At 38.5% G+C, this 72,089-nt stretch overlaps 2 protein-coding genes across 3 annotated transcripts; one reads left to right on the plus strand and one right to left on the minus strand.

The window, feature by feature from the left end:
• Window positions 1–3,003: 3,003 nt before the first annotated feature.
• Window positions 3,004–16,516, plus strand: LOC137130399 (galanin receptor type 1-like). Its single transcript, XM_067510503.1, has 3 exons — window positions 3,004–4,706; window positions 4,798–4,863; window positions 12,162–16,516. Exons 1-3 carry the CDS (start codon window positions 4,032–4,034, stop codon window positions 12,480–12,482), a joined length of 1,062 nt encoding a protein of 353 aa, XP_067366604.1. The 5' UTR covers window positions 3,004–4,031; the 3' UTR covers window positions 12,483–16,516.
• A 7,528-nt stretch (window positions 16,517–24,044) lies between these two features.
• Window positions 24,045–34,666, minus strand: depdc1b (DEP domain containing 1B). 2 transcript variants are annotated; one of them, XM_067510500.1, is made up of 11 exons: window positions 34,484–34,666; window positions 32,491–32,756; window positions 32,251–32,395; window positions 31,659–31,786; window positions 31,446–31,576; window positions 31,308–31,355; window positions 30,704–30,844; window positions 30,407–30,573; window positions 29,441–29,617; window positions 25,579–25,761; window positions 24,045–25,362 (listed from the first exon to the last, which is right to left on the minus strand). In XM_067510500.1, the coding sequence occupies exons 1-11, from the start codon at window positions 34,529–34,531 to the stop codon at window positions 25,198–25,200; spliced, it is 1,599 nt and encodes a 532-aa protein (XP_067366601.1). In that variant the 5' UTR covers window positions 34,532–34,666; the 3' UTR covers window positions 24,045–25,197. The 2 variants fall into 2 exon arrangements, with proteins under 2 accessions (XP_067366601.1, XP_067366602.1); XM_067510501.1 differs by lacking the exons at window positions 24,045–25,362; window positions 25,579–25,761 and adding an exon at window positions 25,779–27,376.
• Between the last annotated feature and the right edge of the window lie 37,423 nt (window positions 34,667–72,089).

Genomic DNA, 72,089 nt, shown 5'->3' on the forward strand with positions numbered 1-72,089 from the left:
TTTTGTTGTCTATGTTATCTGTGTCTCTTCATTTCAACTATGAATAGAAGCATGTGTGTGTCGGCAGTGTGTAGCACGATGTGCGCCTGTCGCAAGGCAATTGGAAAGCATGAATTAGTCTTAAAAATGTATTAAATACATCACTTCATTTTAAACAGCCCCATCTAGTGGAAGATATTCATATAATTTCCTTAAGTTTTAAGATTCAAAGGACTGTATCAACGGCAGGTATCTTTGTGTTCAAAAAGAAAGAACCACACCAAAGAAATAGAAACAATACCTTCTCTACTGAGCAATAAAGTAAGTAGAAAAACAAAGACTTTTTTGTTAAGTATTAAATACCAGACTGCTTTGATTTACTGTCGCAGTGAAGACAATTTAGCACAATTTTCAGATACATCATTACACAGTTAATCTACTTACATAAACTACTATATATAAAATCCAATTGTCACAAAGATTACTACTCAACCTATCAAGAGTTGCATACTGTATTCAGGTATGTAATAAATGCGATGGAGACTGCAATGCAATGGTTGGGCTTCCAGACACCTGGGCAGGATATAGGAGGAATGGGAATGTTAGAAATCGATTGTTAGTTCTCTTCAATTTGGTGATGGAGAGAGATTAGTCACTCATGGACATCTTCAAATTGAAAATGTGCTGTGTTACTTTCCCTGATGACCCCATGTGGTGTCATTTGAGTCCACACCCCATATGGAAGAGACTTTAGAGTTTTGCCCGTGTTGTCATGATTAGACTTGACTACACTAAACTTTTTTACAGCCAGTATAAACACATTATGTGCAGTATGTCCTTCATAAACACCAAATGTGTAAAAAGTGCTTTTTTCTGCCTGATTGAACATTTGGCAAAGCTGATTTTTCTAACATTTTTGCTTCCCATCCCATTAGTATACTGGTGCGAACATACTGAAAGGAGTTTTGCCCGCATGTTTGTGATGTGGGTCATTTTGTGAGTGTGCACGTGTGTACTATAGAATAAACTAACTGGGGGCTTTGTGGTTGAAAACAGGATGCCAGAATGCAAGAGTTAATCTCCAGTATCATAAGGACATGCAGAGAGCACTAAAAAAAAATATTCAAAACCACCACACACATATCTATCACAAAGACATTAAAGTATTTTTGTAGTATACAATATACTGTATATAGGATATGCTAAATAGTAGAATAACCTTTTTTACTCGTACTTTGTTGTTGCCATTTTGCTTCTGTGTGTCTGAGACACAGGGAGTGTGGAGCTGCACTCCTGTCAGACTTTCTGGGGTCAGAAAGTCTGACAGGAGCAGAAGCCACTAAATTATTTCATCCCGACCCGTCCTCACCTACACCTTTCAGCTCAGTTGCCGCTGCTGCCGGCAGAGCTCAGTGAACCTGTCCATGTTTCATTCTCTCGCACAGCTGAGTCTAATGGGACCCAACCAATACAGGGCTGTCTGTAGAGGAGCAGGAAGGCAAACAGTGGACAGTGAAATGGAGCATGTCTTCTGACATCAAAGTAATCACTGTCCACAAGGAAAATGCTTTAAAACCAGCACTTTTCACTGCTGCTGCTAAATTTTTAAAAAAATCTGTCTGGGTAATGACATGTTGCAAGAAGGAAGTTAAACTAAATCTCAAAAATGTGTTTCTGACTTCCCAGGGTGTTTTTTGCAGAGGGGGAAGAGCTGAAGCAGGCTCTCAGGTGCGGGGAAAATAGTTGCTGACAATAAGATCCTCACTGTGCTTCTTTCTGTTACTAACTGATACAATCCAACATTATTGTCATTGTTTACTTATAAGAGTCCATGTACTATATTAAGCGCAAATGTTTCCTTTTGATGCATTGTAGCAAAATTAGCTTAAAGCAAATTTTCATCTACAGTCTATTGGCATTTCAAATAAAAAACATAATCCACTTCACAAAAGCGTTTGTATAGCGTTTGGATTGTATCACACTATTCAATAGCTGTTATCTATTGTTATCACCACCATGAACAGGAGCCCTCCTTAGTACAGGCTTAGAAAGTCCTTATCATTATCGTCCACAAACAATTGTGTTTTACACAAAAGTTTTATATTTCAAGATTGTTCTGAAACAAGACGATGAACAGTTGCAAGAAAAATGAGCAGCAATAGCCACTAAAAGATATTTGATGCAGAATTTATCACCTCCATCATCGCAAACTTACTCGAGGCAAACTTGGTGTTATGGATGATACTGTAAAAACAACACTCCCAGCCACTCAGAACTGCTGCTCCAAATCCCAGACAGTTCCCAGTCGACCGCCCGCTACTGTCGCCTGATAGGTTGTCATCCTGCAGAGAATTATGCATTGGTAGAGCTCTCCTCGGTTTTCATGGAGCCTTAAAGCGATTTTTGTCTCATTTTCTGTCCTACCTGCCTCTCTAACTTTTAGCTCAGCCTCACTGCTCCTACAGCAATGATTTTAGTTGTAGCAGACTAGTGTAAGTAGCAACAAAAGCTCATTGTACACTTCCTGGCAACTAAAAGCACATTGTTAGCAGCTAACTCGGAAATACTGCAGCATCCAGCAGCTAGAAACGGCAGATTGGCCAAAAAATAGAGATCAGAGAAATATTACATTTTCCATGAACTATGTTCACAATCCTTTACTGCATAGCATCGTGTCTAGAAATAACATTTTCCCGACGTCATTGTCCTGATACTAGACAGCAGATTTCTAAAAAGTAGAGCTGAAATGATTAGTTGATTGATTGATTAGATGACTAAAAAACATTGATTCAAGTAGCCATTATTTTCCTAGGCAATTAGGCATTTCAGCCATTTTCAAACAAAATTGCCAAACATGATTCACGGCCTTCTTATTGTTCTATCTATCTATCTATCTATCTATCTATCTATCTATCTATCTATCTATCTATCTATCTATCTATCTATCTATCTATCTATCTATCTCTCTCTCTCTCTCTCTCTATATATATATATATATATATATATATATACAAACCTCAGATTACTGCTTTTCTGGCTATTTGATCAAACTCAAGCTATGGCTGAAGCACAGATAGACTGTTGTGACATAAGCTCATCTCAGGTGGTTTTCCAAAAGACATTTTTATTTGAAGGCCTTCAATTCTGTCTCCAAACAACCTTTTACTAAGCTCATTTTGAGGGGGTGCAGTGTGCACGGCCTTTGGTCGCAAACTGCTGAGGAGTTTTCCACAGCGTATGATTCCCCAGAAATGCAATGAAATGATTTGGTTTAGACACATCTGGGGGAAACAGGACTTATTTGTGGGTTTGTGTGAGTTGCTAAGTCAACATGAGCAGAGGATTCAGAACACTGAGCATTTTGACATTTGTAGAAAGCTTGTTTTGTTTTTCATTTCAGAAGAGAATGACATTCAAATGAGGCAATCATAGCAATACATTCCGAGTGAGATTGTTTGTGACATACAGCAGTTTTGACAGTGCAAGCAGATAATTACAATCACATTTCACTCAAGTCACAGTGTGTCAAAACTAATTGAGTCTGACTGAGAAAACGGGGCTGCCCTCTGGTATCCAAATTGTACAGGAATGGCTTCAGAAAGAACAAAACGTATCCAGATAGGTATTTTTCTCAGCATGTCTCGGGAGGTGGCACACTGGGTTCTGACGTGAATGGCACAGTCCATCCCCTGTTATAATGTGAGAGAAAAAGTCCAGACGCAGAGAGCTGGAGAGTGGGTGTGCGCATCAGGTGAGCGCAGGGAGGGAGAGAGAGGAGCCGATACGCACAGCGACATGGCCACTATACATAGAGGCAGGCAGCTCTGGGAGGCTGACTATTCATGTTACTGATGTGAGGTGTCATTATAAAGAGGCGGACTCGCCGAAACACACGAGTGCAAAAATACCCTCTGAAGGAGCGATAATGGAGATGCACCAGACCACAAGACCCTGTTACAAAAGCCCCGAGTCGTGAAGCAACAGTGGGACAGAGACATCTCATACAGCAGGCCAATTTGTGTTAAGTTCATCCAAAGGGACAAAAAGAAATCATGAACTTATCAGACTCTGCGTGGCTCTTCGGGGACCCGTGGAACATCAGCTTGGCAGAAGAAGCAGAAGAAGAAGACCAGAAACTTTTATTCGGGATCGGCACGGATAATTTCATCACGCTGCTGGTTTTCGGGCTCATCTTTACGCTCGGTGTCCTGGGCAACTCCATGGTTATCACCGTCCTGGCCAGGAGCAAACCGGGGAAACCACGGAGCACCACCAACATATTCATCCTAAACCTGAGCATAGCAGACCTCTCCTATCTGCTCTTCTGCATCCCCTTCCAGTCCACCATCTACATGATGCCGACGTGGGTCCTGGGCGCATTCATCTGCAAATTCATCCACTATTTCTTCACTGTGTCCATGCTGGTGAGCATCTTCACCCTGTCTGCCATGTCCGTGGACCGGTACATTGCCATCGTGCACTCCAGAAAGTCCTCCTCTATCCGGGTGGCGAGGCACGCTTTCATTGGAGTGGTGGTGATTTGGATGCTGTCCCTGGCCATGGCAGCGCCTGTCATGTATTACCAGAACATTTTTCACAGAGGAGAGAACCACACATTTTGCTGGGAAGTGTGGCCAGATCAAAACCAGAAGAGAGTCTATGTCGTGTGCACCTTTGTGTTCGGTTATGTGTTGCCTCTGCTGCTGATTTCCTTCTGTTATGCAAAGGTGAGAAAATATCATCCCAAGGTTCCTTTAAAAATAATGGAAATGATTAAACTTAGAAAAAGAAAGCTCACCTCTTTTTCTTTGCTTGCAGGTTTTAAATCACTTACACAAAAAACTAAGGAATATGTCCAAAAAGTCAGAGGCATCAAAGAAAAAGGTATGTATTCAGCCAGTTTGTCAGAGGGCTCTGGGGTATGGTATAGCAACCAGTTACAACTGCTGAATAAATACTGGTAAACAGAAAGATTGAAGGCTCCATACCAGTTGAATCAGTGCAAAATTGCAATAATTTGCAGGACTGAAATAATAAAGCACGTGTGAAAAGTGTGAAAAAAAACGTAAGTGTGAAAAGTTTGATTTGGTAAAAACAACCTAGTGATAATAATATTTAAATCTTGCCCTACTATTACTTCATTTGTTATGTTGCTAGTGATGATGATTATGATAGTAAGTGCTGTCAGCTTTTACATACTGTAAACGTCACACATGAGTTATACCATCCATCTGGATCTGTGCATTTCATGCATGGTTCACTAAGCTGCAGATGTTTTTCGTCTGACATATGGTTTGAGGTCAGTGCTGTTGGCTTTTAGGAAGGATATCTTACCCTGACCCACAGTCCTGCACACATTATTCAATGCGGTTCCAGGTATCTGTGTCACACAGTATAATATTTTTCCAGTACATCAGATAGTCCCGGTAAAACTATTTCCATCCTCTCTGTTTTTTTTTTTTCCTTAGGGTCAAAACAATGAATTTTAATCATGCAATGCTTATTGTTAACCATAACACTTGAGCAAAAGGACCAGAAAGCAGTGTAGCAATCAAACCTCCATCTAGCTCTCATTATTCTTGATGGAGGGCATTTAACAACCTGGAGAGCCAGTTATCTGCTGTTGCCCCTTGATTGCTGCTCTGTCTGATTTTCTGTCCATTGATCTTGATCACAGCTGGTCAGTTCACGGCACGATCTGATAGCTGTCTTATGAGCTGTGAAAAGACGGGCTGATGAAAATGAAAATGTGCTTTGATGTGCAACTCCCCTGTGCACAGAACGTACTTTATTGCACAATGTTTAAAACTGTGGAAGATAAAACAAGAGATTGAGATATTCTGATGATTTACAGCTCTCACTGTTCAGTGGAAAGGTGGAAAATGCACAGAGGGAATGTTACACTGACGGCCTTATGATAAGTGATCAGCAAACACTGCATTGCAATACATAAATTACCTCTGGTTACTTGGTCTTGAACTTTAAGCACACACATTTTAATATTGAATAAAGTAACCACTTCAACAATGACAAATTAGTTTATTACTCACCAACTTTATAGACCTAGTCAGTAAAATAAAGGTGTAGAACTAAGCTGGAGGGGATGTCTGGCAAAACACGTTAACAGAAAAGAAATTCTGGCGTGACACCTGTTCTGTCCCACACAGTGACTCAACACCCTGGCTGCTTTCTCCTCATTTTAACTGAGATGCTGTAAAAACACAACCTGGCTGTTCTCTTGCAGTCTGGTGAACTGCAGCACACAGTGACCCGCTGCACTGGCCTGTGACATCCAATGATGCTGATGGCACCTTAGCTGTTTAGTTTCAACAATTACACCAGAATCTTGAGCTATAATTTAACATTTTCTGTAGAAAGCAATGCTAGAAATACCTGCCCTGCTTTGATCACATTGTATAGAAAAAACAAATGTCTTTCAAATTTGTTTGATACTATTGATGTTCTTGTGAATATATATTGTACCATCATCCCCAATATGAAGAACACTGACATACATTTTCTTCCAAGGGTTTTTTTCTTATTACTGTATGGTTTAGAGAATGTAATGGAAATGTAGTACATGTATAGAACTATTTTTTGTCACGTGTATTGACTCCTTAATGTCTCCATTGGTTGGTTGGCAAGTGGCTCTTTGCAAGAAAAAAAAAAGCATATGTTACAAAATTTCAAATGATTTCAAATTAAAACTATAATTCAATGACATAGGTTATTAGTATCAATCAATAATAAGATCGGTTTAAATTTTGAAGGCTCTTTGTCTCTTTATCAAAGCATTAGCAGGTATGTCACATAAGCAGGAGCTGTGTTCCGTAAAAGATAGATAATGAACGAGACCATTAAGTAAGTTGCAGTGGCTTTGTTGTTAGTTTCCACAGCCCACCACCCAGCCTTTGGAATATAATGTCAGGGACAGCTGGAAAGAGCAAGGATACTCCCACTGCTGTTGTGAAATACATTTAGACGCACTTCTTATCACCCACACAGAGTCAGGGCCTCCCACAGTCAAATGAGATACTCTGAAAAGTTGAAAGCAGTAAATTGTATTTAATCTTTCTGGAAGGCCTTTGTGCAAAGACGTGATAAACTCATTTTCAGTTGCACTCAAATATATTTAACTCGCATCGAAAATGACGTGATTTGGCAAATTGTGAAAACATTCAGTGAAAGAACACAACTAATGTTACAATTGGTTCATCCGAAATCAACACAAAATGCAAATTTTAAGGAAAACGGTAGATTTAATTTATTCCATTTATGCCAAGCATCTCCAGTACTTAGTAAAGCACCTTTCTGCTGTAATGACCTGCCTCAAATGTGATGCACAGCCAGACCCATTTCTCATGGGCAGTGGGCTCCAGTTCACATATATTCTTGTCATAAAATTGAAAATTAGGTTTTGTTCAAAGCACACCTGATATTAGCTAAGCAGGGGCGTATTTAGTTGTGGAATGTGAGATAGAAAACATCCTGAAGTGGCTCAGAGTTTGTTGACTGTTATGTTTAATTGCATGTTTGAAATATGGCTAAAGAAAACGAGTTAAAACTCGTTAGGAGAAGATAAGAGATCAAAGAGAAAAGATCATTGCCTTTCACAAACAAGAAAAACTATACCAAAAGATAGCAACAGCACTGACTGTTCCTAGACGCACAGTTGGAAGCACAATTTATAAGTGTAAAGTTAACAGAACAGTGGCTACGCTACCTGGACAAGGCAGAAAAAGCAAGATATTGATGGCTGCAAACAGATGCCTCATCTGGAGCAAGACTCGGTGGCAACATGCAGAGGTTTCAGTCATACTAAACACTGAAGATACCTGTGCCAGAACTCCAAGACGTATGACACTACTGACCCAAAAAACACAAGCAAAGTCAGCTCCTATATACTCAAACACATATAAAGAAGCCACAGACTTTTTGGGATTCAGTTCTGTGGAGCAACAAAACAAAACTGGAACTTATCTGGCCTATGGATCAACATTTTGTCTCGAGGAAGAAGAACGAAGCATACAATGAAGAAGGACACGCAGCCTACAGTGAATCATGCTGGTGTCTCTGTGATGCTCTGGGGCTGCTGTGCGTCCTCTGGCACTGGAAACCTGCAGCATATAGAAGGTAAGATTCATTAAAGTGTCAGGACATTATAGGAGAAAACATCAAGTTGGACCTTTCAACAGGACAGTGATCCCAAGCCCACTTCATAGTCCACCAAGACTTGGTTACAGAAGTAGACCTGAAAGATTCTAGAGGTGCCGTCCATCACCTGACTTGAACTTCGATAGAAAATGAATTGCGGGATTTAATAATATGGATGCAGCATGTAACCCCATGAAAATAAGTACTAAGGAATACAGCGAAGCATCGCATTCACCAAAGAAAAAAAATTAGAGACGAGAAACGTAACTCGTAATTACAGAACAGCTAGTTTGCAATGTGGGTTAAACAGCAAGTGCAAATAAATATGTTTACCCATTTGTGGTTGTTTTATTTTTTTTTATGTCAAATGTTGTATATTCTTTCATTTTAAAAATCTAATCATTTCTTAATGTGAAGTCATAGATTAAAAACATAGTAACAAGTAGGGGAGGATGATGAGTTGTCACTTAATGTTGTGACTGAGCCAGACATCCAGACGGAGCAAACAGATGTTTGGGTAATTATTAACTGAAGATTTGGCTTAGTCATTGTGAAATTGTTTCAATGAGGGGTGGCGAACACTTCAGACACTACACTGCTTATAGTTTATCGATGTTTAGTTGTTTATTTATGTTTATTTGAGTGTCACTAGAAGAAACTACAGTCGCAAGAAAAAGTAACTGCAACGTTTGCAATTTCCAGGTGTTCTGCATAAATTGTTCATGAAAAGTGATCTAATCTTTACCAGTCACAAACATCAGCAAACACTATGTTTGTAAGTTGATAAAACAAAGTAACAATCTAAAAACTGCTGATGTCCAAGAGGGGAAACGAGGATTGAGGCTTGGTTTATGTTGACATTAATGTTTGAATGCTGGTATAATATGCAGTAGGTCATATTCTACAGTATTAAGATACTGAGACAGATAATCAAATTCTTGTTGGGATAAAGATACGTTTTAAGATAACTTTAATCTCCCAATATCCGAAATGAGGCAGCTTTTTCAAACGCCTTAAATCATTTTTGTGACCAGCTAACCGTTTTTGACAAGATAGGGTTACAAGTACACTTGGCTGGAGAGCAGTGATTTGAAGGCATGCGATTCTTTTTCTTCCTGTGCTGGTGATGCTGCTGTTATTAACAGCTTGACTGAAGGCTCTCAGGGGAATTGAGGTGAAGATATTCATGTATGTATTCTGGAGGTTATACAAGCAAAGAACATTTACATACAGTGTCACAAAAGCTGTGGGAACTTTTCCCTGGCTACTGTGTGGGTGTGTGTGTGTGTGTGTGGATGGGTGTGTGTGGGTGTATGTGTGTGTGAGCGGTGTTTGCACATGCTCCTATATTATGGGTTGGGCTGGTATTGCAGGCCAATATTGACCTTTCATTTCAAATTGGATACGATCCAGTCAGTGGCATTTATCTCTGATATGATCAATGAGGTGCAGATTCATTACACATTTATTGTAAATAATGATCAGTAACGCTAGACAGTCCAGAACATTCCCACCTATTCACACATGCAGAGCACACAGTAGCATAAGTAGCCTACTAATTTGTTACCAATTGGTCCAACAGTCTCCTTTCAGATCTTTTTTTGGTCCTTGTGGAAAAAGCTGGCTCTTTAGGTGTGTTTACTGGCTGATTGCTTTCGTCACTATCAATCATGCGTGTGAGTTTGCATATGGTTTATTAGACAGTACTGTCGCTACAACTGCTGAAAAGAGGTCTGACACTGTGGCAAACAGTTAAGTTGAAGCCCAGAAAAGAAAACAAAAAAAAAAAACAGCTGAATCTGAGTACACAAAATGTTCCCGTACACCTCTGTACGCATCCTGTCACACAGTGGAATCATCAATAAACACCAGTGAGCTTTTTGTCTTTACCTGTACAAGCAAAAAACCGACTGACAGATAAGGTGCTACACTGTTGCCTTTCCTCTTTCCATAAATGCAATAGAGGCAGGTTTTTGTGTAATCAGTTAATAGAGCAGTTTCGGATAAAATAATTAAAAATAATTTGGATTTTTACTGCGGTCTAGTCTTTCTGTTTTTGAGCATTACCAGTAATAAGAAGCATCTTGTGCTGAGGTTATGGTCAATGTGCTCCTACATCCTGGAGACATTCTTTCCTTTGTGTATGTTCCTGCAGGGTTTTTCTTACCATCTAAATGATTTTCCAGTCATCCACAAGATCACATCATTTGCCGAAGTCTAGTTTTCTGGTTCTCTAGTTTTTTTTTTAGTTATTTGTGCTACCAAACTAACTACCTTTCATATTACTTCGGAATGTTTTCCTTTTTGGGGGAATATAATTATTATTATCTAGATTATACTACATATAGAATAAATCAACTCTGAAACACATTAACGATGTCCTTGATACTGTACATCACTTTACACGTAACATCAGCTGTGTGAGCATTTGAAATGTTTCATTTAGCTGTTGATTTTCCTTTAACAAAGTAAAGAAAAAGGATCAGTTCTAATTCTTTTCAGGCTCTTCGGGCTGATGGGAGCTTGTTAGTTCTGGAATAGATTCACTTGCTGCCTAGATAGACAGTGCACTGTAAAATGTCAGTCTAATGGCTGCCTTTTAAGTTTATGTAAGTCAAAAAAATGTAATTTGTTCTTCTCAGCAGTATCTTGAGTGAATATTGTTGGTTCTGTGTTATTAGTGTGGTTGATTTAGATTTGTTAGTTGGGTGAAACATAGATATACATATGCTCATCTTACACTTCTCCCAGTGAATAATAAATTGATTATCAAATAGGTGTATGGGGCTAGGTAGCCTTCAGGGGTCACCACAGCAGAGCCTGTTCCGCACAATGAGTTGGCATGAGTTTTTACACCAGAACTCCCATTTTATAAGTTCTGACGATATAAACTAGAAGTTGAATTAGCTTTTAAAAAAAAAATAGATATTTATTTTTAGTTCGTACAAAACTGTTTATTGAGAGTTTACCGTGTGGAGGGGCTCAGCTGATCAGGCAGCATGTAATTGAATTTGAAAGTGTAGCCTTGGCTGTAATCTTGCCTGAAGTAACATCCATCATTTCCCTTTTTCTGGACAAATTTGTTTTGCAAAAATTGTCACATTAAGTTATCAGATTCTGGTGAACATCTTTTTGGATGACGGGTTTTTTTTTTTAAAAAGGAGTGTGTGAAAAAACGTAAAACTACTAGGATCAGCATATATCTATTATCACTGCACTGTCAGATGTATTTCACTTTATGACTCAGAATGTGTACAAAATGCTTCTCAAGGGTTTTCTGGCCTAATTAGGTGGCAGCTAAAAGACACAACATGTGAGCTGTCAATTATGTGTATAGCTTCAAGAAGTGCAGTAAGACACTTTATAGGCCTAATATGTAGCTCTGCAGAAAATGACTTTGCTAAAAACAAAGCAAAAAAATGTGGTATAACTCCCTAGTGAGTAGCGGAGTAAAATTATAAAGTTTTTAGCCAATGAGGAACATTTGGAGCAGTCAAAACAGAGAAATAAAAATGGATGTTTGACTCTTAACCAAGCGTTTTAGCTCTGTGTCTGCACTCAGCATAATTTGATTTTCATATCACTGCATATTGGGAACCCCTCACAAGACCAGTGATTTTGGAGATGTCTAGTCACATGTTCACATATTATCCTGCCTGATAATATCCTCCCTTAGACAGGTAGCAGTGTAGCAAGATCTGTATCTGTTTCTTTATGATTGTCAATGGGAAACTCCTGTGAAATGTCAGTGAATTTAGTAATCTTTAAATGGTAGAGGACAGTACATGGCGAAGGTTTGATGTATCATAGCACAGAAAGAGCAAACAAATAGCAGAGAAAGAGCAGAATATTAACAGGCAGAGGTTCTCCAAGGCACTAACCTCTAAAAATCCTTCTTTATTCTTTTATCCTGACTAACACTTACGTCTGAGGACAGCATGTAAATGTTGTCACTGTTGTACCTAAGGGCACTGACTGAATCTCTTCCCCCCACTTCGCTCTGTTCTGTCTTCATCTGTGCATTTCAGACAGCTCAGACTGTGCTGGTGGTGGTGGTGGTGTTCTGTTTCTCCTGGCTCCCTCACCACGTCGTTCACCTCTGGGTGGAGTTTGGTACTTTCCCGCTCAACCAGGCCTCCTTCGTGCTGCGGGTGGCCGCCCACTGCCTGGCGTACAGCAATTCATCTGTCAACCCAGTCATCTATGCCTTTCTGTCAGAGAACTTCAGGAAGGCTTACAAGCAGGTGTTTAAATGCCAGATGGGTACCAGTGAATCCCCGCTCAATGACATCAAGGAGATCCGCAGCAAAGCGGACACACCACCCTCGACTAATTGCACCAATGTTTGACTGATAAGGTGTGCGTTGTGACATGAGAATTAAATATGCTGTAAAGTCAAAACGACAGAGTCATAAGATATGAGTGGGTGTGTGGATTTTTCAAATGTAGGCGCTGTAAGCATGGTTACTTGAATATTGCTACAGGCGTACTGTTCCACAAAAGCGCTGTTCATTACACTGGGACTACAAGAGAAATAGCCACTGAAAGCCACTGTGGATGCAAGACCTGATTGTGCTCTTTGATCTGTCTCTTTCCTGTATGTCTTCTTTTATTGGAGGAAAATGACCCTCTCTCTTAAGTAGAGCTCATTTCCATAGTCTATCTTACAGTAAGGCCACACACCACAAATACACAGTAATTCTACTTTCAGACAACAGAAGCATACAGTGTTGTACTGAGTCAGACCATGGTCACCTGTGCAGCAAAACATCACTCATCTCTATGAACAGTGTTGGGCACCACTAAGACATCTTGTAAAACTGTGATTGCTTTTTGAGGAAACAGTAGGAGATTAATGTTTCAAAATTCAGAAACTGCATTACACTTATTAATCCCAGTGATTCTCAGTTGGCTGATTTGCTGTTGTATTCACCGAAAACCTACCCACACGCCAACAAAGACAGACTTTGGCTATTTATTTAGTCTCTTGTTGTTTTTATGATAATGCTGATGTTGCTTTCCTTGTTTTCCTGCTGTAAAGTGTTCAGCCACGCTTGTGTACACTTTAAATTATTAACTATACATTACTGACTTGATTGACTTGACTGTGATGCAGATATAACTAACAAGCTCAGGCTGAGAATTTCCTGACAGTGCCATTACTGCTGTATATTTTCAACAATACCAATTTATTTTCTTAGTTTTCATATGTTTTTTAATACTATGTTTTTCATGTCTAACATAAAAGGTTCATAATGACACTATTGATGGTCGACCTCCAGACTGTAGGCTGGGACCTGTACTACAACTTTTTTTTTTTTTTTAATTACCACATGTGTGGATTATGGAAGATGCAATGTGTGGGCACAGAGTTTTGGAGTTTTTAAGAGGAACACCAGCCCTATGTAAAGAAACCATAATATTGTAATATGTAACTTGTCCAGCACTCGTGAGTGGAGGTTACCATAAACTACCACTGTTGTTGCACTCTGTATAATTGTTGCCTGAATTTTAAACAGATGTTATTGTAAATATTATGGACACAAAAGCTGACGATCTCATATGCCTGTGAAAGCCTCATTCTGTTGTTGGCTGTTATGATTTATGGACAGCTTGGACCACTGTGCTGTAGGACTGAGACAGGCTGGTGGATAGTATGGTGTTAGACAGCTGAAATTGAATCAGAATTCTTGCTGCGACTCACAGCGTTGCACATTATTTCACGTGCATCATTACAGGCTGTGGAGTCTTGGCAAGAATTTCATCCATTCTTCACTTCACATGAAAAAAATGTAAATTTTTAAGCTACAATATGCACCTAACCTATAGTGGTAGCAGTGTTTTGATTCCCTGCCTTTCCTCTCCCTGCTCTGCACTGCTCTGTTACGCTTTGCTAAACTCTGCTATGCTCCTCTGTACACTGCCCAGTGCTTCAAGCAGTCGTCATTATTAAATTACAATAAAGGAGAGTGCTCCAAAGCAGAAATAACTGCCATTCACTGATTGGTTAGGAGAGCGAGCCTCGCTCAGAAGCTTTCCGAAGCTAAAATCTCTGCACTTTTGGCAGTGCTGCTCAAAAGGTCTGGATTACGAGAGGCTTCAACAGCCGTGTTCTCAGCCTGGGGTAAGGCACCAGTTTTTTGCTGCAGCTGCCTGATTAAAACCACCTTCACCCACAGAGGGGGATCTAATCAGCGTAATCAGCAGACTCTCATCCTCACTGACAGCAGGGACCTCACATGTGAGCAGAGGAGGTGTACTTGATGAGTTTGCTGTACAGATGGTGACACTTGTTCGCACCCAGAGGACTGAGGGAACAGCAATGTGAATGTGAATCAGTGGAAGTTCTCTGGCAAATGAAACAGACATGGAGCCCAACAGACGTGTTGTTTAATTGAAATTACAAATATAATGAACATGAACAAAAGGAAAAATCAATTATTTTCTGTAATCCACTTTAGATTAAGAGCCACCAATGACAGTGTCAGTAAATTGTATGCATGTATGATTTATTCTACTGACAAAATTACACAAATACACGAGTATTTCTTATACTTACACTGATTAATTACTACAGTGACGTTACTGGGTAAGTAAGAATTCATGGGGAAAACATCTGATACGCCAATAAAAACAATAATTTGTAATTCAAGCTTAATTGGTCATACTGTATGTAGCAGTTCAGTGATATTACACAGTACACTCATACATCATAATTGAACAATATAGTCAATTACATTTAAAGACACAAACAAAAAAAACAGAAAGTACATTATGTTCAGTTTAATGTTAATACTAATGTATAATATTTATAGCGTATTTAATGTTTATATCCTAAATTTTTATTGTGGCGAAAAAAAAAAACGAATACTTTTGGATGATTCTGCAGGAAGCTAGCTATCATTTTAGGATTTTAGTATTATATGTTGGAGATTTAAAAAAAATTCAAATGCATAAAAAGCTTATAGTAGGATTCATTAAAAAATATTTTTAAAGTATGATAAGCACAATAAAAGAAAGCAATAATGATCAGTGGGAGAAGATTCTCAGTCATCCAGGTTTGGTTCGAATCATGTCAACTGGACTTCTTTCTTCTTGGTTAGAAACGTTGCTGCTCGGCAGCTTCTTCAGTCTGAATAAAGTGGCTGGGGAAGCCCCTTATATGCTCCAGAGTAGGCCTTGGTTCCACCCTGGCCTGAATTGGCTCGATAAAGTGGGAGGTGGGAACAGGGTGGAGTCATCAAAATGTAACAATTATGAACCTAACTCCCTACACCCCTAAGATGGGTGGTGGATGTCTGAAGTTGGCTTAATCTTCCCGGGGATGGATGAAAGGGCAGGATAAAAAATGGGAGACAGGTTGTGCCTGAGGCCTCCTCCTCTGTTGAGACAAGGATTTTCCATGTGAACATAAATGGCTTCACGTACTCGTCTCTCATACCATCAGTTTTCTCTTTCCAAAATGTGTACATAGTCATCCTCAAACGAGTGTCCTTTGTCCTTTAGGTGTAGGTACAGTGCTGATTCTGGTCCTGAGGCAGTGCTTCTCCTGTGCTGGTTTCTCCAATGAAAAGCTCTGAACCCTCTTCACTGCACTGGACTGCATGCTATCACCCAGTTTCAGCTCTCTGAACCTGGCTGCAAAATACAGATACAAACTCCTAAAAGTTTTGTATTTTGTGATCAGTGTGTCCAACTTGCGGTGATAGGATGGTGGCCAAGTATTTTGCATGTTGTAAGTTAATGAGTTAATGCCGCTGACAATGGGTCTGAGGGCGCTCAGTCATCCAGGTTTGGTTGTCCGATGATTGAATCATGTAAACTGGAGTTTTTTCTTCTTGGTTAGAAACGTTCAAGCAGCTTCTTCAATAATAATCAGTGTACTGACAGGATCGCTATGAAGATTTAGGCTACGAGAGCCAGTAGCAGATTTGTATTAAATCTTATGTTTACATTAGATTTCTAGCTTGTGATGGCCTTACATCTATCCCACACAAAAATGCTGGTCCACTCCAAAAGGAGAGAGAACTTTTCTTGACCACAGCATCCTATAATATTAAAGAAGGAAAAATTAAAACTTTCTTAGGAATATTAGGTCCATCGTTACAGTTCTATGACTTATTTTTATAATTCATCAACGTGTAAATAAGTGGCTGTGAGAGGAATTGATGAGATAAAAGATGTTGACTTGGATATGCTGTCAGAGGACATAATAATTCAAAAATTCCAAGCAAAATATTTAGGTCAATGTGTACTGACCACATACAAATAACAAATAACAGATTACAGTAGCCCCACCCAGAGTTGGATGCTTGGCTCCTTTTGATGACATAGAAGGAAACTGCACAATGGTTGAGAGACAAGTTATTAATAATAGGTTTTTAGTATATTACTATTAATAAAAATAAATCTTTCCGTGGACAAAAATTGGCACTGTTAATTGTGGGCTCATCTTAAACCTATCTTATATTTGCCATGACAACTTTGAAAACATTATTTGAGTTTTTAGTGTGTACTGAGTCATCACATGGAAAAGAATATGTGAAAGTCAGGCCACACAGCATGCTGTTGATACAAACTGTATGTATAGATTTTCTGTGCTTTATATGTTTACTGAGGTTGTCCTGATGTTTTTACCATTGTTTTCAGTATTAATTCAATAGTGGATCTGTCGGTAAAGAATTTTAAAATGCCACCCAGAAAATGTCTGAAGTCAAGTATACTTCAGACATTTTCTGGGTGGCCTTGTAAAATGTTTCAAGGCTTTTGAATGTGTCTTTATGCAGCGCAAATTGTAATATTTACTTTTTATATATATATTTTTCTCTATGCTTAATCTCTGTGTCCTCACAAACAAAAATCTGCAAATAAATATTTCTCATGTTACACTAAGACCTTCACTGGTATAAAATGAGCTTTTCTGTAACCTCGCTGATAAGAAAACAAGTATTCCAATCTCCTTCACTGTCTGCCAATGGGCTGTTGCTGTAAAAAAGAAAATAGCAGTGTAAGTTCCCACCAGTTGATTTCCTATCAGAGTTTGGCTTTGGTGATTACACCCTAGTGGAGTACATTTCCTGGCATCGCATCAACTCAGTGACCCCTAAGCGATCCAAAGAAACAGCTGTCTTTCCATGATGCCTTGTGCTGTACATATCATGCAAGAAAGGGCCTTTTTCAAAGCAACAACTGTGTAAATGACAGGTGAGATACATGTATCACTGAGAGCAGTTCTATCCACAGGTACACAGGGAATGTTTGGTTGTTAGAAGAAAAATCAGGTCGAGGGGAAACATGAGGTATGACTGCTTTTACTTTTGACATTTGCCCAGAATTATAGAGATGAAACCCCATGAATTAAAGTTTATTTCATTTCATAAGGTTAGCATGTTAGTGTGATTCCTATAATTCACTGCTTTGTTTGACTGCTCACATAAAACAAACAAAAAAAAAAAGTACATTTTGTGGCTATTGTTAGGCATCACTGTCACAGTAGCAGTCAACTGGGAATGGTAGAATGGCAAAATTGAATTGTGGATTCCAATTTGGCTTTCGTGGGCAAATGTTTACAAAAAAGGAAGTGAAAAAAGACTTCTCCTAATTAAAAATAAAACTGAAATTTAAATTGCGTATCACCTGAGGCCTGCAGCCTATTAGTGGATCTTTTTAATCCTAACTGAGGTGCTAGAGTACATTTTATCTGAAGAACCCACAAACTAAGAAAACCTCACAGAAGCCAGCATGATAAAACATGCCCCCATCATGTGAGCTGAAAGAACATGCTGTTAATATTGAGTATAAGTGACTTATATTTTTTTCTTTTATCTATCCTCTGACTTATGCTTTTTAATATCCATTTTGGGAAGTAGCTTGGAGTGTTCTTTTGGTTTTATGATGCAGATTTTTTCCACTCTGATTCATCAGAATCCAGACCTTGTAGATACTCAAACACATTCACTACACTCAGGGAATCTCCTTTTAACTAATGAAACTATATTTGTAATTAGATTACTTTATAGAGACTCACTGTGATATGAAAAATGTCTAAATAATTGACCATGATTATTAAATACTATTTATAGGCATTGTTTGTGTCCATCGGTCCATCACTTTCGATGGATTGAATGGAAAATTTGGGAAAGACAATTATGGTCCACCAAAGGACAACTCATATTGATCTTCTGAGTCCTCCATGGCACTGGTATTATGAATTTCAAAAGAAATGTTGACCGTGCCCATGGTGCCCAGAAGATGCAGTATAATCAATGTGGGGCTGAGAATAGCTTCTTATCTAGTGCCCTCATCTGGTGAAAATTACTGTTTATCGAACACTTTTGGTTTAAAATCAGTTTAAAAAATCCGGGTTTAGTGCTGGCAACTACCATTAAATTGTTGTGTCTGGAAAAACGATTAATCCTAATGACTTTGATGACCTTATGACATTTCCTTTCTTATCACCTGAAGGTCAATAGTTCACGTTTTGAGAAAAATTGCCTTGGAGTTGACATGCATGTTTTCCCCTCCAGGATAATTTGGAATCACTTATAGTCCCCTTCACCCACCATAAGTTCAAAAGGTTAATTTCTTTGGTTTATGACTACGGTACATACCTCCAAACTAAAGACATGCCCATCAGCCTCAGCTGTGCATGTTTCAAACTGAGTAAATGCTAAACATCAGTGTGGGCATGTAGGTCTGTAGAAAATTCCTCAAGTCTGTTTGAGGATAGTGACATGAGGTTACATTAACAGCCAAAAACAGACCCTTTATGCTTTATGTAGGCACCAGGTTTTGAGAGAAAAACATGGAATATAAAAAAAAAGATATCTATTGTTGAAATTGCAAAAAATTGTCAAGCGGGCGCCTGCGAGCAACAAGGTAGCGTACATACAGTAAACTTACTATTTACACCTCATGATCTGATTAGATAGTGAGCTTTGCTGTGTAAATCTGGATATTGATGAGGTAAAACTACTAACACTTTCTTTGTCCTGGAGATCACTGCTCTGTACTTAAATACAATTTTGAAGTTCTTTTGCTTTTCTGGTGTGATATAAGCCGGTTGACAGTCAAGGCAGGAAGTCTAGGTGCACTGATCCAAGGCCTCGTTAACTGGTTATGGGAGGGTACAATGTCACCTCTCTGATGGGTAAGGAGCCGGAGCTGGGGCGAGAGATTGAAAGATACCAACTAGATGTAATTGGGCTTACCTCTACCCGAGGAACGGGAGGGTCACCTCTCTGCAGCTGAGGGGAAGGCTGAGGGGAACACCATGTTCAAGCACAGGGTTATTAGGCCTCAGGTCAACGATCAGCTTTGGGGTTGATTTGAGGCTGTACGTCTTGGACACTTGGGTGAAGAGAGGAACAGAGCTTTCAACTGATCACCCCTTGTTGGTGGGTTGGACCTGGTGGTGAGGGAGGATCTGGTAAGTTAAACGGTTGGTTGAAGCCTCTGTCTGATGGATCTTTAACTCCAGTGTGCAGAAGAATTTCTCCTGCATTCTGGGGAAGGCTGGGCATAATGGAGTTTGAGTGGGCCGTGTTTAAATCCTCTATTGTGGAAGTGGCCACTCTGAGCTGAGGCCAGAAGGTACTTGGTGCCTGTCGTGCTGCCAACCTGAGGACTCCTCGGATTCAGGAGGAGCAATGTGGATTCCTGCTGCCATCTGTCTTGTGTTGTGGTTGATATAGGCTAATGACTTCGCAGCAGCTTTGCTTGCTTTGGTTGCCTCAGCACCATTTACTTCTGAGTGTACCGAGGCTCCAATGTGCAGTTGTTTCGGAGAAAGTGTATGTGACCTCATCACCATATTCACTGCCTGATTATTTCTTTCAGACTTCTTTGCGAGCTGCTTGTTTACCCAAAAAGTATTGCAGAGGAACTCAAAAATAATTCATAATAAAACATTTCCAGTGTAACATTTCTCTCTGCAGGCGTTTAAGAGCTATATCAAAAGCAAAAATACTGTGAGAAATACTGACTCATAAGTTGACTTATAGCTGCATAAGTACAGTATAGTACATTCACACAGTCACTTAATGACAGTGAGGCCTCACTTGTGAGACTCACTGTGATTTTATGTAAAACATAAATACATAAATGATTTTATGTAAAACTGCTTTGATTGTGTTGCTCAACCATCTTAAACATTTCAAACAGCTCTTTTTTTTTTTTTTTTTCAGCGTACATTCATCCATGAGGCAACAGTGATGCACACTGTGAGTCGAGGAGTGGATGATACACCGGTAATGCAGAACACATCTCTGTTGGCCAAGTTCTAGGAGATGCACATGTGCACATACAGTACTCTTCGCTTGTTAGACATATTATTATTCACCTCGACTATTCAGATAGCCAGACTGACTCACAGTCTCTTGGCTTCGGATGCTGATAAATTTATGGCAAAAATAGCTTGTTTACTTAGACCAATTTATTCTTTTTCCATACCTTGTAGACAAACGATATTTAATGTCTTTATAAAACGCTTCCTTTCCCCCCGATTCACACAGCTTGTGATAGTGAATTACTCCCACAGATTATCTTTCTGCGACTGCTCTCAATTATTATTTCATGGCTGTTGATGTAATAACTCCCTCGGAGCTGTACACCCCAGTGGAAGCAGCCAAAAGAAAGCTGAAATTTGGAGTAATACTACTCAGTAGGTCTATTGTTCAAAAACATTAATACAAGAGTATGAATAAAACAGATGTCAGTGCTATTTACAGTATTCTTTTTTCCACAATTTTAAGTATGTCTGTTATACACTCAATGTGGCTCAGGTTGACGTCAAAGTGATTTAATTTTGGGCTTTAGAGCAGCTCTGATGTACATTTGCAAATAAAAGTTGAAACTAGGAAAATATATGGAGAGGAAAATTATCTTTATAGCATATCTGATATCACAGCCACTGTGATGTTTCACATTGGAAATCCATAATGATTTATAACTGTCCATTCAGTCCAACATGTTCCTTTCATTAATGAAATACACTTAGGAAGAATGGGAGAGTGCCACTTCTATCTCATAATGTGTTTGTAGCCACTATTACAGAATGCCTCTTTATTAAATATTCCTAAAGAACTGAGATATTAGGACTAATCTGGAAATCACAACTTAATATTAGCACAAAAGCTTAGTGCCACTCACATGTTGCTTTTTTTTCTTTCACCTTAAGAACATAAAGACGAAAAGCACTCGCTGCACCGAGCAGAAAGTCGTCGGAAGCAGTGGTCAACATCTAGACATAAATGTCAATCATTCACTAATTCACTCACTTATACATGAGCGTGTCGGTCACTGCCCACCTACAGACAGTAGCTGCCTCATTTCCTTTGAATTAGCTGTTATCTAATTGACCTGGGTTCAAGTTCGGCTTGACCAGAGATACAATGTCAAATTAAAGAGCAGGATTGAAAAGGTCGACCATTTCCAAGTATGTTTATCGCTACATTTAACATTTTATTTCACCAATAATTCTCCCAAATGCACAGCTTTCTAATTAACTGCAGTGTTGACTTTAAATTGCCGTCTATTAAATGAAAGGCCTTGTTCCGTGTAATCTGTGTCTACCACAACCATGGTGCAAAATGGATATTTTTTTCCTTTCCAGACAATGGTGCAAATATATTATTTTTCCTTTAGAAACAGTTGTGTTTGCATAATTCTCTGCTCATGATTAACAGTGTGGTGCATTCAATTGTCTAAAAATCTGCCTCTCTTCAGAGTAGGTGAACAGCATGCTGTGAATGTTTGTGCTTTTATGATTATGACTGATGCATAATTAGTGGAGACACGGTAATGCTCAGCATGTAAAAATCACAGTCAATTAAGATATTTGTTGTTTCTTATTTCAAAATAATAAGTGAATTCAACCCTAAACCCCATTCATCTGCAGCTGGCAAAAACAAACTACAATCTAGAGCCAGAGGTAAAGTTGATCCAACAAATGCGATTTTTTACCAGTAAGAAAACTGGCAAACTGGTTGACTATCTCAACCTTTTTAACATACTGTGTTTCTTTATAATAGTGGGAAAATATCATACATAGAGCACAATGTTATTGTTTCACTGCTGCATTGCTTTCAGGTCGCTGTAGCATCTGATACATGGCTACTGCATTAACCCTTCCAGAGTAAAGAAACTCATAACTGCAAATTGCATGGGCTTTCCTATGTTGAAAGCATGGTCTGACCCAGTAACACATAATACCAAAAAACTTATTTGTGCACATGCAACCTTGACTGTGAGCCTCAGAAGTTTTTTTTTTTCCAGACTCAAACTGGGCTCTAGTGCATCAGTGGGTGGAAATGTAGCACTTAAAAAAGTGGCCAGGACCTCAACCTACCCGCAAAACACAGATAGAACTCACCGTGAAGATCGTCCATTATGTAATGTTTTAGTCCAGTTGCAGAAGAAACCCTATCAGCAACACTCACAGATCAGTTTACGCTGAGTGAACATGAACTAGATTTAAGGCAGTGTCTAATTTCAGCCATACAATCTTGATGCAAAGCAGGAAATTGGCTGCTTTGTAATCAGGCCAGGTTTTGCCTCCATGGTTACAAAGTCTGTAAAGGTCACAAATGATAGAGATAATTCCCTCTCTTTCACTTCACTGCTGAGACATCAGTTATTCCCAATTAGCCTAAATGGAACACTTACTGTACTATCTGCAGGCACACAGGCAGGAATATTAATGCACAGACAATACCTGTGGAATAATAACCACTGACCTCTGCACACCACCATTCATTAGTCTTTTTTTTCATTTCAACACATCACTAATAACTGACAATGGGGGCAGCTGTAGTTCAGTTAGTAAGGCAGTCCCCCACAGACCATAAGGTCAGTGGTTCCATCCCTGATCCCAGCTACTGTATATGTAAAAGTGTCTCTGGTACCTCTACTGACACTTTAACCGAGATCTGCAATCAGGTTATTATTATTATTATTATTATTATTATTATCAGGTAATTATAGTTAATCCCTTAAAAATCTGTTATTCCATTTTACCTGTACTGCAGTACTGCACCGTCCCCACTTACCATTAAACTTGTCTACACACTGAACAAAACATGTTTACAGGAGGCATGATTGCATGAAGAATCACTGAGAACACAGAGAGTAATTAAAATACACTCACCAGCCATTTATTGTAGGTACAGCTTGTAGCAAGGATGGCTCCATGGTTGTATGTTGTTTACACCAAATACCAGAGGCGATATATATGGTGGCATACATGCATAAAAGGTGTAATAAAACCGAGAAATAGGCCTGTCATAATAATTGTCATTGACTTATCATACAACACACGGACTTTAATAAGCCCAGTGCTGTTTGACAGATGCTAATCTCCATTTATCTGTACCTTAAACTTGGGATGGTAGTCGGGGTGGACATTTCCTCTCTTCGTGCCATAACTGCAATGTAACTGGATTAGCCCTTTGTGTGCTGGGTTTACATGAAACAGCACCTAGTGTCTGCTGCATTTGCACGGAAGGTGCATTTAAGTCACCTAAATCCCCCTCATTCTGATGCTCAGTTTATCTTGACAATGTCTTCGTGGCTAAATGCATTAAGTTGCTGCGGTATGATCAGCTGATTAGACGCTTGGGTTAACAAGCAGTTCAACAGTTATACCTAATAAACGGGTCAGTGTGTGTAAATACATCTGTAGTATTTCCAGTCTCCATGTCTCATATGCAGTATGATTGTCAAAAGTTTAAAACTTTGTTTGTATTCAATGAGGAATACACACATGAAAAGCTACTCTTATTGACATGTATATGTAGTAATGTGTTAAGGAAAACACATTACAAATATCAACTGCATAATGGTAAAATTGTTTCGTACATGAGACAAGATGAAATGTCTATTTGCCAATACAAATTTGATAGAAATAATCAACATCAACACTGATTTTGTTTAATCTTGTTTTTCCAGTATAAAGCAGCAATTCAAGTGTAACAGTTATTCCAGCATTATTACAGTTGTTCAAGAGAATTTACAGAAATCCATGCACTCAGCAGATGATACCAGCACTAAAAAAAAAAAAAAACAATTTCAAGTGTCAGAAAATTATACAAGTATGAAAACAATGACAGAGTTTCTAAGACATTGAAATATGTACCAATTGAGGAAATAATTCTTATATACAGAATAAAACCAGTAACAACATGAAATGCCATGTTGAAAAGTGCACATGACCCATCGATAAAGAAATGACAAACGTTAGAGAAATATGGCCATTTAAAAACAGATCAAATGAAAAGGTTTTCCCCCTGCTCCCTCTTTTTTATTAGATCAGGGTCAGATATGAATGTTATAAATTAATGATTAAATGTAACCGTCCGTCTTACAGCAATTTCGCCGAGGTTTTCAGATCGTCCCTTATTAGTTATCTGTTTGAGAGCCTCAAATGCAAATGGATGGCACCTTAATAACATAACACGTCACAGACAGTCCCTTTCAAGGGAAAATGAAATGCATCTTCACATTGCAACAGCGAATCTTAAGAAATGACATATTTGTTTTAAGACCAACACAGTGTATCTACTGTAACAATTAAAACTACACCAATAAGGTTTGCTTGATCATTAACATTTTGCAACTTACAATGTTCTAATATTCTATTAATACATTTGAAATGCATTTCATTAAGTTAAGTTATGGGAAATTCTGGTCATTAGTGCTTTCTAATATTTAGGATCTTAGGAGAAACATGTATCGATATAACATTTTGTGCACTTTAACAAACATTAGTGGTTTTTAGTTAATCAGTGTTTCCTCTACATTGTAAATCTTCTAGCAAAATATGTAAAAATGTATTTATTTATTATATACAATTTCTATACCAGTTAGAAAATAATTGCTTGTGTTCCACAACTAAAAAACAAACGTGTGTGTCTAGGAGTAAATGGAAAATGTGCTTCACAGACCATTTTTTACGACATTTTTAAATAATTATTGTAGCGATTAAGCAGAGTATGAAAAAGCCACATTGGGACAATGAGGTTGACATATGCATACAGCCTTAAGGGTACATGTATCAGTAGTGGCACATCACGCCCTAAAACTCCAGCTCCTCTGGAAAGGCTGGAAAGGTTTTTTGAGGCCAAAGAACATGAGATGAGGTTTGAGTCGAGGGGTTTTCTCGGGTAGGACAGCAACTTTGCTTTCCTCAGTAGGAAATCGTTTGTGGTAGACATCTGGGTACATTTTCTGGAACTACAAAGGGAGAGATATGCAGCATTACTGAACACCATGTGTGCTTCAAATACAGAGACATTTTTGGGTAATTTTGAGTTGTCAGAATATTAGCTTTACATCTTTTCTTCTTACATCCCACAAAACTGTTTGTTTTTCCTGCTTGTTCTTTCATTTGTAAAACTTTGTGTGAAAAACAACTTACCTCATTAGGCCTCTAAAGTAGTGTTGCCATACCTGTTTAAGCCGTTTCCTTTTGTCCTTGGCAGGGAGTTCTTTGTCTGCAATCAGGCCTTCCAGCAGCTCCTGCAGGGGAGTCTGGGTGCCTATCACCTTTTGCTCCTCAGACACCACCCTGCTAATCTGCTTACAAAAAGCTGGAGATGCACTGAAGTCTGTATCTGAACCCACATATTTGATCTGATGGAAGACACAAAGGAAATTGATTTCATTTGGATTGATCGATTTCAATATTAACAAATTTGTTTCTCAGTGGTACATAATATGCTTTCCAACTTTTATAAAGAAAGGGAGAAAGTATATAAAGAAAATATTATGTGCCCACAATTCAAATCTACATAGGACATGACTGGATGATTCATTTTAGTGGTTGATGAGTGTCATTAATGTTAAAAATATTTTATTAGGTGGATAATGTGCATATATTCCCCAGAATATATATAACAATAAAGATAATAATAATGGTTTGTAATTATGAAAATGTTCCTTGTGCAAGGTTTTTAAATCTAAATTTATAAATCATATCTCTGTATTCTTTGAGAAAAAGAAGGATGTTTGATAAAATAGGGTGTCTCTATTTTACAGTGAGGTATTGAGAGCTTGCACACAAGCTGGAAAAAAAAAAATAAATAAAAAAAGCTGATTCTAGTCATTACAGCGGCAGTGGTGCATAAAATGACTCTGGTGGTGAGGAAGATGAAAAGACTAAGGCAGAGCAGGTTAGGATGACTAAAGAATGGAATGGAAATGTTTTGGCAGGTGCCAGGAGTGGGATGGGAAGATGGAGGGAGAACTTTGAAGGGTTGATGATTGAAGAAAATAAAAGGGAACGAAGAGTTGAAGAGGTGACTGGTGTGGAGCAGTAAGTATCAAAGATTAGTAAGGGTGAAGTGAGGAGGAAGTTGAAGAGGATGAAGAGTGGAAAGGCAGTTGGTCCTGATGACATACCTGTGGAGGTATGGAAGTGTCTAGGAGAGGTGGCAGTAGAGTTTCTGACTAGTTTGTTTAACAAGATCTTGGAGAGTGAGAGGAGGAGAAGTGTACTGGTGCTGATTTTTAGGAACAAGGGAGATGTGCAGAGCTGTGGCAACTTCAGAGGAATAAAGCTGATGAGCCAAACAATGAAGTTGTGGGAAAGACTAGTGGAAGCTCGGCTAAGGGCAGAGGTGAGGATCTGTGAGCAGCAATATGGTTTCATGCCTAGAAAGAGAACAACAGATGCAGCTTTTGCTTTGAGGATGCTGATGGAGAAGTACAGAGAAGGTCAGAGGGAGCTGCATTGTGTCTTCGTAGATTTAGAGAAAGCGTATGACAGGGTGCAGAGAGAGGAGCTGTGGTATTGTATGAGGACGTCTGGAGTGGCAGAGAAGTATGTTAGAGTGGTGCAGGACATGTATGAGAGCTGTAAGACCGTAGTGAAGTGTGCTGTAGGTGTGACAAAGGAGTTCAAGGTGGAGGTGGGTCTGCATCAAGGATCAGCTCTGAGCCCCTTCTTGCTTGCTCTGGTGATGGACAGACTGACAGATGAGGTTAGACCGGAATCTCCGTGGACTATGATGTTTGCAGATGACATTGTGCTTTGTAGTGAGAGCAGGGAGCAGGTGGAGGAAAATCTAGAGAGGTGAAGGTCTGCTCTGGAAAACAGAGGAATGGTATATATGGTATATATATCTACCGATATATGGTGAATATATCAGTAGAAGGATGCTGAAGACTGAGCTGCCAGGCAGGAGGTCTAGAGGAAGACCAAAGAGGAGATTTATGGATGTAGTGAGGGAGGACATGAAGTTTGTTGCTGTAAGAGAAGAGGATGCAGAAAACAGGGTTAGATGGAGGCAGATGATTCGCTGTGGCGACCCCTGAATGGGAACAGCCGAAAGGAAAAGGAGGAGTCATTACAGCTGACGATACCAGCCTAAAGACTAAGTTTACATGTCAAACGCTCAGTTTCTTATCGTCATGAATAAACTGCAGGGTTGCAATGAAAGGACAAGTTTACCTTGAAGCATTGGGAACTAAAAGTGAGTGAAAACCTTGTGGACTGTGGCCCACAAAGTGTGGCACTTGAGGGAAAGCACTAAATTCCATCCCTGCAAAACACAAATACTTTATATACAGTAAAGCGAAATTGATGTTAGCTGAATGAAAAACCCTGAATTGTACTGTATCATGCCATTGCAAATTTAACTGAATCTTTTTGTATCAAATCGTGGCCCATATCGCTGGATATGTATCAAATCTTGAAAGACTGAAATGTTCACATAGTTTAGCCAAATATTTTGAAATTATTTTTTGGTTCAGGTAGGATTTGGGCTGATGACACTCTAATGCATTCAACTGTGGCCACTTCCAAAAATCACAACAAATAAATAGATGGCTGCAGTGCTTAAATGTCTTAACCTGAGGGCTCATATTTTATAGGCTAGTGCCACTTTTGAATATCAAATTTATGATCTAAATCTTTTTGGTGTGACGGCTAGGATAGGCTCCAGCCTCCCACAACCCCAATAGGATATGAGTTGACAGATAATTGATGGATGCATCTTTCTAACGTACATCATTCTGATTTAACAGCTGTACCATTCAGTCACAATGTTGGCATGCCCATTTTCCTGCTAAGAAATGCTAAAATCACATTTGTTTTATTGCAATAAACTGAGCTTCACCATTGCATTATGTTCTTTAAAGTGCATCACACATCTTAAACATAACTGTGCATAACTATTTTTAATAGGTTTTATTCAAAGTTTACCTAATAAAATTTGTTGGTTTTCTTTTTTGTTCTGTATTATTCAATTTTTCCAGTCAAAAGCACTTTGGACTCTCACACAAACTCCGACAAACATTTGGATCCTGCTACCAATATTAGTTAAGCAAAAGAGCTTCTACATTTGTTTGTCAGAGGGAAACAGTGTGTGAAAGCTGCAATGCTCCAAGACAAACGTGCTATTGTGCCAATGCTGTGATGTTTTAAATACACAGAGATGTGGTTTGGCACTGTGATGCTCAGCTCTGGACACGAGGCCATGTGAAAAGCGGTGTGATGATATACACGAATACGAATACTGATGGAAGTAATGGCAAACACCGAATGACATTACAATGTCCAAACAACATTCGCCAGAAGCTACTGCTTATAGCTAATGTTACAAAGACAAAGGGACATAGCCTCTTCCCTGAGGACACTATCTTTAGTTTAACAATGGCATCAATGATATTATTTAACAGTGCTTCCTGAATCCTGAAACAAGGAAAAAAAAAAAAAAAAAAAAAAAAAAGCCTGTGTTGGTCCCACGTAGCACAAGTGGGTGGTAAACTGGTTCTAAAGTGGGGTTATAATAATTAAATATAAATAATTTAAATCTAATAATTTCAGTCTGACACACTGCTGCACGTGCCAAAGATTGTTTATACGCATTGTGTAACAGCTTTGAACTGAACTAAATGTGTAAGACCTCTTCTCTAATATGACCACCATTTTATCTTCTCAGCATCTCCCAGTTTAAATGTTACTATAACGTCACAACTTAAATTGTAGTCCTGAATCAGAACCTTCAATAGCCTATATAAAGCAAGTAGATGTTGGACATTAAAGTGTGCAAAGTCAGTAGGTGGTTTGAAAGAAACAAAGGGCATACAAGCAATTTTGGTACTATTCACAAAGATTAAAAAGAGCGCTGTAAAAAGTCCCCACCGAAACCACTTTTTTTCCACAAGGATAAAACTAATCTAGCATATTTTTATCATGTTTTCCTCACTGGGAACTATATCTACAAATAGAACAGCGCAGGGAGCTTAATCAATTTCTTAAGAGCTGGCAAATTTAAAAAAAAAACAAAAAAACCAAAAGTGTACTGACCTGAACTCTTTTAAGGTGGGAGAGGTGCTCCTCAACTTGGCATCGCAGTTTGGACGGCGCTTGGAAAATAGTACTGTGGTGCTCCATCATGAAGGTTACTAGTTTGGTAGCCAGGAGCTCATCCAAATCCATGTCATCTACTGAGCCCAGAACGCACTGAGAGAACATCTGTACCATCTGAACGGAGAGAACAGACGTTCAAATACAAAATCATGATTCCATATGACTGGTGTAGGCTTTTTGTCAGATAAGATACAGAGATGCTACAAGCTAGGCATGAGTATTGTAATTATTCCATTCCATCACTGATGCACTATGTTTCTTCAAAGATGATGACATTTACAACCTGGATTTCATTATTATATGCTTTTCTTTAATGGGTTCGAATCCCAGCACACCAGGTGTGGACCCGCACAGCCACCAAGGCCATCATGATGCTGGTTCAGAGCCTGGATAAAATGGTAATATTGTGGCAGGAAGGTCATACAAAAAAAAATTTAAAAAAAATCAACGTGTGGAACAGGTTTCACTGTGGTGACCTCTGAACGGACAAGTCAAAAGCCGTTGATCTTTGTGTTTTTGTTTAATAAATACTGTATTCGGGAAGGTAGCAAGTAGTATGTAGGTCTGCCAGGTCTATAAAAGTCACTTGATAGGAACTAAATTGCTATTTTTTATATCTACAACTCAGACCATTCCATATTCCAACCATATTGTTTACTTTCATCTATAGGTAGCTTTTTACAACAACTTAACAAGTTGTTAACAACAACTTTTTTATTTTTTATTTCCCCATACCATTTAAAACCGTGTGAGAGGGGTGTTCACAGAGAAAAAAAATGCAAGGCCATCTTATTTGCATGCTGTTCCAATACTGTGTTCTTGGTGGGATTTCTCAATAATCGCTAATTAAAATGACCTCAGAAAAAAAGGAACATGACGTGAAGTAAATGACCGAATTTGTACCAGTGTGCGCGTATTAATTGTGTCATTGAGTGGCGGCAGGTGGGAATTCTGGCAGACCCTGGCCATGAGACGCAGCAAAAGCTGCAGTCGTCTTCGATTGGGTGGTGGCAGCAAAAGACAGCTGACCTGAAGAGCCTCAGTGGCTACACCCTGCTGCTGGAGCAAACCTGCAGAGATAATGAAAAGTGGAGAACTGCTCCTGATGGCACATACAGATATCAGAAATAAACAGCAGCAAATGGTATTTTAAGGCTGTGTGCAAATCTTAGTAGAGGATCCACATTATGAAGCGCTTACTGAGAATGTTGACAAAGACCTCATACAGATGGAAAGTCAGCAGGGGTTCTTTTAGTCTCTGAAAATAATCTGATACTGTTTTCAAAACGTCCCTTTCAAAACCTGGGTACACTGGTTGTTTGGCTTCATTGCCATTAGGCCCTGAGGAAAAAAAAAAGGACAAGAACATGAGTCAAAGATGAGCAGCAAATCCTCAAGAATGAGAAACTAGAAGCAGTCAGTGTTTGGGATTTCTGCTCTAAAAATAAACGCAGTTAGAAAAAAGAATAAATGCCTCATCAGAATAGCTGCTGCTTACTTTTCTTACACTTAATTGCACAAATCCTCTAAACATTGTCTAAGACGTTATTGACCAGTGTAAGTGATGCCCCAGAGTGAACTATCAACCATTTAAAATCTATGAGCTTTCAATGATTATTATTGAGGAAAACCAGATTTAGTTACGGATTAGATTCTTGTCATTTTTTAAGTTCTATTTCTGTCCATCATGTTCCATACTTGTAATTGCTACAGTTCAGGTCCCAGAAGGAGATGGTTATTTTTGTTTTATCACATTGACATTTAAAGTAAAAAAAAAAAAAAAAAAAAAAAAAGGGCTACTCACAGTTGGCGAGGCATTTCATTGCTGAAACAACCCAATAGGGCATGTCCTCTGGAGGTGCAAAAGCAAACAGGTGAGTCTTAATTAACAACAGGTGAGTTGCGACAAAGCAGTCACACTTTGTAAATCAGTGAATCATACCTGCTTTGTTCTCCAATATGACTATGCCTGCCTTGTTAACGCTGAACACGTTGTGAACAATGTGCTTGCCATTGACATGTGTTGGGTTTAACACTCCATCCAACGACTTCAGGCCTAACACCCTCTGTAAACTACAACAACGGCGTTAGAATCAAGGAGCTGAAAATAAGGTACAAAGAATATATTTAATAAGTAATGTGAAGGATTACATACTGCGCTATTGTCATTGATTTCCAGATGTGCTCCACTTGATTTTGAGTAATCTCCTTCCTGCGTATGAGCTTGCATTCATGCACATCTCCAATAGCTACACTGTGCCTTTTATTCCACAAATCTGAACTCTGCCCAAATAGGAATGGAGGCACAAAATAAATCGAGTCAAATCAAAATCCACAATCCAATAACACAATCATGTAAAACAAATCAAATACATATTTTCTAAGAAATTGGTTGCTGACAATGTGTCGGAGATAAGCTAATGTTAACCCCTTTGATATTTGTAAGGCCATTTTTATCATCACTATATTTGTTTCTCACATGTAAATGCGGGAGAGAAAAATATTAGAAACATCCATCCAAGTGATGATTACCAATCTTAAAATGCACCCCAATTCAATATAAAGCTGGAAATTAACTACATACTGTACCTGTAACCTTGAGTGCAGAATGATGAAAATCACAGCTCACATTTGTGACCAAAAGCAACAATATGCAAAGCACTTTCATGTTGCCATTTGCTTTCTATTAAGTTTGTATAATCTAACGTATTTCAGATATGGCAGGGGGAAGTCAGGGTGTTTCTCACCAGGACAGCAGACTTTGTAGGTGCAATGTTTTCCTGCTGAGGTAATTCTTCATAGTCATCCCAGCGGATGAGTCTGGGTAGGTCACTGCTGTCTCTCAGCACAGCCCTTACTGGAAAAGACTTTAAGGGGGACAGTGTGGGGAACCTGAACACACAGAGAACAGCATTGGATTCCGCTGGAAAAGGAAAGGTCAGCTGACAAAAAAAAAAAAAAAACAGTACAGGAGGATCTAGAAGTACCTGTACAAATGGCCGTTGTCTTCAAAGTCCTCTGTCCCATGGCGTCCTTTGATGTCTTCAATGACGTGGGCTTTGAAGAACTTTCTGAGCAGCTGCAGAGTCTGGTAGCGAGTCACTTCAGGTCCAAAGTTGTAGTTGCATCTCAGCAGATCATGCAAGTAATCTACAGCCTCAGATCCTGTGAAACTGCAATCATAGTAGCGGAAATGTACCCAGTGCCTTCTCAGTGGCATGCCTCCTCGGAAGAGTTTAATGGTTTCATTCCACTGCATCACAGGGAGAAATACAAGAGTAATGTGTGAGAAATGCAGGAGAATGAAAAGGAAACTGTAACAAAACAGTAGTTACAACATAACAGGCAATTTGTGAAGCAAATAACTCATCACAGCAAGCAAGTTTATTCACTGTTCCGCTGCAATGAAGCTGGTGTAAGGTACTGTTAGACATGGCATGTAAATAAGTCACCCAATGACCCAATCTACTTCTCCAAAAGACAGAGGAAAACATTTTATGCAATCAGGTTTTTGTCTTTTCATTGATAGAAAGATGTGTAGGCCATTATTGTAGTTATATGGTCAAAAAGGGATACAAACAACACAATGTGAACAAAAATACACAGCCCTCTGTAATACATATAGTATATTAGTCACCTCATGGAAAATAATTCTGTTGCGACCCAAAATCGGTGCACATAACAGTCCATTATTACACCTTAAGGGGACCAGGGTCTCTCTAGTAGCCTATTACTGATAAAAATCTCACATGATTCAAGTCTACCCATTGTGATCTGTATTTATTACTTTATTCTAAAGTATTCAGTATTTTTGAAAACACACGGAAAAACAACTCTTTTATCTACACTATTTTCTTCTATGTATAGGTAGGCAGCTGGGAAACAAATGGAACATTTGTACCATCCAAAACACAGTATGAATTATCAAATCTCCCAAAGTTCCAACCAAAGAAAAACAAACAAAGCCGATAAAAAAAGGGGGAGGGGACAGGATGTTTTTTAATTGAAATATTATGCAAATAATAATTATGTGGTCAAAGACTTTTTTTCCCTAGACATTACTAGGAAGCATGCAGACCACCATCTAAATTTATTACCACAAGTGATATTTATGGAGAAACAGAGAGCTTAGATGCAATACCAATGTATCAATTATTAGTAAATATTAAAGAAATTAATTTTAATGAAAGAAAAAAAATGGGTCCATATTAATATATTTTGCAGGTGCACTATGTTGCTCCAATAATTGCTCCAATGAAAAACAATTGTTGATGACATTTGTGCGTTGAGATGACTGTGCTTTTCTGATAACACTCTGATATACTTAACTGTGGGTTTTAATATTGCGTGCAAAAACATATTTTTTGGGGGGAGGTTAAACTAGCAGACCACAATATGCTCATGTGATAAAAGTTATGCTTTAAGTTTTCATTTTCACAACTAATTTGCTAAAATTAGTTATATGATTTAAATACAGTAATGACTAATACACATTGTAATCACATTGCTTTATGTTGGGGATAAAAGCAATGTGTCATTTTAATTATTAACATATTGGGTTTAAAAAGTAAATAGGCCACTGCAATCAAATGTAGCTGACTAGAAACTCTTTTTACGGGAAAAAACTAAGGCATTCAATGCGGTAAATAAAACGATAGAAAACTTTTCAAACGTTAAAAAAAGTACACAAAATAATAAATAGCGTTGTATTAGACAATAAATGCCTGCTTTTGTTAGAAATTAACGTTACTGGCAACTACTGGCATTAGAGATTATACGAACAGGTAAAAGCTTAACCTTAAAAGTCTGTTTTTCTAATGTGAATAAGATTTAAACATGTTTTCATCGCCCGAGTAAGTGAGATAAATTAATCTAATAAACTCATGCACAATTAAAGTTATGCTAATGTTAGCTAAAGTTACTTGAACGTAACGTTTCAAAGTTTGGACTGAGTCCTGCTAAAGTTACCAAGAGACTCACCAGCTTCGTCGCCCTGTAGGGACCCGGCCCGATCACTTTACCTTCCATTGTAATACTGAAAACTATACTCAGGCATATGCAAACATGGATATATGTAACGTTTACAAGCTTTGGAAACGCTTGAGCTGCAGATGAAAACAATACAGAAATCTGGGCACGGAAACGTTGCTGCCAACTTTGAATCTTCTGCGTCACGACGTTTGAACGACGTGATTAGACGGTGGGCTGAACACGTGACCACCGGAACTATAGCATTGCTGAATGAATGAGAGGATCGCAAAACACACATCAACCGCATCCAGCTTCTGGTTGTAGCTACAACAAAAACAAAAATATAGATTTATGTTATATTACATGGTATTATGTTAGAATATTTTATAATATGTTATATTATACCATGTTAAATTGACAAATTATTAAATTATAGAAGGGCAGCATGGTGGTGGAGTGGTAAGCTTAGTTGCACACAACTAAAAGGTCGAGGGTTATATACAGAGTTCAAGGTTTACTGATTGAAGATACACGACCCTATAAGAACAATATGTTTAGTTTCAATGAGAGGCAACCTCATTTTGCTGAATCCATGCTACAACTTTCTATTCAGACCCCAGACTGGATAGTGTCAAATTACTTACAGCAGACTATAAGAAAAAAGGAAATAATTGCCAAGATGACCTTCTCCAAATCTGCAGAGAAATGATCACTTCCTGTTTGCGCAGCTGCATATATACATTGGAACAAACATTCACAAGAACATTCATAAAGTGTGTAAAAAATAACTTTACTTTGACTCAAACTTAAGAGTAAGAGTGCAGAAAAGAGCAGACCTATAATTTCCTCATGCTTTCCTTTTTTCTTTTCATAGCATTGTGAAAATAGGTAATCTCGGACATCCAGCTTTTACTAACAACAAAGCAGCCAAATACACTATCACCACGGAGTTGTGGAAGGAATGTATGAGGGAGAGCATGTACTGTATAGGGAGCCTGTAAATCAGCACCCTATCACAAGACTTCCCTGAGTCCCTTTTTCACAATGCTATAGCCACACATTGATGATAAAACCTTTAAAACTAGTCCACCACAGCTGTCATGAGGCATTTGATACCCCTCTAAAACATTTGCTTGATTTAGCATGATGATGCCTACAGTGACATATTGGCACACTGTTTTTATCTAACAGGCAATAGAAAGAGTTCTTACTTCTTCCATTCTGTGGGCTGCAGCAGTGGCACATATCTCCTAACAGATATCTTTTCAGTCGGGTCAAGACAGAGCTGCTTTAGAAAACCACACTTCAGATTGAATGAGTAAGAGCTGAATGGCACCTTGTTATAAACTCTGACAAATAAATGTGCTCTATTAAAATTTATGAGATAAACACTGCAACAATAATCGATGACTCTCATAAAATATAACTACTGGGACATCATTGGCTCAGCTGGCATAGCAGCTTCAGCTTCTCTGTACTGAGAGAGTTTTCGGATGATAACACCAGTGACAGTTCACTCTTCTACTTTCAAACCTGGTTGCATTCCATTAGATAAATGTGTCTCCTTCCTTTGCTTCACGCCTCACAAAAAGGTCAGGGTAATAAGAAAGAGAGGACAAAAGGCATTCGAGGCTTATAAACCAGTGTGGAAAGAAAATGTGTGCCTGACCAAAACCAGAAAGATATTAACAAATGTTTATGTTTCATGATGATAATTATTAGATTTTGCCAACATCGAAGTGCATGATACCATCTCTCTGATCATTGCTACAACACAAAACTGTTGCATTAGATTACATCATTTTGAAATGCTCAATTAATGATGCTCCCTATTTAATCAAAGCAGATTATGATGTTAAGCAGGAGGTGAAATAAATGTGCACGGTATGGAGAAGGTAATTAGGCAATGGAATTAGAGCTGAAACACAAGTAGGAATACTCAATATTCAATTCACTATATGATGTGACAGTGATGTGTGGCAGAAGAAAAAGGTGATAGAGTGAGAGAAAAGACAGCTTCTTTGTGTTGTAGGTTGAAAGTCACCACCTTGGATTATCCGATGCAGCTGATACTGATCAGTGTCAACACTGAGGGGACATGTGTACCCTGTTGGAGCAGAAGTCAGCAGGTGTGAAGGCTCCTTCATAGTTTTTTTTTTGTATCCATCTGGAGCAGTCTGGGCTTGTTACAATGCCCCAGCACATAAGTACTGACCTATACACAAAATTAATGTGTAGACATACTGTTCCATGTTCCCTGTTCCTGAGTGTGCATTCATCCTCTGATGTCATACAGATGATTTGCTAATCTACTAATAATGGAACTAGAGGACACATAAACATGCTGTTATGGCAGCACCATTAATCATGCTACCTCAGGTAACGCAGTATAGTGGATGTTTTTTTTCTTTTTTTTTTTTTTTTGACAAATGTGTCATTCATCATTATTTTCCCACAGAGTCTTCATTTAAGTTACAGTATGCATTATTTTCACATATTTGTATTAAAACTATGCTCTAACACGTTGCTTAATGGGAAGGGATGTGGTGGAAGCTCCCCATGACAAGGACAAGTTTTTATGTTCAATTAAAACCGTTTTATTATATTTCACAACCATCAGCATTAAACATTACTTTAATGTTTTAATCAACGTTGTAACATAAACAACAACTAACATTATTTCAACCAAATGTCAGCAGTTGATCTGCAGGGTTGTGGGGTGGTTAACGCTGCCTCCTCACCTCACAGCTAGAAGGTTGACCATGGACTTTCTGTGTGAAGTTTGTATTTTCTCCCTGTGTTTTTTTGGGGGGTTTTCTCCGGGTGAATCTGTTTCCTCCCACAGCCCAAGACGTGCATGTTAATTGGTGACTTCGAAATTGTGAATGGTTTGCTGTCCGTTTCTGGCATATGCATAACCACTTAGGAATTATTTTTCAGTCACAAATTAAAATCTAAAACCATCAAGGTATAGGCCTAAGCCTAGAGGTATTATTTGAGTGGGAGGTATCACCTCTGGACATGTGAAATTCAGTGTGAAATTCAGTGCAATAGTAAATTGTTATAATGGATGGTCTCTCTGGTTAGAAGATGAAATATGAAAGGTGCCCAGTGGAGATTGTAAAACTAGTAGAAATGCTGTGTGGAGCTGATTTTTTTTTAACCACTGCTCACTGAACCTCTATCTTGAACATTCAGATCAGCATGTTTTTGTTTTTTTTCTATTCACATTTCATTCCACTCATTACTGGCAATTTGTAATGATTCTTTAATATTATTTTTCTCAAGTTCTGTCCTATTACATTGGCTACTGTGCATATTTTTATGTTATACTGAGGGACCAGAGAAACAACATTTCTGTCCACTGTACATATACAAGATACATACAACGTAAAATCAATAATTGAGATGCAGACAAATGCTTTTTTACAATACACTGAACTACAAATAGAGGCTAGATTGAGCAGTGAGGCAAATAACTAAGTCTGTTTGACATCAAGCTGGTTATAAAAAGGCAAAAACCAATCTGTTGAATCAGCACAGTCTCAGTTCTTGCTGGTCATCAGTGCTATGCCTTTAATTTTCTCATGGCAGTTTTATTACCCTAATGTCTGACTGAGGGTTTATCTCTTAAGATAACAAAAGTAGCAGACTATTGTAGAACAAAACAAAACACCTGAATTAACAATTTAATAAGATTCTGCAACTTGGTTCTTAATTGCCATAGTAATTGCTGGGATCTTGTATGGGTATACAAGTCCTCAACATGTACGCACATCTTTATATAAATTAAATTGACAGTGTGAAATACACGGCTGCCTTGTGTTTATGTCATTGTCTTCGTTTTAAAAGCTCGGGATGATCATTCAGGGGGACTGATCAAACTGAGCTTTCAGTTCATTTGTTTTCAAGAGTCCTTAGTGTCTTTGAGCATAAGGAGAGAAATAGGCGAGGTTCAATAGCCAATTTAACAGTGCTTCACAAACAATGTTGCTGAAATACTTACAGCTCAGTCAATATCTGTTCAAAAGCCAATAATATTATGATCTGTCTTGTAAGTCTTCTACTGTGATGTTCAATACATTATCTTTTCATATTTCATGTTGAAAACATGAACCATCATCTTGTTGAATTTTTTTTTTAGAAAGTAAATCAATGGAACTATAGAAATAACACGATGTTGATAAAAAATCTTGAACTATCCCCCCCCCTCCTCCCCCCCACTGCTGTTCTGTGTGATGTTAAAACAAAAGTAGCGACAAGACGAATGGGCACAGCTCAAATATTACTGTTCCACATAAGCATTCAATTTGTTCATAGCATTCAATTAAACAGTAATGATCACCTTTTTGGAGTGTGCTCAATGTACACTCGGCTTCCAATTTGCTAGGATTTGTGAATGCTACAAATGTGTACATTTACATTATATAAACAAACTCATAATGCAGTTAAAAAAAAAATTTACATACTGTTCCAGGGATTTTGACATGTGCTGTATAATGATTTTTACAGCAATTTAAATGCCCATTGACTAATAGATGCAATGTCCGGGTCTAGAAATCCACACTTCATTTCCTATAGATGTACTCATTCAGTTCCAAATTGTAACAGAATGGATATGGAAAACACGACTGGGGTAAAGCCTCCATCTCCCCACTCACCCACTGGTTGATTTGATCAAGCATACGGACTTTAACACTAATATGTCGTAATCTGTCAAAGAGGACGAGTGACTTCTATAAGATTTAAATGTGGATTTAATATGTTGAACTTTATTCATGAGGGTATTTGAAATGTTGGCAGAAGAATTACCCCTGACACTTGTCTTCAATCGTTCACAAGTCCCCTTAGCCAGGATTTCCTAGTGAATAATTACAGATGGGAGCAGGAAATGTCATCATCTTTAATTCTTTCTGCCCATTTGGAACATCATGGACACTAATTAATCTTTGCACTGGCTGTTAGAAAGCCTTGTACTTGCATAAGACTGACCTGACCAAGAGTTACAAGTGTTTTTTTGTTTGTTTTTTTTTTTTGCAAATTGTCATTCACACATGTTTGTGCATCAATAAAAATATTCTTTTTATTAATGATTAATTCAACCAACACTCTATACATTGTACACAACCATGCAATTTAAACATCATTAAAATATTGCATTATCCAGCACAATTTCTTTTAAGTAAAGCTGTCGTGAAATCAGGCATTTTAAGCCGCAACAATTCCCAAAAAGTTCCTGATTGGTTTATACATAGAAGCTTTCTTTCATGTAGTTTACCCAACAAGATGTCCCTGCAGTCTAGACCATCTGAGCCACATTGTGCATGGCTCACAGAGTGTGAAAGCATTTACTTAAGCAGTAAAAGCTAGGTACTCTACACAACACCGTGACACTCTTTTGACAGCCACGCTTAAAATATTCTATTCTGGGTCTATTCCCTTTAAAACTGAGACTCATTCTGCAGTGGCTGTGTGTTGGGCTGTGTTCTATAGGGCTGTGTAATTGTTAGAGGTGGAATGGAAGAATACAAGTTTAGACTGAAAGAATAAGTGATAAAGATAATTAATAAATGAATGGATGAATTATCAACGGTGTGCAACTTGGAGATTCTGCCACATGTATGGCGTCCCAGAGTTTTCTGACAGCTGTTTATCAGGAGTCTAAAGGTATTTTCCACTGACCCCGCTGGTCATGACAAGCACCAATTTAAGATATTGCATTGATTTTTACAGTGTTTCTCAGACTCATGGGTGTATATGTTAATCATAACATCCAAATGGGCACAGAAATACTCAACCTTGGATGTCAGTGCTGAAATAAGAAGCGTTTTTCATCAAATATGCTGGCATAAAAATTAAATGGGTCATTCTAATAATTACACCGTCCTGGCATGTAGGTGGCAATCATTGCATTCAGGCAAAGGGGTGAAGCATCTGCATTGATCAAAAGTCCATGTTTACTGAAATACAAATATCAGTATGATTTTGCTGTTCACAGTGGAAGGTTCTTCCGTCCTTTGCTCTTTGCAGATTTGTCCTTCCACTGTAGTGCTTGGTAAGTGTCTCTCTGTTGGCATCACCATGGAGAAGAGAGGTTTGATAATCATTATGCAGCAGCTGTGTTTGGTAAGATAGCAGAGCTGGCTCCAGAAAAAAAAAATAAATAAAAGCTCACACTATTTCTTCAGAGCAGCTCAAAGTCTCTACCACACTATGCAAGGATTTTGTTATAGTGGCCATGTTCAGATATGCAGGTCACAGTATAACACATATGATATACAGAAAACAACAGCAAAATAAATATTTGAAAAATAAAATAATGGATTATATTGTTACTTTATGCTGTTTGTTCTACAACACACACTATGTCATAAACTTATTACATGTATTACATGTTTCAGTGCAAAACATACAAATATTTCATCCATACATCAACAAGATTCTGTTCTGAGCCCTCCTTAATTTAACATTTAGTATATGCTTCCATTTAGCATATTATCAGGAAACCCTTAAATATCTCTCGCATGCAGATGATGAGAGGATGTCACATGAAGAAGGATGCCAGACACAAAGTTAACTTGCAACTCACAAGCTTTGATTATATTAAAAAGCTTATCATGATAAACAGACCAACAAAGGGTAAACGAAAGAGGACTGGAGACCTGGACCTAAAGGAACAAGGAAAAGAGAAGTTGAAGCGCCAACCACGCAACGGGCCATTGCTCCCGGCATCTCCCCATAAACTAACTAATACTGGGAAACTGAACCTAAACAAACAAAGGAGATGAATAACTAAACTATCAGTAATCTCAAGCCCAAAGTAAAATAACAAAAGCTTAGCACCTAAACATGCAGAGACTAAAAATTATCACCAGCTTGGGGAAAAAAGCTCCTTAGCAAAAATGCAGAGGGAAAGAGAGAGCAGGACACGCACAGAGGCATCTGCAACATTCTTGTACAACAATCTCCTCCCTTTATCTTATTACAGTGTTACTTCTTACCAGGAACGTCAGGTAAATAAACACAAGGCTAAAATTGTTGTGGTCGGGCACAGAGATTTTAGGAATATATGGGGAGTAAATGTAATGTAATGTGAGTGTGGAAATGTTGCTTGTGCCAGATGGGGGGGTTTGAAAAGTTCTCTAAAATAACCATGACCATGTTTGGATTCCATCCATCCCTTCATTATCTGTAACCGCTTTTCCTGTTTACCCACTTTTCCTGTTTCATAGCGGGGATGGAGCCTATCCCAGCTGTCACTGGGCAAGGGGCGGGGTACGCGTCAATGTGAGGCGCATTTAGCAGGGTGAGTCATAGGATGCACTGTCTATCCAAGACAACAACTGCCATCCAAACTCTTTATTTAACCATAATTCAGTATTATCATATAGCACCTTTGAGTCAAACAAGTTAATAACTCTATGATAACTATACATCTAATCAGTTTGCAGATACAAAGGCCCTTACATCTGGTTCAATGCTCTGTGTATTCTCCGATACCTGTTATTCTTTGTCAACATTATGTTTTTGTTGAAGCCACTGTGGATTAGGTACACAGTGTTGAACTTTTTAGGTCAAAACGATCCTGCATTGCTGCTTATACTACAATAATGTAGTATCAGATGGTAGTATTAGCTACTTTGTTTTTCAGAGAAAGATGTTATGAGAAATTGAACTATTTTATGGGACAATTTCACCTAATCTGAGTAAATTATGTCGCAAAACATTGAAGGGAGCAGCTGTGCAAACCATCTGCAAAATAGTCATGTCAAATTTTGGGGATAATCAGTGTCAGAGCAGAAATAAAAAGAAATATTCCAGAGTTATTATGCTGCTCTTAGATCTGTATACTCACCTTGAGTTTGAGGTTCTTTTTCTTTTACTACAAGCAAGAAATTATTTGGAAATACTATTCTGACTATCATCAGCTTACAACTTAAAAATACTTAATGTTTCAGCAAACAATTATTATACTTAAATATTATACTCAATTACTAAATTAGTAACATGAGAGTACATTTGAACTCATTTTTTCTAAAACCCTGATGAAGCTATGTTCAGTATTCTCTCCATTTTAGCTCAATGTATAACTTTACTAGAGCAGTGAGAGGGATTTGAAACACTGAAAGTTATGCTAAACTATATAAAGTTCCATAAGGCCAAAGGGAGATGCAGATTCAGTGATAATTCTCTGTAGGTTGATGAGTGTACGTCAGCATCATTGTCATTGTAAACATGTTAACAACTTCAGCATTTAACCTAAAGTCAGTAACTGTTTTAAGTAGTGTGATGTATTTCCCAGTGAATGGGGGCAGGACTTGGCTACTAAACCCGTATAAATCAAATCCTTCCAATGTGATTTGATCACTCAAAAGGCCTTGCAAATACAATAATGGCTCCATGTTAGTTTGACATTAAACTGTCTAGTTGGTCGATGTAGGTCTGGGCATACGACCTTCACACTGATCCAATCAAGTTTTATTTATCGGACCCAGAATGATACATTTGCTTCAATGGTCTTTATGATCTGTTCAACAGCAACACCCTCTGCCCTTAGACACTTGAATTGGATTATCCCTCCTCCCCCATCTGTAAAAAACAAAAACAAACTTGAATGGGGGGCGAGACAACCTTCCCTCAAAAACCTAAGGAGGGATTCCTCTCCCAGCAGTCGAGGTCATGTTTACAGATTCGAGACATCATTATAATCAGAAGTGACGATTCTGATCAACAGAAGGGTCGAGCAACTTCCTGGCCACATGATCTCCATTCCACCATAAAGAACACTCACACCTTTTTACATTTTCACACACTTTAATATCTTCATGGAGGCTTACAGAAATCATGTCTTCCTTAACAAATTCATATTGATGACAGCAGCTGAGAACAACAAACCCCCGAAGAAGGTCACTGAAGCAATAATAGATCCCCTAAGGAGTTTTTTAGGTAAACAAACACATTTATTTTTACATTAAATCTTTGTCACCAAATCCTTAATGTAGCATGCAATCTATATTTTTCTCATTTGCAATGCTAAAGTTTCTCAGACTTGCTGTGTCTGCATCAATACTTTTTCTTTACTCTTTCTTTCTTTTTATTCATACTGTCACTATGCATTATTGTCTTTCAAAAGGGGGACTGCAGATAAACTTTTGCTTTGAGCTAACTCTGTCATGAGGCATCAGTTTTGTGAGTTGTTGTACATGGTCCCTTACAGATAAAATATAATGATCATAATTACTACTTGTACAAGTGTATCTCTGTTTGTACATCTTACTTTGCAGCATGAGGCCATTGATAGTAGGAATCCTCTCATCCTAACATTGCTCTATTGCACCCTTAGTGGTCGAAAACTCCACAAGCTACCTTTAAGATAATGCACAGGAAAAAAAAATCTTGCCTTGATCCGTCTGATCCCAATTGTTAATACAGACTACCTTGATTTTCTCTACTTGAAAGCCCCATGTCAGTTTGGATATGATTTTTCTATGAGGCTTTGTCCATGTACCATCTTTCTTCACAGTTCTGCTCTATTAAACCATTAAGTAGAATTAGACCAACCTTAATTGAACTCCCATCTTCTTTCAGTTTGGTGCTTGTTGTCATGGAGACAGAGCCGCTTCACCTGACCAACATCTAGTTCAGAGGGAAATTAGGTCCAATCAGGTTGACTGTCTCTTTGTCAACTTGCAGTCAATTTCTGCCACTCGGCTACATAAAAGCAACAACTTCAATTCATCAATCTTTAGTGCTCAAGTTAGAGTTAATGGAGCCATGAATTATTTCTATAGGTGTTTTTATCTTTATTATTGAAAAGTTAACGTCATTAAATACAGCAATTTATATTTACCGACAGCCCTAAGAGCACCAGGTAGGATTTTTCAAAAAAACCTTCTCCACCACCACATTATTACCATGTTCGTTTCATGTTGTGTGTGCTGTCTTCCTGTTTTGACTTGTTAAAAGGCTTTAAATCTATCAAATGTAGTGTGCGCAATGAAGTTCCACTGAGAAAGCTCAATCTGCTTTGTATTATGGCATTCTCTTTGCTGCCTCTACAATCTATTTACATTACACAACCATAATCAGTGCTGAAGTGCCTCCCCTTGGGACCCCTGGTATTTGTAATACTATCACATTAAATAAAGTTGTGTACACATATTGACAGTAATAGGAACACTACTTTATTGAGCAGAACTGGCTGTGTCACTGTGAAAAGCCAGAGTGATAATGCTCTGAGATTTTATATCCAGTGTTTTGGCGACATCTGCAGGTTAAACTCTCATACTTTTGAATGCCAAACATTGTCATTTCGAGAACGTGGCAGAAATACTAAAATACACCACCTCTGAGTTGAATGAGGTAGAGTGGGAAATGGTTTTCCATTTCAATAAGTCCCTCAAGCCCTGATGTGGCCATGGATTTCTATCTTACTGGGAAAGAGGATCAGAAAGATTCACTTCTGATGAAACTTGCATTTTAACTGATTATCTAACACAGAGAAAGGACTAACACATTCCCTAAATCTGACCTTTACATCACTGGCTACATGACTAGACACACAGGCATGTTTGGACGCAGGAGTAAAAAATATAGTTTGAATTGCTCATCAACAGCAGTTCTATTTATTTAAAAATAACTGCAGCTCACTATTTGTCATTCTTTCATAAAACGCCATTTAACACAAATTTAATGTAATGCTATTTTTCTCTGTGTTTATCCAAGTTAACACGCTCTCACCGCTCACTACACTGTTCAATGCTCCCTATCTGTATGTAGTGCTAACTGAATCCCCAATTAAAAAGTGACCCCTGCTGGTCAGAGATACAACATACAGAAGTACTGGAAGTACACAAACTCAAAGCTCAAGTAAAAGTGCAAGTACTTGCCTAAAAAATGGAGTGACTTATACATAATAATGACCAAGTTCAACAAGCTTTGAAACTTGAAAATTATGGCAAAAACAAAACAACACAAAACATTTCGAGCTGCGTTCAGCTGGCTCAGTGAGGTACTGGATGTTCACTGGGCTCCTCCTGCTTCATAATGGTAATTACAGGTCATCCAGCAACAGTGAAAACAGCAGCTGTGTGTTCTCATTCAAACTTGATGACTCATAGGTTTACTGCACATGTTCAGCACAGTTGGTTTAAATCACAGCATCACGAATATCACTTATGTTCAAATGTATTACTGCCTGCATGTGATGCACGAAGCTTATCACACATGGGTATGGAGAGATATACATATGTTATTGTTATTGCTTTTTCGGCCCGTGTGTGCTCACATGTTGGTAAACATGACAAAAACCCACCGTTGTTTAAAAACCATAAATGGGATAGGGATTACAATAAATAATCAAAAACTGTTTTTAGCGCTTTTTGATTTTATGTCATCAGTTAACATTTTAAACCAATTTAGAAAAAATGATTGATTGGAGAGTGTTTGAGTAAAATAGTTTATTTACATAATGCAAATATGACCTTCATCTATGCAATTGCTGCTTTATAATTTCATTTTAATGAGCTAATGCATTGATTTTGCCACTCGTGATAAAATCATCAAAGTACTGATGCTTCAACACAGCTTCAGAGATGCCTCCGTGCCGCAATATCAGTGAATGTCCTCACCCATTCTTTTAACTTCAAAGCAGACAGACAAAAAAAAAGAAACAGCTGCTCTGGTTGTTGTCATAATCAGCCTGTAAATCGTCTCTCACAGCTGTGGAAACGTCTTCAAACCTGGGGGTGGGGGTCTGACCGCTGTCCATGGTGCTGAGCAGCACGTTAACAACAACAACCTGTATTTCTTAGTAATGTTCTAGTATCATTTTTTCCTCTGGATACAAGATTTTTTTTAAAATAAAAACAGCAGAACATACTTAAAAGGACAGAATAGAAGAGAACACAACAGGGATACTAAATAATGCAACACACAAAGAACCAGAAGCTTGGTGCATTTGGGCCATTTCACCAGTGAGAGACATATTTGACACACATACATTCTGATTTGTAAAAGGTTTGAATTTGAAGGGTCATTCTCAGTCTTTGAAAGACAAACTTGGGAATATTTGACTTTGCAAAATGTCATCTTGGACGAGTTCAGATTCCTTGGCCTGACACAGACATAAAAAGACACAGCTCAGGTTTAGCTGTGTGCTTGTTCATGTTTGTTCACATTAAATACATCGACCACATATGTTCTTCACATAACGACTGTCGGTTGTTACACTGAAACCCATGGCACTGAGAAGGAGGTGGATCTTTGGAGTTGTTTCGGTTCTGCTTTATGCACAGGTGTTGAATTATCAGTAAATGTACTGTGAACTGCTGAAACAACTCAGTAAAACACCCTCACCAGGCGTCTATGTTAAAAGCCATCAGTGTCTTTAAAGCAGACCATCTTAACATGGACAAATTCTTTAAACAGTTTGATCATATTGGACAGACATGCTGGACAGGAGTCTCTATGATCACCTCCAAGAACAAGATAGGGATCCTGAAATCCAGCCTCTTCCAAAGCAGGTGTGTATTACTGTAACAGGAAACCTATTATCTATGATTCCACACATTTACTCACGGATTACTGGAAAAGATTACTGAGCAGAGGCAGAGGAGCCTTGAACAAGGACTCTAAGCAAACATAAAGGATCCAAACAATATATACAAAAGGACTAAAAGGATTAAAAAAATATATAAAGACACAAATGTCAAATAATGGACATTAAATGACTAAAACAGACAAAATATATCTAAACATATGGACTAAATGATTCAAAGCAAACACAGATGTCTAATAACAGACCAACAATAATAAGTAAGCAGACTCAAAACAAAAACATGAAAAAGACAAAAAAAAATCGCACATAATTCAAAAAACTGAGACAAAACATCCAGCAGCAGTCGTAAAATAACCACAAACAGACTCAATATGACCAAAATGACAGGGCGGCGAACCTTTACACTGTCAGTGCCCAGTGGCAGTTTCGGATCCGTCCAAGCTCTAGTGCTACCCTAACCCACTAATACTAAAACCCCACACTATCTTTTGTCCCTGCAGCTGTTGGTGGCTCTCGGTACCCTGAGGGGTGTTGGTATCCTGCAGACAGACATAAAACAGGACAACATTATGTTTGTGAATGTGCACGACCAGCCGCTCGGGGTCAAATTAATAGATTTCAGAGAAGCTATTCCAGCCTCAAACATCAAACTGGTGATGGAGCTTCAGCCCACTGGCTACAGGTGAGTTCAGCTTGCACAGCATCTGTTCGTTGTCCCCTTCCTCCCGAAAGCTTGCCTACAGATTTGTCATCTCCGGCTCTTGCCCTTCCTCCTCGGAGCTCCTGAATTGCTCTTGGCCTCCCTTTCACTGAGGTTATAGGTGTGTGGGGAGACGGATGCATTCTTGCCTTCTTTTACCTCGCTAAAAAACTCTTTCCTGTCGATCGTGACTATCAGATGGTAGGACAGCTACATCAGACAAATGGAGAATTTTGGCAGAGTATCAGATAATGTGCTTTTGCATATTCTGTCTGTAAATGAAGTGTATGGCCGAGACTGTTCAACATGGAGGCTAATGGTAGAGCAGCCAAGCTCTTCTTTCCTTGAGTTGGTTAAATCGCTTAATCTGAACTTGGTAATAGTTCTCATGTGTATTTTGTTCCTTTAGACACCTGAGCAGTATTTAGCTGCCAACAATGTAAAACTAGAATAGAGGAACAGCTCCACTGAGCTGCCCAGCTCCCTCGATGGCCTTGTTAATGTAGCTTTACTTCCTGCTGTGTTCTATTTAGTGAAGTGAACTGTGAGTAAAGACTGAATCAGCACCAGTTATTAATCTGTCTCTGAACTCTCCTAATTTTGTTCCACCAACACCGGTGCAAATCAGAGCGTGCATTGTGTGTGGCACAAGGTGCTTATCAGGAATAAATATGGAAAGCTTTAGAGAAGTACTTTTCATCATTACTTTTATTCTGTGCATTTTCTACTAAATGGTATAATTTTAATCAGCTGTGGGACTGATTTTGCTCCTCGTAAAAATCATCCCAATACTGATGCTTCATCACAGATGTGGTTTAGAGACACCCGTTGTAAATGCAGCTCATCGTAAGTACAGGTGGTTCCCCCTAAAATAACATCTAACACCTAATCGTTAAATATGTGTTTAAGTCTTTTCTGCGCTGAACTGTGTTTTTATTGCGAATTTTACACATCTTTAAGAAAAGCCACTAAATAATGGCACAACATAGAAAGTCTAAGCATGTTTAAGCTTTACCAGGGACGTAGCAGCACAGTAGACTACTGTGGTTCAGACTGAATTGTCTTATCATCTGGCAGCCCCAGCAGATGAAATTTTTTAATTTACCTGTATAGCTAAAGAATTTAACTTTTTAAATGCGTTGTAGAAATTCAATTTTTGTAGAAACTGAATTTTTACAAAAAAATGCAAACCAAAAATGTTTCATGTCAAAGTGGTAAAAGTAATATTTATCCACTAATATTTAAGTTTTTTTTTAATGAAATACCATTAGAAAAATTTGCATTCCTTCCTTGTAAAATGACAACAAGACGTGGTTTTGATCAACATCATTTTTATCACACATTCACCCAGTTCCTTCATCATCACATGTACAGCAAGTGAAAAAGTTTGCATCTCCCTTGATAAATTAAAAAATTAAAAATACTGAAAATAATAACCTTTTAATTACTAATTCTAAACTTTTTATTTAAGAGATAAAGGAACATTTGTAGTTGATGAATGCATATTAAATATGTTAATAAAAAAAAAATCTTTGTTTTACTTTTTGCCATTTCAGATAAAGGGGATGCAAAGTTTTGCATCCAACTGTAAATGATACTGTACAGTATGCTGTACAAATGATACATATTCATATTGTCCAGAGAATGAATTACATGTGTGGCATATTAAAATGCCACATGAACAACCATGGCAAACCTGAATGCCTTTGTGACTTCTAACCACTTATCCTGTTTAGGGTTGCAGGGGTCTAAAACCTTTGGGCAAAAGGTGCATCCGGGACGGGTCACCAGTCTCTCTTGGGGCCAACACAGAGAGATGAGCAATTTAAGTCACCAATAACATGTACTGTATGTCTTGGTATTGCGAGGAAACCCACACATGCACTGGAAGAACGTGCAAACTCCACACAGACAGATCAAAGGCAGATTTGAACCTTAAAGCAGTGAGGTGGCAACACTGAAGACTTCAGCATGGTAGAGCAGTTTTAAGGAAATAACAAAGGCACATGGTCATGGGCCTGGAAATAAATGTATAATCATTGTAATGTTCAGTGTCGCCCACTTGATGGCAACATTGTTACTTCGCACATTCAGTCAAGGCTTTTACATGTCATAAAAACAAGTATAAAATTCAAGATTTAAGATTTAAACAATATTATTGATCCCATAGGGAAATTTTGCTGCCTTGTTACAGCTGCTCTCCACGTGAAAATTAGAAAAAAAAAGAAAGAACATCCACCAAACCAAGACAATAAACAAGCACAAACTACTGATCAATAAGTAAGAAAACCCAGCTAGAGGAGTAAACATAAATGAAATAAAAACAATACTGTTTGTCCCTTTTACAGAACGGGGATGGGTTGAACAGTTTAATGGCCACTGGGTGAGAGGATCTCTTCTGGTGTTCTGTGGAGCACTTGACAGATCAGTCTCTGGCTGAAAGGGCTCCTCTGTTTAGCCAGCACACAGCGGAGTGGGTGGGAGGGATTGTCCAGTTCATGCAGAGGGTCCAGCTTCTCCCCAGGAACAGAACCAGCCTCCTTATTAGTTTGTCCAGTCTGTTACTGTCTACAACCTTCGTATTGTTCCCCTAGCAAACCACAGCATAGAAGATGGAGCTGGCTACCACAGACTCATAAAGGACCTTAGTCTCCTCAGAAAATACAGTCTGCTCTGTGTTTTCCTGTATATTGATGCTGCATTAACTGACCAGTCTAGTTTATTGTCCAGGTGGATACCCAGGTAATTGTCCCCCCAAATTCCTTCCACACCATTTCCCAGTATAGAGAGAGGATTGACAGGAATCCCAAACCTTCTGAAGTCCACCGCCAGTTTCTTTGTTTTGCTGATGTTGAGCTGGAGATGATTGTGCTCACACAAACTTGTTTGGGCCGACTACCTTCAGTATTTTTCCTGCCAAGGAACAAACCTTTTGATAAACTGTATAATTTCCATCCACTTTTACCTTGGGAAACAAAAAAACAGCAGGGAAATGAGCATGAAGAAATATACTTTACTTATAACCCCTGCGAAAACACGGTGACACCTTTAATTCAAACAATCAGACAATAATGCCAAAGCTGGAAGAAAGTTAGCGGAGTGTTTTCAGTCCTCAAGGAGTGCTTATTTAGTTATTTCCTGTTCACTTGGTTTTGAAGAGTGGTCTTTGTTTTGCGAAGATTGAAATTCAATGAGGAAAAAACCCAATAGAGTGTAATAAGAAAAACAAAAATACCCTTGTGTAGCCAGCCAGAAGGTATAGAATGCCATTTGTGTTTCATTATTTATGGTGAAGCCATGCAATTTTTGTCCTTTTTTTTAAGACGTGTCTTTTCCCTGCGTCACTGGGAATTATGCAGTGCCTGTAGTGGGGCTGCAATGCTTCACTGCTTGCTAAATCAACAATTGCCCACTAGCACATCATGCCAGGGCCCTTTTTGATGACATCATCAATGCTTTCACTCTCATTGTGGACATACCCCTCTTGGTAAAAGGGGTGTCACGGACCACTGCACACCTATCTGCTCATCCATTGTTCAACACAGTAGTGTCCCTGCAGTGTTGCTTTTCAGCAGCAGATTATTCTTGATGACTTCATCTTAATCACATTCAGTTTCATTTTCTTTTATCACTACATGGTCACGCCACGCTGGCTGCGAAACATTCCACAAGTGGATGCACACAAGTCTCATTGAGCAGATGCATATGCACACAGGGACGGAAACACACCCAGGTTAACACACACACATGCATCTGCTTTTGCTCAGTTATAAAGAAAACTTCCTGCCTTAATGGAACATAATTAGCTTTACTGCTAAATGACATGTAAAAGACATCAAACCCTATAACTACACCATAGGACTTTATAAAATAAAACTGCAAAAAATTTGCATTTATTGTTATCATCCATGATTCTGTCCATCGAGCAGCCACAACTTTAAAACCATCTGTTGGCTTTATTGTTTTGGCGGTGACATGGGAAAAATCTGATGTGCTCAATTAAACTGAAGGAGTTAGAATTAAAACCCTTGCACATATATTTGAGCATTTCTTCAAAACGTTACTTTTGATTTGATATCTAATGCTCAAGATAACAGAACATTCCCAATGTTTGCAATGAGTAATCACTTACAGGAGTGTTTGAGTAAAGAAAACAAATACAACATGATGTACAGTCAAGGAAAATTAAAAGTAATGCAATAGTGTAATGTAATAATGCAATAAATGTCTTTTTTCATTTTGATTTTTAAGTTATGTGTTTATAATGAAAATGTAAGTAGAGGCTCATAATAAAGCGTGATCAGTGAAACAAATAAATTTTTTGTTAGTACACAAAGGAACTAAGACAAATGTTTAAACCTTACAACTTTCAGTCGTTTAATTAAAAGATAATACTTACACATAGTTCCTGAGATTGATTGCGGCATATTATTCACATTGAAAAAATGTTATAAGAAGAACAAACAAAATAACATGCTAGTGTAAATGCCTCCGTTGTTAGAGTTTACACTGAGTAATCGGATGAGTAACGTTCACTGTAAGAGACTAACACATTAAAATCATTTTGAATCGTGTAGCAGTGTGTAATAAAGTGAACTCTCCAGGTTTCTTTACTGCTCTTTGAACACTTTTGACCTTGCTGTGTGACTCCAGACACACACTGAGAGAAACATGGTTTTCTCAGACATGGCACGGGGCCAAAATAAATAACCTGCCCTCAGAGTGTCGGCAGAACCGCAAGAAATCCAAAACCAGGACCCGGCCCAGCGGCACTCACTCCCAGGGCTATCAGCGAATGACTTGCTGAAATTTTAATTGTCCGAATGCATCATGTGGTTTGGAAACAAAATCAAATCAGGACGGATCATCCTTCCTCTTTGACACGCATCCAAAGCATTTTTGATTAGGGTTTCATTTATTTATTTTAGGTGGCTCTGATTTCAAGGTCGGGTTACACCAACTTGGGGGACAAACAGATGACATTGTATGGATAGGTAATTCAAGAGTCTGCATGCTTCGATCCTCACAGATAAGAGGCAGATAAGAGACAGGTGTCTTGTAGAATAGAGGACATCCATCTAGAAATTCAATCGCTCAGTCAAAAATGGTTTCCATGAAATAAAGGGATATGATATCAATACCTTCCATCAGTTAAGGAGAGCCGACAGTCATGTGTGCTGATGCGTCTTCAATAGAGCTTTTCTAATTTATATTTCATCTTGATCCTATAAAGATTAACCAATTTTTAATTTGACTAAAATTTATCAAGGTGTACTAATACACTTTCTTTCCTTCTTTCTTTCTTTAGTCTTTTCTAAGGGAATTCGTTTAAGCGAGTGTTTTATTGTGTTCAGTACACGGTGGCAGACCCCACTCAGGTACTACAGCCACAAATATGATTAAAGAAATGCTAGACAATAAACGGGAAAGTTTTTGTAGCTCTCTATGTGCGTTTGTGTGTGTCAGTGAGGGTGTATCTGGCAACGAAAACTAAGAGTAGGTAATAGATTGTGCACTGGATTCCCCTATTTTACTCGATAACTTTGGTGATTTTCTAAATTAATCATTTCTACATTTGCCATAGAAACTTCACTCATGAGTAATCAAGCCAACCGGGCTTAGTTTGCTGGTCTGCACCGTACACTTCTGTTAATGATTAAAAAAAAAAAGAATAGCGTAAAGAATTAAACTAGCATGCAGTTTAGAGGTCTTCTCTCTTCCTTTCACCCATCTCATCTTTCGCAGAAGTAAAGCTTCCAGTCATTAAGGCCTATCTTTGAAATGCTGAAGGTGCATTTTTAAATACATTGGAAATCTGTGTGAGTGATGGGATGGCACGATGGTGAGCAAATATTGGAAAAAAGGGGTGATGAACATCTTTGACATTCAAGGTAAGGACATATGGTCAGGGGGGAAAGGAAAATCAATGATATTCCACTCAGCAACCAATGAGAGACAAATGGAGTGAGACCAGAGTCACTTTTTAGAGCCCATGCAGAACAAATGTCGTCACACTGAAAGATAACAGATATAACATATTTGATTAAATTTGGGTACAGCTCTGCGATTAAAAGGCTATATCCCATTATGATGAAATAAATGCATCAATTTATATTTTAAGCTCGCTAAGATGGGGTGTGGTGGAATTTAACGTTGCCATGGTTCCAGGTTATTATTAATAGTGCAGGCCATTAATAATGGGCAGTAAATATTCATTGCAACCCTCCTATCATGACAATAAAGGCTATTTCTGGCCAATTAAAAATGCATAAGGAGTAATGGGGCTTTATGAATAACTTAGCAGATACCTCTCAAGGGCTAAAGCTTGGGAAAAGCAACACAGACTTTAACAATATGACAGTTTGATATACTGCGTAACAGCCCTGAGAATCTCCACTAAGTCTGGAGGGAGAACAGATTTTACATTCATTTTAGATGGTATACAATGAATTACACACTACATTTACATTTACATTTACATTACACTAACAGTGAATATTTGTTTACGGCAGTGAGTTGCATGCGGGATAAATTAAAGCATGCATGTCTAAATGTTTTCATTGCATTGTGTTTGCTGTACATACAGGAATCTGTTTTTACTGATTCCAATTTTTAGGCTTTGTGGTCGTTTGTCCATGTGTACTGTAGTTGCCCAGTAGATGTCAGGTTTGTATAAGAAAAAGGTGCAAGTTTAACCCACCTGCTGATACCATTACAGTCACTATCTACCTCCTGGGACTTGGTGGGACCGTATGCAGCGGCCAAAGTGACAGTAGGCCGAAGTGAAGTCTGCGTATATTCACTGTTGCTTGATGATGCTCCTCAGAGTTGAATCTTGCTAACATGAAGGAATTATAAAGCTCCTCCTGAAGCCAGGGGACAATCCTGCTTTAGAGTCTCATTTGTGGACATTTACCTCACTTCTTCCTGTCCAAGACCAGTTTTTGCTGTTTACTACATGTAGATCAAGACTCCCAGTGTCTCTTATACTAGCAAACTCAGTGAAATGTACTGCTAAGGTGACAAGCATATAACATATAAAGGGGGTAATGAATGACTATCAGAGGAATGATTTTGTACACAAGATAAACCTCCTGTAAGCAGTAAATAAGTTATTTTTGTTTTCTCAGTTGCTTAAATGTGCTTAATAAAACCACGGTCCAATTGATCATCATCACCTTTTTAACATAGCAGAAGTCTCCTCTCACACATTTGTACACAAATATAATACAATAACGTGTCCTTCCTAGAACCCAAAAGTTTATTGGATTAACTGTGTCAGACAATAGAAAAGGACTGTTCTTAGATAAGAGAAATTATTTATTACTAACTTCTCTAATGCTCCTGCGTGCAACTCCCTGTCCAAAATTAAAAACAAAAGAAAACATCCAGTGTGATGTTGATGATCTGCAGGAGCAAATGGTGTAAACGTGATGTTCTGACCATTTCAACACTACATTCATTTGGTTTCTTTTATGTTTATTTCTTATGTACTTTACCTGCATTATTCAGCTTTTCTGAGTTTGAACAGTATGGATTGAAAATAATGAAATGTGATGCAGTACAACACCGCAAACATGTTTCTTAATATAGGTGAAACAAAAATGTCTTTGAGGTGAGTACAAACACTGACCCATATTGAATTTTAGAATTTGACTGGACATCTTGCATGTCTGGGACAGTTTATGGGCACAGAAAGACCTGCACACAAGCATAAAGTAAAATGAATGAGGAAGGTTTATAAAAAATCTCTTTTTTACTGTATTTCAACACACCACCTAAAAATGTGCAGGTACCAAGTGCCACAGACTGTTTTATAGCAGGCCAAATCATCTTCAGGAGAAAAGAACAATTCATGCTGTAATATGCCTTCTTGTCTTTTCTGGCTCTTACTATGTAAAGTAATGAAAAAACATGTGTGAGGAAAATATTTGGATTTGAAGTGCACTCACACACACATACACACAAACACACACACACACACACATACAAATTAAGTGTAATACTTTGACAAACTTGATTCTAAACTTCAGGCAGATATCTATTAATCGGGGCCATAAGGCCGGGGGCTGTGGCTGAGATGCTAATGCGGGTTGTCTACTCACGGTGAGGTGGGCTGTTTGACTCCTAGCTTCTGGTATCCACATGGTGAAGTGTGGTTGTGCAAGACAGAGTTGCTCCCAGTGGAAACGCCAGATATTGTAAAACACCAACTAATTTACAGTACAGTGATTTGATATCAAGGCCAGGTTGAGATATAGACTAAGTAGACCAACATATTTGTCAAGAACATCTTATTTTTGAGCAGTTTAGAAGGAAAAAAAATGGGATTTATTTCTCAGGAGACAAAAGAAACATAATTGTGGGCAAAACAAATATGGTAATTCTAAAAATATCTACTTTATGGAGTAAGGTGTATGAAATTATATAATCTATAAACAGTCTAGATAATGGCAAAAACGTGTGCTACAGTTAAGCAGAGGTCCATCCTCTTACTGGGCATAGCCCTTGTCTGATTAGGTATGGTATGATTTAAAGCAACCAATTCCTCCATCTCTGTTATATGAACAAATTTGTGCATACAACTGACACAAACTTTAACCAAAATCAGCTTAAGTTGTTCTGGCAGCATCATAAATACTCATTCAACTCACTGGCCACCTTGCAGAGCAACAAATATTATTGGTGTTAATAGACTCATTAGGCTCCTCTAAAGTGGTGCTTACCTCAAGCCTGTGACTTTAATTTGAATGTGACAATTACCAAAAGGTATTTGTTGCATTTATCTCTGAAATGTGTTGAATTTATCTGAGGAACTCTTTTTGACAAGTTGACATGTTTTTTTGTCGGGGATTTGTTTATTAGGTAGAGGTAACGAACATTTCCCTCAACCAACGACAGAAAAAAGGGGGAATTGGTTGCATATGACCAAAGTGAAAATACAAAGCTCAACAAGGGAGGCTTTGCACACCTCAATCAATAAGATGTTTCCTCTGAGGGAGTTCACACTGGCAGGCATCAGCACGGGGGGAGGATGCGCAGGTGTTTTGGCGCTGCGTTCTTCAGAGTGCAATAGTCCTTCAGGGCTAATTTTTGCCTAAAGGGGAGTTACAATCAGCTTATAAAAAGATGTACCAACTTACCGGTACCACACCATGTTTTAGTGCTAACAATATTCAGGGAATACTACATTTCTTCAAACTGTGTCATGAATTTCTGACAGACTAACAAGCCATACAATTTCAAGCACAATTTCAAAACTCTTTTAACAGATTTGGTTCTGATGATCATATCAGGAAGGTTTTTAAAAGTGCAGTAAAATGTGGATTTGTGAAAAGATGCTTTGTAATACATCAAACTATAAACTGAAACTGATTTAATTAGAATTGTTTATGATTCGCTTCAGTTACCAACTGTAACTGAGTTCTTAAATTGGTTTTGACATGTAACAAACTGATCATTCCCTTCATCCTATGCTTCTAGCCACTTGTAAGACTGTTAGACAAGACCTCCCTCTGTACCATACTACCTCTTAAGTCCAGAGAGACAGATTACTAATAAACTTTTAACACTTTTTTCACCATTTCTTTTTTTTTTTTTTTTTTTTTTTTTTTGCCAGGGATTTGTTTTTTCACAGAGCACTCAGCTGCCATGTGTTAATAGACTCATTAAGCTCCTTTCCTTTCGCCATATGTGGAAAAGGGACCGCTATAGCTTCCTGTGTGATGTAGGGCAGTGACAAATCAAAGAGTTTTTATCTCTAACCTCAGTGATGAAAAAAAGCACCCAGACCTGTCTGAAAAAATCCCCAAACTATAGTATTGGCTTAACTTTCAGTTTTCTATCTCTGTATTTTATTTTGAACTTTCTTGTTTTTTTTTTATGTGAACTAGAAAGTCTGGTTTAGTTGTTATCATCACAGAACCAACTACCAACAAATAAACTGGTTGTTGAAAATAGAAACGTATTACCAGTATCTGTTGCCCATTCTTAGACTGTTTAGTTGCAACAGTGACCAATTGAACATAACTTGTCTATAATTGCTTTTTGTTTTCATTCTCTGCTGAGCTTTTTTTTTTATTGCTGTGCGTTACCACGGACCAGCAGTGATGTTTTAGCCACGCTGCACAGCGCAGAGAGTCATAGAGCCCCACAGCAAACGAGCGGACATATATATCACTTGACTGTGTGTCAGGACGATTACTGGATAAAGATCACAATATGACACTTTTCCTTTTCTGTGCTGGCTCAGTGAACAGAAGGAAAGCTCCTGCAGCTCAGCATGCTCCTGTCCACGATATTGATCACAGATCACAGACCTAAGACCTCTCAATCCTGTCTGAGAAAAATCATTTAGTTTTTTTTTTTTTAAGAAACAGCACAATATATAGCAGTACCAGTTTGGAGGTGGAAGCCTTGTATAATGATTGCCTCCCTAATATTCTGAAGACTCTCAAACTGCACATTTTCTAGAGGCCATCTAACAATATTTTGCTTTGTAGCACTAGTACAGTAATACCATGCATCAAAGAATGTTTCACTGAAAAAGGATGTTGGTTTTGGCTTTGACTCAAAATAATTTGCAGTGAGCGAAAGACAACATGTTGTTACTTTATCTAATTCTATAAAATAACAAAAACACCATAACCTGATCACCCAATGCCGTGAAGAGACTCACTGCTATTCACCCGCTGCTAGATTGTAAAGTGAGTGAATGTCATCTATTCTATTCAAATGTGAATTGTTGTTATCCCTTAAAGTTGTGGCTCACTGTTGGCTTTATAATAGTTTTCAGTAGATGTTTTCATTACCTTTTTTTCTGCGTGAAGCTAACTTCTGGCACAAATGGCGTTTTCCCTTAGTAGTAAGTACATACATCCACAACTTTACTACATGACAGTTGTAAAAATTAGTTTACTTCCTGTTTGAGGAATTGGAATCAATCACACATATCATGATTCTGTTTTGGTAATGTAGGTAAATAGACATTGCACACCCTGCAGAGGTTTGCTAATATTCTTTCCTATCAATGCCCTTTTTCTTAGGAGTGCTAAAGGGGGGAGCGGGGTGCCATGACCCTTAATCTTCTCTATTCTTTTCTAGAATGGCCAGAAACTAATCAATAGTGCAAAGCAAAAGCATTTTTATATATGCAGTTATTAGGTCATAAGCTACAGTATGTCTCACTTCATTTTAGCAGCAGCTGAGGCCTCCAGTCGGCTCTCCCACAGCCCTGTCCCTGCAGGGACATTATGAGAATCATAAATAATATGTGCTAATGAGATATGAATTGATTACGTGGGGAAAAGCTTGACGCTCTCAATCCATCACCCTAAATGATGTTTAACAATGGATTACCAGCCAATAATTCCTCCAATATGAGATTAAATAAAATAGCAGGGCAGTTTTCAGCGGACTACTGCCACCTCCCTCTCCTCCCATTTTCCACCGGGTGGAAATAAATCTGCTCAATTACTGTACCACCAATCCGTTTTTCACCACTAAGGACATTATTATTTCATTTAGAGCTTGTTCATGCATCATAGATTATTTCATTTTACCCAGTCAATACGGAGAAGTGCAGTATTTTATTTTATCCACTAGGGCTTATGGAGAAGTGGGGTTTTAATGGAGTATACTCAGCTCAGGAAGAGGAGGGCTTATTGTAAAGGGAGGGAAATGTGGTTATCACCTGGGTGCAGTTAGAAAAAGCCTGCTGTATATATTCATGCACACATATTCAGTTTTCTGGGAGATATATACATTTGCTCCATGCTATCCTCGGGCACCTGACAGACAATGAGAAAATGGTTCTCCTTCAAACCTGTGATCAATTGAAACCACATTAGCTGTGCCTATAAGATGATTTGGAACATCACTTCAATCCCAAAGAACAATGAAAATTGGATAACACACATGCTCACTGGGGTCTAACTTAGCTGCAAATCATGTTAAGGTTTTCAGTGAAGCCAAAGTTGTGATTGGTTATTTCTCTTTTAACTGCATCAAGTTGTACCTCTGAGGGTTTACTTGTGATGATCTGTGTTAATGTGTGTTCTTATCGCTTTTCTATGGCTCAAAGACACACAGGCCAGAAAACAAACAAACGCACCCAGCACTTGGAATGAAATTCCAAATAAAAGGTTTTGATCACTGGCTGGTGTCTTAACACGAGCCAACATTGCAGCTTTCTTGAACTAGCAGGTGTCAAAGTTCACAGATGCTGTGATTTGTCTTCTGTTCCTGTCATATCATGCAACAGACTAAACCACTGTATAGCTATGAAGATAACAGAAATTACGCATTGCAAAGTTTGTCCTAATGGTTTGAATCGCACTCTTGCGATCAGCCTTGAATCGCAGATCTCAATCAGTTCAAGTGTCAGTGGGTCAGCCCTCCTTTTTTGAAAATACCCGCCATCACATCGGTTACTGTGGCCTTATTCTTTATTACTGTTAAGTATAATAGCAGATATCAGTATGTTAAGACGCCAACAATGTTACATGCTGACTTTAACTGTTTCCTCATACATCTAGCTGTAGGATCCTAACTTGTCAAAAGCTGCACACCATATTTTCTACTGGTGTATCATGGACAGATTAGGCGCATGCTACAGTGGCCACATGTGTCTTATACATCAGTTTATGATCCATCTAATATGATCTTTAGCAAATAATCCCCCTTCCCACAGGTAGCACACTACAGTTTATCTGAAGCACTGACTCTTCTCTGATTCTTACAGCGCTTATCTCTTAGTCCTATCCATCATGCCTGAGTCCCTTTATACCTTGGCTTTGTAGCATTGCTCCTCATCCCTTTCTATCCTGTCTTCTCAATGCCCATTCAATCCTCTTTTCCCTCTGTCTCTTTGCTCCCTGCATGGCCTCCTGTGGGTAAAGAGTTGAGTAGGCTTGTCTAGGGGCTGAAGTCGGGGCTGGATTGGGAAGAGGTGGCTGTCACAGTTTCTGATTAATGACCCGTCGGTGGCGTGTCCAGCCACATTAGGGCTCCATGTATCTACCAGCGTCCACACGGGGCGAGGGGCTTTGTTCTGGGAGGAAATGGTGTCAGCGGCCCACAGCCGTTTGCCTATAAAAAGATAAAGATTTACTGTCATCAAAGGGCAGATTAAAGCCCACAATGGCGACATTGATCTTTTTTTTAAACCAAAAAATTCACATTTTGGGAAAACCCATTCCAGGACTAGAAAGAGATATGATCAGCTTATTTGGGAAGGATAATATAAAATCTTCTCCTAGAATGAACTTTGAAAGAAGTAAATTGTAAATATTGATTTCTGAAATGAAGTGTCAATCTTGGTTGGGCCAAGATTATTCCTATCATCGGGCTCAACCCCCGGCAAACGATGAATTCAAAACTGCTGACAAAGTGGAGTGTAGAGGATTTCTGTTAGGAGCAGTCGCCAGCGCTTTACCGCCTGGCCGGCCTGAGCCCCTGCCGGTAATGGCTGTTCAATTTTATCAGATAACTGAGGAGATCTCATCAGAGGCGAAAAATGAAATGAACTGTGACTCTGAATCAGGATCCCTGGTTCTTATCCCAGCAAAAATCATCCGTGCGCGGCCCAGGGCTTTCCATTATTTCAGGTCACTTCATTACGGCCCTGCACACAAGACTCAATTGCTACAAACAAAGCAGGCCCTTCCTGTCTCACCCAGGGGTCGACTGTGAGGGGCAGTTTGATAGGCTCTTGACGTGTCCAGGGTTATCCCATTACCACTTAAGAGGGTTGCTGAAAGGCAGCAAATCTCACCCACTTGTTTGTTATCCTTTCTCACCCTTTTGTATCATGAGAGGTTTTATTGCTCACTTTTTTTTTTGTCATGGTGGAAAATAATTCATCTTTTCCAGTTGCGGTCGAAAATAGATTGTGGTTTCCTCCTCTAACTTCTTGTCTTGTTTGCTGTCATACATGTCATCATGGACATGGACATAACCTGAAGAGCATTCTGAAATAATACTAATACTTTATGATACACTGCAATAACACACGCGTTGTAATTCATTTTGTTTCGTATGATGTTAACATTAAACCCCATCACCCCATATCCACCTCTAACCCTAAGCCTAGTAAAAACACTATGAGTAAATAAGCAGGAAACCAGCAACTGCTTGACTATCACTATACTTTGCGATGTGTGTTTGTGTGTGTGTGTGTGTTTGCGTGTATTTTTTTTTACTTGGAATAATGAATGAAATAAGCTGTTATCGCCATGGAATTTGTAGCTTTGTGAGTAATTACAGTTTTTGTTCCAGCCTCCATGGGCTCAGTATTGATCTCTGCGAGGAGGGTGGTCGATACGCATGGGGGCAGGGGTATTTGATAGCTACATGGGAGAAAAATGACGTTGGACCAAGCAAGGAGATTTGTAATAAAGTGATAAGATGTGCTAACGCTAGTGAAAGAAAGACTAAGGGTTCTCTGCATCCTTGACTTCTATGATAACATTGTTTTTTCCGAAGAGGGACTGTTTCTGTGACTATGTTTGGGGCTGCTTTTTTGGGATGAGCACCATGAAACTTAGCTTCTCTCAGTTCTTTTGTTTCTAAACTTTTTTTTTCTTTTTAAGATGATTATTCGTTATTAGTTGTAAATAGGGATCATAATCTATAAAAAGCTTCCAGCGATAGAAAGTAACTAAATACATTTACTTATGCTATACTCTCAACTGGAGTACCTATACTCACATGCTGAACATTTTTGCTCGACTACAAATATTTCACTGCGACTGATTAATTTACTTTTTACTTTTACTTTTTAGGTTAAGATTGTACTACTAATGACTTCAGTGTTATTGATTAAACTAAATAAATTAAATTAGCCCCACGTACAATTGTTTCACATAAAATAATTAAACTTTGCTGCATTTTTTTGAATACTAGGGCTTTTACTTTTGATAACTAAAGTTTCAAGTTTTCCAAAACCTATGTACCTTTACCCAAGTGAGGATAATGCCAGCAACAGAGAATTTTCTTATTGCTGTATTGTCACTTTATATAATGATTTGGATATTTGCAACACACATTGGGTCAAGACTCTTATGTAATAAGGTGCATATGCAATCCAGATTACATCATTTGGTGACCAGGACGTTTGTTTTCAAAGCCCCAGGTGAACTTTAAATTCACTTATTGTATAATGTTTACTTGAATGAAGATATTCAGTCTGGCTAGTGTAGACTGGGTTTCTCTAAATTACTAAAAACTGCACATTTACACCTGGAAACACAAGTTCAGAAGCAACTCTCAGTTACATTATTAAAGAAGGTTAAGGTCATTAAGTCAGATCAGGTGTTAGTCTATTTGTTCTACAGTCCATGTGGTCCACAGCTGTCCCACCAAAAGCACATTGTCCAGAGTGATTCCTCTGTCTGAGAGACACATGCCATGAAGAAGTCCCTGAAGAGGTCAGCTTTCACTTCCTTAGATTGGCCTGCTTTGAAAAACCTCAGGTCTGCCATCTTCTTGGTTGCCCCTGTGTGACTGGACAGAGGACATTTACAACAAAAAGAAAATGGCCTTATTCCCTCTCTTATCTCATCCTCTCAGAGTAACACAAAGTTGACATTAATAGAAAATAAAAAGGAAAAAGTCTTGAAACAAAGTTGAAGCCTTCGGTTACGTTTCAGAGCACAGGGCAATTTAAAAGCCTGAAATGTGGAATTAGAGAGGATTTGATGCGTTTCAAATTGAACGGAGGGGGACACCGTCAGTGGCGTTTGCACCTTCAGGCATTATTTAAGTAATGTCTTGTGGCATGTTTGAAGCATTGGAAAGCAAGGGCATAGAAATGAGGGATTTATGCAGACACGGCTGCAGTTTTATCTCCCTTCTTCAGTCTAAGTGCACGCTCCGCTGAGTAGAAATACAAGCAGACATACAACTAGATTCAGATCATACAGAGTCTGTGTTTGAGCTATCTGGATATTCACTTTAAACAACATCTAAATCAAGCTGTTCTCAACGGACCTCATCCACTCCTTATCGAAACACAACCAGTGCCAGATAACTTGATTTGCTTAAGGAATAGAGGAGATATTAACAGCACTTGACTACGCCAGTGGCCCCTTCTGTTGTTCGTATTAAACCTATCCAGCACTTCATTATACCTCCACTCTCTGGAGAGTCTCTGCATACAGTCTCTCTTTATCGCCTCTTTTCTCCTGTGTTTTGCTCCCTCCTTCTCTCTGCCTCTCCACCTTATGATACAAGCATCCTGGTAGCCGACAAGAGCATCATCAACATGCGCAGTGTGCCGGTGTCATGCAGATAGCCTCTGTGTTGGTAATGGAGGGAACAACGATCGATAGGGAGCAGGAGATGGCTGCAGCTGAGGAGCCACTGTTTGGCTAGCTCTAATCCTGATGAGTAATGTTGCTGTCATAACAGCAGGGAAAATTTAATGCTGACACTTAACTCTGTGATGAATGGCCTGTCGCTGACATGGGGTCAAGTCAACGAGCCTGTCACAAGTTTTGAAATATTAATTTCGTTTCGAGTTTGCAGTCAAGAAGGCATTACGAATATTTAAAATGATCAGCCTTTACAAATCATCGAGGGTGAAGTTGTTGCTTCCTTTGCAAATTAGACATTGACTGAAAACATTGAAAAAACAAACGGAGAGGTTTTGAGAACCTCAGTTGTTTATTTTTGTGCTAATTTAATCTAATTTAATTTCTTCTTCTGCTCACATGGCTCTTTTGTTATAAAAAATCTAAAGGTCTTTCTCAGGAGATCTGTAGTGGCTGTGGCAATTGTAACAAAAATCATCATTTGGATGATGTAGGTGATACTGAATACAGAAAAACTAAAGTCTGCACAGAGAAACAGGATGTTTGGTTTTTAGTATTTAAACCCAAATCATGACCTTTTCCTTAAACTTGACCAACTACTTTCTGTGCGACAAGGATTCTTTGTGGCTTAACTGCCCTGCTAAAGGTTCGGCACAAGATGGCGAGTGCCACTCACTCGTGGCCCTTTATAGTTCTGGTAACAACTGCTGGGGTCATTAAATGAAGTAAGAGCCTTTTCATACTGTGCTCCACACCTTGGTTTAAATCTTCCTTTTTTGCTATTTTGAGCAAAGGGTCTGAGTACTTCTTTATGGTAGGGCTGGATTTCCACTTTTTACCGGCCTCTTCCGTGGTACCGATTAGGCAGCAGGCTAGGAGTGTGGTATCCTTAGTGTGTAACACATCCATGTTGTCATTCCAAAGTTTTCATTGGTTGGTTCTCCAGTACTATTTCCTACATACAGTAACAATACACCCTACAGCATTAAAAAGGCTACTAACTACTTACCTGCTGCTCAGGTCCTTTAGCATATGGACAATGGTACAACTAGAGTCAAGGGCATCATATGTGGTCTACAGCTGAGCTCTCACCCTACAAAGGTCGCACAGAAACAAAACCACAAAATAAAGGCACGTAAAATTAACTTATATACAAGTGTAATGTAGACACGTCTTTTGTGGTATTTTTTGATGATCTGTGGGAAATCTCTAAGTGACATATTGCACATTGTGTTCATTGCCGCTTGGCTCAGGGCAATTTCCTCATGTGTCATTTAGAAAATAATTGTTTTCCTATAGTTTTGCCAAAATATAAGAATCTTAATTACTGCATCACATCCATAAAGTCAAAGTACCAAGAAAGTTTCTGATAAACACCAACTACACTGTTTAAGTGACAGTTTGTGAAGTCTTATGACTTCCTTTGGGCAAAATAGTAAAACATGAATGAGGCAGCTGGAGACAATGAGGCTGCTGAGTCTTTTATTTTCTCATATAAATGCTGTTTTATATTTTTGGAATGAATGTCTTTAGAGAAGCTGAATGTCATATACTGGCAAAGTACATTACTCCCTTGCATTAACAAAAATGCTTCAGTAAAAGATAAATTCAGTCTTCTTTTGTAACTGGTCACAACATGTTCTGGATCTTTTTCTGTTTGCTCAAAACATATTGTGAGTGGCCTCAACTTTGGCTGATGACAAAAGGTAGCCATGATGATGATGATTTAGTGTTTTACGTTTGTCTTTTGTCTGTAGAAAATTTATGACCCTGTATAATTTCAGTTACACTGTAGCACTGTTTGGAGGATGACATCCCCCATCTCACCCCACACTAATCCATTTACAGTGGCTTCACGTTGAGATGGTCTTGATCTTCAACGTGTTTGCAGGCCACACTGGGACCTCGTGTACAGAAACTTAAATTGATTTGATTCCTAACTCTCTTATCTATAAATGTTTAGGAACAGAGTAGTTTTTTATGATTTATTACTTCAAAGCCATAAAGTCTCTTGTTGACACAAAAGCAAAGAACTCACTTACTTCTTATCCAGCACAGCCTATCTCTGAGGCCACCGCGGCTCGGCCCAGAGCTGCTCTTGCTTATGTGGCTCAAAAAGGTATTTTGATTTTGTTGACAGAGCTTGCAGAGGGAAATAATGGAAAAGATAAAAACTCCAATTATGATTTTTTTTTCTGGCTTCAGTATGACAGATTGTATGATAAATGACCCGTTCGGAAGTCAGTTGTTTTTGAAGATGTGATGATTTCTTGAGCAGCAAATGGTCTGCCTTGACCTTTTTTGAGAAGCATTTGTTCGGTCCCAGAACACAGTGACGATTATTGATGTAGGAGATGATATAAAGTGGTGGTGCAAAGAAATACATCTCTAGACATTTTCTTTATCTTAATATTCTAAATGTTACATTATCTCATCATGCAGTCGGCTCATTGTAGAGTTAACATTTGTCCATCGTAAGCTGATGCAAAACTGTCTTCTGCTCTGCTCTGGATTTGTGTACACTGTTTCTGCTGAGACCTACGGACCAATGTAGCTAAGCTGGAATGGTCTAACGCAGCCATTTGACCTTGGGTGGCTTATTTGCTCCAGTGAGACAGCCTAAATATTTACCTGTCATTGTTGATGATACTCCAAGCTTCAATGCCCTTAATGGTTTTGATGGAGAAGCAAGGCTTTGCGGCACAGAGGTGATGGAATTGCAAAATTAAGAGCAGTGAATTGGGCTATATCTTTAGGACACTGCAGGCTTAATTCTGTGTCTTATAATACAACTGCCTTAATCTGTAAAAGACTGGAGCAAGATAGAAGAGTAGCAGGGAATTGCAATGGAAAACAATGTGTCAACTGCCTGAGTTTAACCTTGACAAGGTCTGTGCAGTGGGAATGTAGTCTGGGAAGGTGCAGGTTTGCAGGTGCTCAACACAGCCCATGCTCAGCAGGCTATAAATGATATACAAATAAATTATTAGCAACATGCAATAATGACATGAGGTGGATAATTGTAGCTTGAGAGCCTGTGCATGTCCAATATAACATGGCTATAGTATGTTATGAAATGCTTATGGTTATGGCAAATAAACTATCGCCGAAGTAAGATTTGGGTTTGGCAAGAAAAATGCTTGGATACATTAATGGAAAGAATTAGGGTTATGGTTAATATAAAAGCCTGTCTGTGATGGGACATGTACTTTAGTCTCCTTCATGGAAAACCTGCATGTCGCACTCATGTTTCCCTGTACACAACATCAATAAATACATTTTTTGACATAGACAGACACAATCTGAAGAGGACTTGAGGACAGTGAAGCCTGATCCAAATAGAGCTGAGGATATTTAGACATTGTCCAAAATGAAGTTGGAGCACCAGCATTATCAATACTTAATATTACATAACTTAATAAGCAGCTGCTGTCAAAAAGAGCAGCAATATTAATTTTAAAGTCATAGAAACTATTTCCTAATATAATTTGGTCTTAAGCTTCACAAAGCAATATGTAGAAATCATAAAGGTAAATTGTTTTTAACACCAGTACCAACACCAAATCTGTTTCAAATTCCAAAGAGGAATAGACATTATTAGCCCAAATATTTAACAAATTTCATAAAATGTGATTTGTGTTTTCCCTTGAAGATCATGATGTATCATGATCGGAGCATGTACTGAGCATGCTCCGATCTAATCGGATACACTTGGTTATTAGACAACGTAGGCCTGTGGAAGAAAACTTGGTGTGATTCAAGTCCTACAGGCTCTTCCTTACAGCTGTGAAGACCTTTTCCACACACTCGTTTGTGTACTCGTTACTTAGCTGGCTACATTAAAACCACACTACTTCCTATGTGTCACTAAATGTTGGCACTGAACATAAATTGTGGGGCTTTTTCCAACATTGCTGAAATTTCTTATGCTGCATGCTTGGGAAACTCGATGTCTACTCCAGCACTCTACTAGCAGGTGCCCAACAGGGAAAAGCACTGGTCCTCAGGTCCTACCTTCCCTCCTCTTTCTCCTCTTGTCTCATAGCCACGCACCGGAGGGATTGCTGATCCCCATTTCAGATAATGGACCTCAATCTCTTATCATTTACAGCTGTCCACCAGTAAACAACGAAATAAAACAAAACAACACAAAAATGATATAAATAGATGAAAGAAGAGAGGAAAGTTAAAGGGACATAGTCCTTTTTACTCCCTCAGAGGTTTTACTCCCTCTGCACCATTCCTGGTCTCCTTATGATGATAGCCATCAAAATCATAACTGTTTACACTGCTGTCACTTCTTTATCCTCACAACACAAGTTTTCAATTTCAAGATTGATTTGTTTCAGGTGTTTATCTTTCCAACAAAGACAGAGGGAGAAAGCTCAGGCTGTTTTCATTAAACTTTTGATTGCTCCTCAAGCTCAGGAAGCCAGCGAGACAGAAAGGTGTCGACTAAACTGCCCTTCCACAGCTATAGCTACACAGTGTTATGTAGAAGTGGCTACCACCGTCCTCATCCAGATGCACAGCACAACATGGCCTATTCAGTGTACCATCTGGCTAATATAATAAGGTAAAGTAATGCATTTTTAACCCTCTCTAATTGGCTAAGTCATTTCATTATTATAAATATTAGGTATCTGTAATGGGGAACACTAATTCCTTTGACTAGACTAAAGATTCCCGCCTTCAAATAAGCATGCTAATCTAATTAGAAAGCTAGCCGAGCTGAACGACTACATTTTCTCATACTTAGCATTGGAGGGTCGGGGCTTTGTGGAGCAGATGTGCTGTGAAATTAATTTCCTCTGGTGTAACCGGAGACGCTCATCTTGCCGTCTCTGTTATGAAATTTCCATTTCACAGATGATAACCTATTATCACTTTATTCAAGGGAAACGTGTTAATGGCCAGAAGGAAGATTGAATTATTCATATTTGCTCATTTCTATTCTGCGGCGCGACCCTGCTCTTTTCATGCACTGAGAGAGGGCTAATGTAAACATGACCAGAATCCTTGTAAATTGGCTTGTAGAGGAGGCTGTTAGCATAGTGCCTGGGGACTGATGCTAGACGGGGATAACAGCTGATATCTGTAAAGTACAGGCTGTGCAACTGCGTGTGTGTGCCTGAGTGCATGTGTGTGGTGAAGAAAAAGTGTGTGTGTGTGTGTGTGCGTGTGTGTGCGTGTGTGTGAGACAGAAAGGGAGTGAACGAACAAGTTAGGGTGTGCACGTGTGAAAATGTGTGTCAACAGTGTAACAGGGACACTAGCAGCTGGTAATGGAAGCTAATTGGACCAGAAGGCAGAAGCCGGTGAACCTGTGGAGTGTGGACTTCAAACTTTGCATAATTCTAATGAGTTGAAGAATTAAACTGGGATATGGTCAACACATGACCCAAAACTTGGTGAATGTTTGATGATAAGGTTAGTCAGTCTTAAAGATTGGTAATTACACTGCACACAAAAAAAACACAATGTACCTCAAATAACAAAGCATTGTGCTAAAAACATTTGACTCCATTAGTAAATGATGTCAATTAAATTATTAGAATTTTCAAACTGGCCTAACTTAAGCTCAATTTAAGGCCTCAATGCTGTAGAGTATTAGATTCTAATAGCAAAGTAACAGCAACATTTTTTGTCCACTAGTTATGACATTTTTTAAGTTCTAATCATGTGACCCAGCTTTATAAAAACCTAGCTTAAAACCTACTTACTAAGAACTGAAGAGGAACTCAATATTGAAGTTTAGTGGCGCAACCCAATTTCAGATATATCAGTTTTCTTAGACACACGTCACATTTTCCATCTGTACAACTTGAAAGAAACACAGCATTGTTAAAAAGTCACCTCAGTTTCCTGAAGTGTTATTTTCGGCAGCATCACAGCAAGGAAAATAATATTTTTGTTTATTTTCCTCAAATGGTGCCAGCTTGCACAAAAAGCTTTGGTATGGCAGGACAGGAAGGAACACACCAATCACGAGGCTTCCTGTGCCAGTGATGTAAGAGCAACTTGTTCCCTCAACAGGTCCGACCCCCAAACGACATGTACATTCAGTGTGCAAATAGTCAAATTGCCCACGAGCTCTCACTTTACTATGGATTTATCTGTTATTGTTACATTTTTTGCCCTTAGAAATTAATGAATATGGCTGCAAGTTTGACCTGCATTGGCTCTGAATTCTCTGTTTTGTCCGGAGACATTTCTTGCTCAGTTGTCACATGTGCAGTGGTCAGTGTCAAACATGCATTAATCATATTTCAAGAACACCATGTCAGGTGTCCTGCCTTTGCTTAGAAGGGGCAAAGTATGAATGTGCAGCTTGTACTTTAATAATCTACAGCACAGTGATACATAATATATCAAGGTTTGAACATATATTTGATTTAAAGAGAAAAAAAAACTCATCAGTCACTTTCTCTTCTTTGCTGTATATCAAGAATGAATGATGATGTCTGTCCGCCTCAAACATTTGGCACAGCAATAAGAATAATTTTCAGCCCAGACTATTTTATGAGCGAAATTAAGAGGAGAAAGAGACATGAGCAGCATGTTTCCCAGAACTCAAATTGAGGTCTGTTCTTACTTTTACAGCCAATAATGAGATTATATTTAAGCTGAAATGTGCCCATCCTCTTTAGCCATGATTGGAATCATTATAGATGTCTCCTGTCCAAATACATCTTTCCTATGGGAATCTGCTTTGAGGACATTTGCATTGTCCCTGGTTTATATATTGCCTGTGGCGTCATAAGTATTGATTATTACATTTCTAATGAATTCACGTTATTAATGTTCTGACGTTACTGTATTTTGTTCTAACTCATATTTACTTTTAATAAGTATTTGATTGTAAGTGGTAAATAAAATAATTTAATATCATTTAAAAACAAATGCATATTTGTCTTATGCAAAACTCTTTTATACAATTTGGAAATATTTTGTCGTCCGTACGCAGGACTATATGCATGAACCACAGAATATTATTCACATATTCAATGCTCACTAGGTGGCAGTATAGTATACTATAATTGCATATATGCAAATTCCTCTATGTGAGGCCCACACCAATACTTGTCCTTCAGTTACAGCGATGTCTTTGATGCGATGTGTCCCTATAGCTTACTGGCTGTTTCATTTATTGAAATATGAAATTATGACTTTTATCATATTACACATTTTTTTTTATATGTGCTTTGTAACATTTTTGGTTTTATCTTTGCCTCTGTATCACTTTAATGACTCTTTGCAAATTGTACCTATTTTCAGTGTCTTTGATCATTTTTTGAATGCCAATATAAAGTATGTGTCTATTTATTACTGTCGAGTGAAAACCACGTATCCCTAGGTTTGATAATTCAAACGTACATATAAGGAAGAAAAGGTTTAAGACACATGCTGTATTTAAATTTATACTTTCTACTATTTCCTGTTAAACCAGTGGGAATCACAAGCAATAACCTAACCTTTAATACATTACATTGCCCATTTGTCCCAATTAATGCCAATATTGAAAAGAAAAGAAATTGTGTACAAATTCATTGTATTAGAATGAAATTTAAAAAATAAGAGTCAAAAACTTGTTTAATAAAGTGACTCCTTGACCGCAATCCTTTTTGAGGACCTCTCTATTATACTGCTGCTTAACACAATCCATAGCAATTCAAATCCTTATCAATATCAATTTACTGATATCAATAAAGATCAGGCTCCCTCTGGAAAGGTTCTCACTGGCATCTGTCTGACATTGCAGGCCCCTCTTCACACCCAGACAACTCCCCCTCCTCAAACACACACACACACACACACACACACAGACACACACACACTCAAACACAGCAGCCTTGACTTTGGCGTCAATAAGGCTGACCGTCTTTGTGAGAGTATTGACAGTTATCAAAAAATGCCCTTGATGTAATTTCATGCCTGTCGACACTCACTGGCCATATGCTAAGGATTATAGGATGCTTGCACACTTCCTAAGTGCGAGGCACTGCGGAGCCAGGGCCCAGGCCCTGGTCACTTTATAGGAGC

The sequence above is a fragment of the Channa argus genome, chromosome 7, assembly GCF_033026475.1.
Source record: "Channa argus isolate prfri chromosome 7, Channa argus male v1.0, whole genome shotgun sequence".
NCBI classification, from domain to species: domain Eukaryota; kingdom Metazoa; phylum Chordata; class Actinopteri; order Anabantiformes; family Channidae; genus Channa; species Channa argus.

What these genes read in the sequence shown, in the direction of transcription:
- LOC137130399 (XM_067510503.1), top strand. Translation starts at nt 4,032, where the DNA reads ATGAACTTATCAGACTCTGCGTGGCTCTTCGGGGACCCGTGGAACATC. An exon ending in TTTCCTTCTGTTATGCAAAG is followed by an intron (nt 4,707 to 4,797) that starts GTGAGAAAATAT and finishes CTTTGCTTGCAG; the next exon opens with GTTTTAAATCACTTACACAA. An exon ending in CAGAGGCATCAAAGAAAAAG is followed by an intron (nt 4,864 to 12,161) that starts GTATGTATTCAG and finishes TGTGCATTTCAG; the next exon opens with ACAGCTCAGACTGTGCTGGT.
- depdc1b (XM_067510500.1), bottom strand. Translation starts at nt 34,531, where the DNA reads ATGGAAGGTAAAGTGATCGGGCCGGGTCCCTACAGGGCGACGAAGCTG. An exon ending in CCTACAGGGCGACGAAGCTG is followed by an intron (nt 32,757 to 34,483) that starts GTGAGTCTCTTG and finishes CCTGTGATGCAG; the next exon opens with TGGAATGAAACCATTAAACT. An exon ending in CATATTGGAGAACAAAGCAG is followed by an intron (nt 31,356 to 31,445) that starts GTATGATTCACT and finishes TTGCACCTCCAG; the next exon opens with AGGACATGCCCTATTGGGTT.